At 41.0% G+C, this 72,089-nt stretch overlaps 5 protein-coding genes and 1 pseudogene across 6 annotated transcripts in view; 1 reads left to right on the forward strand and 5 right to left on the reverse strand.

The window, feature by feature from the left end:
• LOC139396372 (zinc finger and SCAN domain-containing protein 2-like) overlaps nt 1–548 on the forward strand; it is a 10,256-nt gene extending 9,708 nt beyond the window's left edge. The window contains exon 3 of the mRNA XM_071143404.1: nt 1–548. This exon is cut by the window's left edge and continues 2,936 nt beyond it. The gene's annotated coding sequence lies outside the window, so the exon portion shown is untranslated.
• Nucleotides 549–3,192: 2,644 nt separating this feature from the next.
• On the reverse strand, nt 3,193–13,540 carry LOC139396374 (zinc finger protein ZFP2-like). The gene is made up of 5 exons (XM_071143408.1): nt 13,435–13,540; nt 11,818–11,842; nt 7,278–7,498; nt 4,548–4,741; nt 3,193–4,466 (listed from the first exon to the last, which is right to left on the reverse strand). Exons 1-5 carry the CDS (start codon nt 13,538–13,540, stop codon nt 3,558–3,560), a joined length of 1,455 nt encoding a protein of 484 aa, XP_070999509.1. The 3' UTR covers nt 3,193–3,557.
• Nucleotides 13,541–25,025: 11,485 nt separating this feature from the next.
• LOC139396373 (zinc finger protein ZFP2-like) lies at nt 25,026–37,360 on the reverse strand. Of its 2 annotated transcripts, XM_071143407.1 has the most exons (6): nt 37,250–37,360; nt 36,057–36,305; nt 33,833–34,066; nt 28,751–28,999; nt 27,398–28,210; nt 25,026–26,637 (listed from the first exon to the last, which is right to left on the reverse strand). In XM_071143407.1, exons 2-6 carry the CDS (start codon nt 36,157–36,159, stop codon nt 26,615–26,617), a joined length of 1,422 nt encoding a protein of 473 aa, XP_070999508.1. In that variant the 5' UTR covers nt 36,160–36,305; nt 37,250–37,360; the 3' UTR covers nt 25,026–26,614. The 2 variants fall into 2 exon arrangements, with proteins under 2 accessions (XP_070999508.1, XP_070999507.1); XM_071143406.1 differs by lacking the exon at nt 25,026–26,637 and having other exon boundaries at nt 27,085–28,210.
• A 1,946-nt stretch (nt 37,361–39,306) lies between these two features.
• On the reverse strand, nt 39,307–57,263 carry LOC139396375 (zinc finger protein 892-like). The gene is made up of 4 exons (XM_071143409.1): nt 57,173–57,263; nt 50,544–50,790; nt 41,550–41,783; nt 39,307–40,898 (listed from the first exon to the last, which is right to left on the reverse strand). Exons 2-4 carry the CDS (start codon nt 50,644–50,646, stop codon nt 40,066–40,068), a joined length of 1,170 nt encoding a protein of 389 aa, XP_070999510.1. The 5' UTR covers nt 50,647–50,790; nt 57,173–57,263; the 3' UTR covers nt 39,307–40,065.
• LOC139396376 (zinc finger protein 664-like) lies at nt 46,597–47,518 on the reverse strand. The gene has a single exon (XM_071143410.1). The coding sequence runs from the start codon at nt 47,409–47,411 to the stop codon at nt 46,896–46,898; it is 516 nt and encodes a 171-aa protein (XP_070999511.1). The 5' UTR covers nt 47,412–47,518; the 3' UTR covers nt 46,597–46,895.
• LOC139396371 (zinc finger protein 79-like) lies at nt 52,209–56,278 on the reverse strand (annotated as a pseudogene).
• Nucleotides 57,264–72,089: the final 14,826 nt, after the last annotated feature.

Consider the following 72,089-nt stretch of genomic DNA (forward strand, 5'->3'; position numbering starts at 1 on the left):
TGGTATGGTTTTGCTCTGACACCAAGTTCTCCCTCTGCAGTTCTCTGTTGGGAATGAGCTAGTAGACACATGTATCAGATAGAGATGGTGTGATGATCAGCTTTCACCATTACTTTGGGTGGATTCTTTTTTACTACATAATGACTTTTGTTTAATGATACACAGGCTATGAAACGACTTCCCTGTTTATTAAATTGTCTTTTAAAACTAGATTCATTATTATAGTAATTGATAATTAATACATTTGGATAACTGTAATGAACTTAATTTATCTGCTAATGAAACATAAACATTCTACGTTAATTTGTGCTGGTGAACCTTTGTTTTTTGGGTTAGCTATACAGAAAATACCATGTTAATTTCTAATTGACATGTTTATCTACTCAAAACATGTCACTACACCTTTACACATCACCATGGGGACAAGCCAATTTGCTAGCCACTAGTAATTGCTACAATGCACACAAATAGATGTTTTGCAGTAGAAAATACTTACATATGTTTCTTATTAAATAACAGTTCAATAAAAATTATATTGTGCAATGAAACCAAGTGTATTCATCATTTTGTTGGATTAAAAGTACTTACAAATGTTTGATTGTGTGCACTCGCTGTGTGATCTTTTATAGAACTCACCAGCATGTGGTCCTAAAGACTGGAAAGGAGTTGAGCCATCCCTATGGGGAAAGAATATGGTTTGGGATGAATCCAGGAAATAAAGTCTGAGGTTAACACAGGCTTAGGAGATCTTATACGTTTTGTTCTACGAGATACTATCAGTCATTTAACAGGACCTGTATGAATTATGAAGCCTTTTATGTGCTTTATATGATACATAACTGCAGCAAAATGCAAAGAAAGTGATGTTAGCTGATGAAGATTAACTCATAGAACAAAACGTATGAGATCTCCTAAGCTTGTGTTTACCACAGACCTTCTTTTAGTGCCTACAAAAAGACCATTACTATTGCTCTCGATTGCTTTGCAGCATGGGGAGGGGGCATGATCACTGAGAGTGCGTTCTTCTTGCTTGGTGTTTGTTGGTGGTGTTCAGACCAACGTTAAATGTGCATCACTGCCACCTGGCCTGGAGTGGGATAGAGACATGTGGTTCTGTCCTGGTGACATCACAGCGTCAGAGAGAACTCCTGACTGTAGTCATACCGAAACACTCCAGGCACTCAGCCCATAAGAACCATTCATACTGTCAGATCTAATATGAAGAACTGAACACAACCATAAGAACCATTCATACTGTCAGATCTAATATGAAGAACTGAATACTAAAGAGAAGAAGAGGTTGACCAGTACATATTCATGTAACTTTATTTTTAATTAGCAGATCAATTAACTTAACTTATGCAGTTATCCAAACACATTCATTATCAATGACTAAAACAAATGTTTTTAAAGGATAACTTAATAAACACATGTAGTAGTTTCATAACCTGTGTATCATTAAACAGTTGTTTAATAGCAAAAATAATCCCCACAAACTAATGCTGAAAACTGATCATCTCTATCTGATACATGTCGTGTCTACTAGTTCATTCCCACAGAGAACTGTAGAGGGACAACCCGAATGAAAGCAAGTGCCCACAGAAATGTTCCAACATCTGGTGGAAAGCCTTCCCGGAAGAGCCTGTTATAGCGGCAAAAGGGGGACCAACTCCATATTAATACCCATGTTTTTGGAATGAGATGTTCGATGCGCAGGTGTCCACATACTTTTGGTCATGTAATGTAGAATAGAAATTGTAGGACGTATAAATTACAATTTATATGATATGTTATGAATTGGAATTTGTAAAATATGTTACAAATGTTCAATATGTTACGAATTACAATTTATTGTTGCTAATGCTAGCTAGGTGGCTATGCTTTGGGTTAAGTTTAGGGTTAGGGGAAAAACTTTTAGCTAACATGCTAAGGAGCGGCATGCTAAGCTAACATGCTAAGGAGCGGCATGCTAAGCTAACATGCTAAGGAGCGGCTTGCTAAGCAGTATCTAAAAAGGAGTAAGACGTTGCAAAGTTGCTTATTAGCTAAAATAAGCTAAAGTCATCTGTGATGAGATTCAAACATGCAACCTTTGGGTTGCTAGATGTTCGTGTTATACGCCCAGCCATCCAAAGAGCAGGAGTAAGGCTTCTCTCCTGTGTGTATACAGTTGGTGTGTTTTTAAGCTGCCCAGTTGAAACTCTCCCCACAGAAAGAGTCAGACCAGGCTGAGAGGGAAGCAGTACCACCACGTCAACTGTTAAACTATAAACTGTTTGTTTTTAAAATGAGAAGCCTCACAGAAGATATTTAACACGAACTGAAAATCCAAGGTCATCTCAATATCTTTACATTAGAAGCTAACAAAACACACCAAAACAGACAAGGTGCACAGTGATCAGTAAAGTAAGAGGTTAACATTCTATAACGCTCCTTTTCCTCTGCACAGTTCTCTCACAGTGAGAAACTATAGGATTACAATACAGTGTTCTACGCTTTCTTCATTTGATCCAATTTACTGTTACAACTTATTTTAAGACTCTAATCTTAACTGTTCTGAGAGAACTGGCGGTGGTGAGACCTCTTTGCTCTACTCATGCTGTTGCTCTCAACACTGTCTCCTGTATGGGCATAGACAGACTTTACAATTGGAGGATGCATTTAATGCATATTTTATAATATTCAATAGGCTACATCTGTCGGTACATATATGTGACAAATATATAATATCTTATAACTAGCTCTATTAAAGGGAAATGAAGCACCAACCAAACATCAACATGTGAAAATGACATCATCAACCAATTAGTAGGCAATGCCTCCTCATAAATTGGTCCAAAAAAAAAATCACACGATGCACACCGATGATGTCATTAGAAACACTTATCTCCCTCAATCTTTTTTTTACTACAGAAACACGCAATATTCACATGTTGATGTTGGGGTGGTGCTGGAGATGAGGAATATCCCTTTAAGTTAACAGTCTAAAATGTGCTAAATGCTCTGCAGTTGTGCATTTGGTTTGCTAATTTAATAGTTAGTTAGCTAACTTCTCCTGGATGCTGTCTATTATATGCTGTCTAAAATATATATATATTTTTTTGCGTGCAGTTACCTAATATTCTGGTATGGCAATCTGGATAACACCCAAGCCTAGCTAAGGTGTCCAAAGGTGTCCAAATATTCCCACAGGCAGTGCAGTACACACAAGCTTTTCCCCAGTGTGTGTTCGCTGATTAACTTTTAGATCACCCAGTGCTGTGAAGCCTTTTCCACAGTCAGACAAGGAGTAAGGCTTCTCTCGGTCTAAGAAGCAGTAGATCTGTTCTATGTGCACTATTTCTATGCTTCCCGTTCTGAAGTTTAGTTTTTTACTTCCATTTTTGTACAACAGCTGAAAATACAATATTTTGATCGTGGAAAATATATTTCACAGCGGTTTAGATGGCTGTGACACAATGACTGCTTATTTTAGAACTATTGCAATTTTAACATGCAGGAAATGGTGGAGTGATTTCTACATAGTGCATCTTTAAGTGATGGAGTGACTTTAATTCTTAGCTGGTCTGAGAGAACTGATGAGGCTTCTGCCCTTTATGTATACATTTGTGGCGTTTTAAGGTATCCAATCGGGAGAAACTCTTCCCGCAGTCAGAGCAGGAGTAAGGCTTCTCTCCTGTGTGTATACGTTGGTGCGCTTCTAAGTTGCCCAGTTGGGAGAACCTTTTTCCACAGTCAGAGCAGGAATAAGGCTTCTCTCCTGTATGTATTCGCTGATGACATTTTAACATATCCAATCGGGAGAAACTCTTTCTACAGTCAGAACAGGTGTAAGGCTTCTCTCCTGTGTGTGATCTTTTATGAACTTTTAGCTCAGCTGATGTTGTGAAGCACTTCCCACACTCAGAGCAGGAGTAAGGCTTCTCTCCTGTGTGTATACGTTGGTGTGCTTCTAAGTTGCCCAGTTGAGAGAAACTCTTACCACAGTCAGAGCAGGAGTAAGGCTTCTCTCCTGTATGTATTCGTTGGTGACATTTTAACATATCCAATTGGGAGAAACTCTTTCCACATTCAGAGCAGTAGTAAGGCTTCTCTCCAGTGTGCACTCGCTGATGAACTGTCAGAGCTTGTGATGTTGTGAAGCTCTTCCCACAGTCAGTGCAGGAGAAAGGCTTCTCTCCTGTGTGTATACGTTTGTGTGTTTTTAAGTTGCCCAGTTGAGAGAAACACTCCCCACAGTAAGAGCAGGAGTAAGGCTTCTCTCCTGTGTGTATACGTTCGTGTGTTTTTAAGCTGCCCAGTTGAGAGAAACTCTTTCCACAGTCAGAGCAGGAGTAAGGCTTCTCTCCTGTGTGTATTCGTTGGTGGGTTTTTAGGTGGCCCTGTTGAGAGAAACTCTCCCCACAGTCAAAGCAGGAGTATGGCTTCTCTCTTGTGTGTATTCGATGGTGGGTTTTTAGATGGCCCTGTTGAGAGAAACTCTCCCCACAGACAAAGCAGAAGTATGGCTTCTCTCCAGTGTGCACTTTCTGATGAGCTGTCAGAACATGTGATGTTGTGAATCTCTTCTCACAATCTGTGCAGGAATACAGATTCTGGCCTGTGTGTATTTTTAGGTGTATTTTTAGATTTGATAGAATTGGGAAAATCTCCTCACAATGTGGGCAGTGGTGAGACCTCTTAGCTCTGTGATCTTCCTGCTGTTGCTCTCTGGATGTAGAGAATGTCTCAACATGGTCTCCTGTGTGAACAACATCAGAAGAACCAGTCAGTTGGTGTGATATACATGTCAATCAAATGCATTTTATGAAGCCCTTAAAGAGCAAGCAATGCATATGTAGAAGCACATTGGCTAGGAAAAACTCCCTAGAAAGGAGGAACCAGGCTCTGAGGGGTGGCCAGTCCTCTTCTGGCTGTAGCAGTAACATATGAACTCATCAGTAGGCTGTACAATCCAAACGGGGAATACATCTATTCTAAAAGTGGGTAACAGTCAGGCTTGTGGTCTATATAAATGCAACATGTAAAGTGTTGGTCGAAAGGTTTCATGAGCTGAAATAAAATATCCCAGAAATGTTTCATATTCACAAAAAGATTATTTCTCAAAAATGTTTACATCTCTGTTAGTGAGCATTTCTCCATTGCCAAAATAATCCGTCCACCTGACAGGTGTGACATAAAGAAGCTGATTAAACAACATGAAAATTTATACGGAGACTTGATTACACACAGGTGGATTGTATTTATCATCATTAGTCATTTAGGTCAACATTGGATCATTCAGAGATCCTCACTGAACTTCTGGAGAGAGTTTGCTGCACTGAAAGTAAAGGGGCTGAATCATTTTGCACGCCCAATTTTTCAGTTTTTGATTTGTTAAAAAAGTTTGAAATATCCAATAAATGTCGTTCCACTTCATGATTGTGTCCCACTTGTTGTTGATTCTTCACAAAAAAAATACAGTTTTATATCTTTATGTTTGAAGCCTGAAAGTGGCAAAAGGTCGCAAAGTTCAAGGGGGCCGAATACTTTCGCAATGCACTGTATATTGTGAATAATGATGAGTGAGAAAGTTACAGACACACAAATATAATACCCCCAATACATGCTAACCTCTCACCATTAAAAGAAGAGGGGAGGTTAGCATTTGTTTTGGCGGAAGGCTATGATGTGTTTTGCATCTGTTACTTTCTCACTCATAATTATTAACGTAGAAGTGTTTAGAAACATATTCTATTCTTATTTAATAACTGGATAGGAGTGGACTCGAACTAAGGTGTACCCAAGAGCCATCGTCAGCAATCATGGATATTTATTTATTCTTCTCACCAACAGTCATATGTGACATTAAGTTGGCTTACATGCATAATCGTAGCCTATTTTACAAGGGGTGATTTGCAATATCAGCCATTTTATCATTCTGATTCTTCAGCGATAAAAGTAATATTTCATCCGTGCTTTATGAGTTTAGTTGCCTTTCACTCATTTTAGGCATTTACATTTTTACTTGCATTTTCATCTCGTTATAAACAAAATGTCTTCTGCAATATCTTGTTGCATCAGTCTTGGCCATTAGTCCCCATCTCATAATGATACATTCTCCTCCCAGCTGCAAACCAAGTGTCAAGGTGGCTATCGTCAATAATGTATCGAATAAGAACTGTGGCTTTAAGCTTCAGTCATTTTGCCTGTAGCCTATTAATGTTAAATACATGGGTTTTCTTCTCCATAATTCTAACAATTTGTTAATTTGCTTCAGTTTCTATGTACCGGGATTCACCTTGCCTGAATTTATTCGGGGAAATGCTTCTCTATGCAAGTTTCAACATCCTAACCTACTAACAACGATTTGGTCCCAGTCACCACTTTCTAGTTGCAAATGAAGGCTACCCAGCAACGTGTTTGTAGTTGCAAATGAAGGCTACCCAGCATCGAGTTTTTACCACATTGGTTCCCTTACTGGTTCATCTGTCCTTGGTTAGCGCTCAGTTTTTTTTTTTTTTTTTTTCATAATACTTTTACTCAAGTGCCTTTTCACGGGTGGTCCTACAGTTTCTATGGTCTCAAAGTTTCACGAGTTAGACAGTCGGCTTTTGAGTACAGGTCTTATCACACATGCTTCCCATCCATGTAGGTTTGGGGGATGTTTAGGGTAAGTAGTTTGCAGTTCCCACAAATAATTGTTAACTCTAGTGGACCTCAGCTCATATTTTTTTATACCTTTATTTAACTAGGCAAGTCAGTGAAGAACAAATTCTTATTTTCAATGACGGCCTACCGGGGAACACTGGGTTAACTGCCTTGTTCAGGGGCAGAACAACAGATGTTTACCTTGGCAGCTTGGGGATTTGACGCTCTAATTACTAGGCTACCTGCCGCCCCATAGGCCTAGCAACATGTCTCATACAAGACAAATCACATTATTTCAGGCACTATTACGTCTAGTCGCTTTGTCTCGCAACTTATCCAGAACACTGCAATCTGTCTGGTGTTCAACATTCCCAAGTTCCCCCATGTCACACCCTGCTCTTCCGTACATTGCACAGGCTTCCAGTCGAAGCTCGCATCCACTACAAGATCATGGTGCTTGCCTACAGAGAAACAAAGGGAACAGCCCCTCCCTACCTTCAGGTTATGCTCAAATCCTACATCCCAACCCGAGCGAAATTACTCAAATGTAAGTGTAAAAATGTACAAAACAACCATTGCTGTGCAGTCTGGAGTTTGGCAGGGATGTGTGATGTCAGAATTACAGAATAGATTGAACCTGCTTTTACCATGATTAACAGATTTACCAATCATCTCCTCCTCTTCTTCATCTTTAATGTTGGCATTCAGCTCCAGTGTTTGACTGCAGTCTTCCAGCTTCACTGATGCCATCTCTGGATCCTGCAGTGCAAACTGGGCTCCACTGTCACAATCAGGACCCAGTGACTGAAGATTTGGACTCAGTGTGGAAGGAGAGAGGAAGGCCGGGTTTGTCCTCACTGTTGATGTAGTAATAAAGAGAAACATACATAAAAATTATCGTCTTGACAGTTCTGGAACTTTTTTATTCTGTAAAATATGTTTTTTCCTGTTCAATGATCTAATTTCAATAGATCAAGTAGCTAAGCATTGACAACAAAAATTCATTCCCATTTGACACAAAGTGCACACTTTAAATTACGCAACGTAAGTGCACTTAACCTATATAGTAGATTTCCTGAATTCACGTACAGTGCATTTCGAAAGTACTCAGACCCCTTGACTTTTTCCATATTTTGTTACGTTTTACAGCCTTACTCTAAAAATGGATAAAATTTATTATTATTCTCAATCTACACACAATACCCCATGACATCACAATACCCCATGACATCACAATACCCCATGACATCAGAATACCCCATGACATCACAATACCCCATGACATCACAATACCCCATGACATCAGAATTCCCCTTAATGACAAAGCGAAAACAGGTTTTTAGACATTCTTGCAAATGCATTAAAAAAAAAAAACAGAAAAAAAATATTTATGTAAGTATTCAGAGCGTGAAGGAATGTGAATGTATTTGTGTGTGCCGTCAATATGTGTGTGTGTTTTGTGTGTATTAGTGGTGTGTGTGTTTAGGGTCGAGTGAGTGTACTTCGAGCCTGAGTCAGTGCAAAACATAATAGAAGATAAGAATAAAATAAAAAGGGGGTCAATGCAAATTGTCCAGGTCACCATTTGATTAACTGTTCAGTAGTCTTATGGCTTTGGGGGTAGAAGCTGTTAAGGAGTGTTTTGGTACCAGACTTGGTGCTCCGGTACCGCTTGCCGTGCGGTAGCAGCGAGAACAGTCTGTGACTTTGGTGGCTGGAGTCTTTTACAATGTTTAGGGCCTTTCTCTGACACCGCCTGGTATAGAGGTCCTGGATGGCAGGGTGCTCGGCCCCAGTGTGGTGCTGTGCCGTACGCACTACCCTCTGTAGCGCCTTGAAGTCGGATGCCGAGCAGTTGCCATACCAAGCAGTGATGCAATCAGTCAGGATGCCCTCGATGGTGCAGCTGTAGAACGTTTTGAGGATCTGAGGACTCATGACAAATCTTTTAACCCTCCTGAAGGGGAATAGGCATTGTTGTGCTCTCCTAACGACTGTATTGGTGTGCCTAGACCATGAAAGTTGATGTTGATACCAAGGAACTTGAAGCTCTCGACCTTCTCCATTACAGCCCCATCAATGTGAATGGAGGTGTGCTTGGCCCTCCTTTTCCTGTGGTCCATGATCAGCTCCTTTGTCTTGAAGCACACTGCCAGGTCTCTAACCTCTTCCCTATAAGCGGTCTTGTCATTGTCGGTGATCAGGCCTTCCACTGTCGTGTCGTCGGCAAACTTAATGCTCATGCAGTCTTGGGTGAACAGGGAGTACAGGAGTAAGCATGGATCCCAGAGGGGGCCCCGTGTCAAGGGTCAGCGTGGCGGATTTGTTATTGCCTACCCTCACCACCTGGTGGCGGGCCGTCAGGAAGTCCAGGATCCAATTGCAGAGGGAGGTGTTCAGTTCCAGGGTCCTTAGCTTAGTGATAAGCTTAGAGGCCACTATGGTGTTGAACGCTGAGCTGTAGTCAATGAGCAGCATTCTCACATATGTGTTCCTTTTGTCCAGGTGGGAAAGGGTAGTGTGGAGTGCAATACAGATTGTGTTGTCTGTGGATCTGTTGGGGCGGTATGCTATTTAGAGTGGGTCCTGGGATGATAGTGTTGATGTAAGCCATAACCAACCTTGCAAAGCATTTCATGGCTACAGATGTGAGTGCTACAGGTCAGTAGTCAATTAGGCATGTTACCTTGGTGGTCTGCTTGAAACATGTAAGTATTACAGATTGGGTTAGTGAGAGGTTGAAAATGTCAGTGAAGACACTTTCCAGCTGGACAGCGCAAGCTCCGAGTACGCATCCTGGTAATCTGTCTGGCCCTGCAGCCTTGTGAATGTTAAGGTCTTACTCACATCGGCTGGAACAGCTGGTGCTCTCATGCATGATTCGGTGTTGCTTGCCTCGAAGCGAGCATAAAAGGCATTTAGCTCAACTGGTAGGCTCGCGTCACTGGGCAGCTCGCGGCTAGGTTTCCCTTTGTAATCTGTGATAGTTTGTAAACCCTGCCACAACCTGACGACTGTCAGAGCTGGTGTAGTAGGATTTGATCTCGGTCCTGTATTGACGCTTTGCCTGTTTGATGGTTCATCATAGGGCGTAGCGGGATTTCTTATAAGCGTCCGGATTAGTGTCCTGCTCCTTGAAAGCAGCTGCTCCAGCCTTTAGCTCAGTGCAGATGTTGCGTGTAATCCACGGCTTCTGGTTAGGATATGTACTGTGTACTGGTCACTGTGCTAGTAAAACAGTCCTGTAACTTAGCATCCGCTACGTCGGACCTCTTCCGTATTGAGCGCGTCACTGGTACGTCCTGTTTTGAGTTTTTGCTTTAAACTTCTTGACGCACCCATCCCGTTAGAGGGATCATTTTCATCAACATCCGCTGAATTGCAGAGTGCTAAATTCAAATTAAATGACAATTATTTTTTATTTTTTTCATGAAATCACAAGTGCAATATAGCAAAACACAGCTTAGCTTGTTAATCCACCTGGCGTGTCAGATTTCAATAAAGCTTTTCGGCGAAAGCATAACAAGCGTTTATGTGAGAACATCTCTCAGTAGACAAAATATTACAAACAGCAGGCAGCCAAGTAGATTGGTCATGAAAGTCAGAAAAGCAATAAATTAAATCGCTTACCTTTGATGATCTTCGGATGTTTGCACTCACGAGACTCCCAGTTACACAATAAATGTTCCTTTTGTTCCATAAAGATTATTTTATATCCGACATACCTCCATTTGTTTGGCACGTTATGTTCAGAAATCCACAGGCTTGAGCGGTCATGACATCGCAGACGAAAATTCCAAATAGTATCTGTAATGTGCGTAGAGAGATGTCAAATGTTTTTTATAATCCATCCTCAGGTTGTTTTTACAATATATAATCGATAATATGTCAACCGGAATGTAGCTTCTTCCATAGGCGAGAGAGAGAAAATGGCTGTAGCGCATGAAAAACTCTGCTGGCACCCGCCATCCACTGGCGCAATGGGTTCTTTCTCGCTCATTTTTCAAAAGAAAAGCCTGAAACTATGTCTAAAGACAGCTTGAGGAAGCCATAGGAAAAGCCATAGGAAAAGGAATCTGGTTGATATCCCTTTAAATGGAGGCAAGGCATCCAATGGAATAGAGAGCTTTCAGGAAAAACAGCACTTCCATATTGGATTTTCCTCAGGTTTTCGCCTGCAATATCAGTTCTGTTATACTCACAGACAGTATTTTGACAGTTTTGGAAACTTTAGAGTGTTTTCTATCCTAATCTGACAATTGTATGCTTATTCTAGTTTCTGGGCCTGAGAAATAGGCAGTTTCAAATGGGTACGTAACTAAATAAACTTATACTCTGTTTTATTATATCTGATGAACAAAATGAGTTCATAAGAAGGGATTGTGTGACACGTACAAGGAGTAATAAAAGTTAATGAACACCATTCCAACTAGGAAGAAAGGAATGGTTTGTGGAATAAGTAAACATAAGGTAGTTAACCTATGGTTGAACCGACAAAACTGAGCTCTGGGGTGTTTTAGATAAGGCAGTGAGTGCATTCCTAGGTTTTCTGTTAATTAGAACTGTCAGCTAAGTGGTGATCGATAATGGTGAGGAGTCAAAAGTTAATTCAGTTGTGTTGTGTGTCTTGTGTATGTGCTAGGGGGGTCAGAATGAACCTTTAACGTTCCCTTTGACCCGGTCTGGAGGAGGAGATTCATTTTAGGAGCAATGAAATGACGTCATGTTATTGTATATAAACTGTTACTCGTGGTAACGTGGCAGCGCGCTCCGAGAATAAATTCTGTTACCTATTATTGATAAGACTGGTCTCCGTCTATTTTATGCAAACAAGAATCTTACAAATTCTCATTAAATAGATTAAGGGAATTCAATTAATGAAAAAACATTGGTATATTTAAATTACAGTAACACAGAACACGCTGGCCATGGCAGAACACTGACATTCCTGTCTTGCAGGAAATCACGCACAGAACGAGCAGTATGGCTGGTGGCATTGTCATGCAGGAGGGTCATGTTAGGATGAGCCTGCATGAGGGGTACCACATGAAGGAGGAGGATGTCTTCCCTGTAACGCATAGCGCTGACATTGCCTGCAATGACAACAAGCTCAGTCCGATGATGCTGTGACACACCGCCCCAGACCATGATGGACCCTCCACCTCCAAATCGATCCCGCTCCAGAGTACAGGCCTCTGTGTAATGCTCATTCCTTCGATAAACGCGAATCCGACCATCACCCCTGGTGAGACAAAACTGCGACTCGTCAGGGAAGAGCACTTTTCGCCAGTCCTGTCTGATCCAGTGACGGTGGGTTTGTGACGGTGATGTCTGGTGAGGACCTGCCTTACAACAGGCTTACAAGCCCTCAGTCCAGCCTCAGCCTATTGCGGACAGTCTGAGCATCTGAGCACTGATGCAGGGATTGTGCGTTCCTGGTGTAACTCGGGCAGTTGTTGTTGCCATCCTGTACCTGTCCTGCAGGTGTGATGTTCGGATGTACCGATCCTGTGTTGTCACACGTGGTCTGCCACTGCGAGGACGATCAGCTGTCCATCCTGTCTCCCTGTAGCGCTGTCTTAGGCGTCTCACAGTACGGACATGGCAATTTATTGCCCTGGCCACATCTGCAGTCCTCATGCCTCCTTGCAGCATGCCTAAGGCACATTCACGCAGATGAGTAGGGACCCTGGGCATCTTTATTTTGATGTTTTTCAGAGTCAGTGGAAAGGCCTCTTTAGTGTCCTAAGTTTTCATAACTGTGACCTTAATTGCCTACCGTCTGTAAGCTGTTAGTGTCTTAACGACCAATCCACAGGTGCATGTTCATTAATTGTTTATGGTTCATTGAATGGGAAACAGTGTTTAAACCCTTTACAATGAAGATCTGTGAAGTTATTTGGATTTTTACGACTGATCTTTGAAAGACAGGGTCCTGAAAAAGGGACGTTTCTTTTTTTTACTGAGTTTATTTACTATGACATGTGGTTGTCTCAACAAGCTATCTTAACATGAATGCACTGATGAAGATAAGTCGCTCTGGATAACAGCGTCTGCTAAATGACTAAAATGTCAGTGTAAACATGTACAAAACGACCACTGCTGTGCAGTCCGAATTTGGCAGGGATGTGTAATGTCAGAATTACAGATTAGATTGAACCTGCTTTTACCATGATTAACAGATTTACCAATCTTACTGTATGTAGTTACTGTACGTGTTCATATCAGTAGTCTGGTAGTGTATGTATTCATATCAGTAGTCTGGTACTGTATGTATTCATATCAGTAGTCTGGTACTGTATGTATTCATATCAGTAGTCTGGTAGTGTATGTATTCATATCAGTAGTCTGGTAGTGTACGTATTCATATCAGTAGTCTGGTAGTGTACGTATTCATATCAGTAGGCTGGTACTGTACGTATTCATATCAGTAGGCTGTGCAATACAAAAGGGGAATAAAACTATTCTAAAAGTATCTCATAAATCATGAAAATGATGAGCCATATCATCCTCCACTCACTATCACAAGGGTTAGTAACTACAGACTCATTTCATAAAACTTTAAAACACTGGCAGTTTGTCTACTTCACTTCTTTAGTCTACTCTCTGCGCACTCCAGACAGTCCAGTGAATAAAACAAATGCTGGCAATACTGGTGTCAAACCATGCAAGACTCAGTAGCATGAAATATCATCTACCTTCTCATTGAAACAGTTCTTCATGAAACAGTTATACTGCAACTTTTCATACACAGTGGGAAATTGGAATGAACAACAAACTTAGTTAGATAGAACCTGCTTTTACCATGACTAACAGACTTCCCAATCTTCTCCTCCTCCTCTTCTTCTTCTTTAATGTTGACATTCAGCTCCAGTGTTTGACTGTAGTCCTCCAGCTTCACTGTTGCCATCTCTGGATCCTCCAGTGCAAACTGGGCTCCACTGTCACAATCAGGACCCAGTGACTGTAGGTTTGGACTCAGTTTGGAAGGAGAGAGGCAGGCTGGGTTTGTCTTCACTGTTGATATTACTGGCCTCAGACTTGACCTGAGTCGTCCTGTAGTAATAAAGAGAAACAAACACAAAAGTTATTGTCTTGACAGTTCTGGCACTTTCTTTATTCTCTAAAAATATATTATAGATTTTTTAATTAAATTCTCATTTCAATAGATCAGGTAGCTAAGCATTGACAACTCAACATTCATTCCCATTAGACACAAAGTGCACACTTTAAATGACACAACGTAAGTACTCTTAACCTAATGTAGATTTCCTCAATTCACATAAATCCATAAATGACTCAAAAACCGTTTAGGTTGCCGTTTGTTTTAGGCAGTATTATGAACTATTTTCCTGAACAACCACGTCTCCGACATATTATTTCAACTAACAAAAATCTCTTGTATTTCCCGTTCACACCATAGTAACATTTATAAATAAAGACGGAAACAACTGAATGTGTCTGAATATTACTACACATGTAGAAAACTGATAATCATTACATTCAGCTTCCAAACTGTAGTGTGACTGTGTGAAACTGTCCGTCTCTACTGCTGCCCCCTTACTGCCTGCACTGAGCGAAACGCAGACAAGCTGACAGTCCTCTGAATTTACCAACGCCCAGAGCGCACTCTAGAGTACATTTACAAACAAACCCTAAAGCCAGTAGGGTCCAGCTGTGACATAATCTGTCAGAGTCTCTATGCTGCCTGCCACCTACTGATATGTCATCTCAGTGCAGTGCATCTCTCAGGTTAAGTGGGCGTTTCCAAAGGAACTATATATGGAGAAGTGGGCGTTTCCAAAGGAACGATATATGGAGACGTGGGCGTTTCCAAAGGAACGATATATGGAGAAGTGGGCGTTTCCAAAGGAACGATATATGGAGAAGTGGGCCTTTCCAAAGGAACAATATCAGGAGAAGTGGGTGTTAAAATATTCAATAACAAATAATACATAGTAAAATAAATGTGTTTTATAAGGTAGCTAACGTTAGCTAGCATTTACATTTACGAACAACTTAACTACGGTTAGGTAGGTAAAGATCAAAGATACAGTTCAGTGAGTGAAGAGTTTTATTTTTTTTGCATAACTGAAATTCCTTACTGTCATTTCTGCAGATCATGACTAAAGTCTGACAACCCAAACGAGGTATTGAGTGGCACCTTTCGAAACCCCCACTTTTCCTAAGAGACGCACTGCATCGATAGACGACCTATCGGTAGTGGGCAGGCAGCACAGAGACCCTGAGGGGCGACTGCTCTGAGAGATGACGTTGCAGCTGGACCCCTCTATTTAAAACTGCATGAATTCGGTCCAGTCAAATGTTTGGGCCAAGCCAAGGGTCGGCCGAAATTGTAAAACATAAACGTCTATAATTTGATAAGTTTGGTCCGGTCCGTGGATTTTGAAATCCAGCCCGCCGGTCCGCACCAAAAAAGACCCCCAAAATAGACTTCCAAAAGAATTCGAGGGGCTCCTCCGCAGACAGAGTGGACGCCGCCATTTTACCAACTCAGGAGCTTCATTTTACACAAAACCAATAACATGTAAAAACGAACAAAAAAAAATCTCAAAATAGATTCTTTATGAAATGACCTTGTCGAAATGATGTACATTCACTCGGAAGACCCCCAAGTCTACGTGACATGTAAAATAGTTTTTAATCACGTTTTTCACTCACTGGGTTTGACACAAACAATAACGCATAAAACCGGAAGGATTTGTTATCTAGCATGTTATGACGTTCTTTCGATGTTAGACTGTTTAAACTTGCTATCACATACCTTCAGTATTGAAGAGAAACGGACACAAAAGTTATCCTCTTGACAGCACAGTTATGGCGTGTCTTTATTCTGAAGAATGCGATCGGGGTTGCCAGGTGTATCAAATATGTCTAGACCAATGATCAAAACCCGTCCACAAGACCTGAAAACGTGCCGATTTTTTTTCAGCCGCAAGAGAGGAGTTGACACATTTTGCCATAGTTATCGCCTTTTCCACAACGTTATGGAGCGAATTAAGAAGGGAATATCGACGTAAGAAGTTACATTTGGTTTTCCATCAAAAAAAATAATTATTGCAAGCTAACATGACTAATAAAGGAATTTGAATATGTCCCAAGACTAAAGACAATTCGCTCTTATTAAACTCGCCAGATCATTTTCAGTCATTGGATGTAGATTTAACTGCTATGATTGTAAATAAATCCCTTGTGCATAACTATTGATCAATCAAACAGGAGAGTTTGAGGGATGAAAGTTGGACAGAGGATCTCGAGATCTTGAATTCAATCATTGAATCATATATTAATAATTTGTATATTTACCTGTAGCCTAATCTGACTGACTATTACCTTCAAGCTAATGCATTCTAGCAACAGCTGATAGAACTGTGACCATAATCACAACTGATAACTTCCCATTTCATTAACTAAACATGGCCATTAATAATTTCATAATTACACAAGGCTACAAGAACAATAAACTGAAGTTATAGGCTATGGATTAAATCCGTTTGATTTCCAGGTAGGCTACACAAGTGGCACAAATGCATTTGCAATGACTCCAGTGATATCGTCATCTCAACATGTTTATTGTATGAAATGGTAGGCTACAGTAATTTACATAGGCATACAAATTAATAGGCTACTTAATGGCCAACATATGTATCATTCGCCACATTTAATATCAGTTTCATTGTGGACTTTTCCGTAACAGAAGCACGCGAGGGAGTTCCATAACTTCTATTTAAAATGTCCCGCTCGAGATCCAAGAACTGAGTATGCTTAAAACCCTTCGCTTTATATGGTTTTCGCGCGTGCCGTTCTGTCTCCTCTCACGCCTCGATCACACCGACAGTGATTTGTACACCAGAAGTACAACTTGTTTCCAATGGAACGCTTTGTTTGCCTTGCAGCATTGCGTTGCAGTTCGTTATGTGTGGTGTTGAATGTATCGAACGTGTGAGTAAAACTGTATGCGTAAACGGTTTGACAGAAATGGTAGCAGAAGGTGAATGTTGAACTCTTGTTGCACACATGTCCAGATGATGCTATCAAGGCGTCACTCACGTTACTCAGCTGCCTGCTGCAGCGCTCAGTCTCAAACCACACACACCTCGGCCTCCGGCCCTCCCACTCCCCACCACTCACTTGCTCAGCAACAGACTGCCTCACTGCCTAATAGTCAGCAGCAGGTCACATTGAAATAAATATTTTAAAGGAAAATGCTATAGCGGCTGCGGTGCAATTAAGAAGTAGCCCAAAAACCCGCAACCCGCCACCATTACATTTTCACCCGACATCGTTTTCCAAGTAGCCCACAGGAAAACTGCAAACATGGCAACCCCGAATAGGAGGTATAACGTTTCCCGGTTGCAGGGACGTCACTCCATAGAAATCCAATATGGCTGCCAACGCAATACCATATATGGACAAGTGTTTGTGACACCGAACTCAGTAGCTCTACTCTCATTGGTCCTAAAGATTTCTTAAGTTTTTGCATGTAGCTTGCGACACCGCCATCAAATCAAATTGTATTTGTCACACGCGCCTTATACAACAACCGTATACCTTACCATGAAATACTTACTTACCAGCCCTTCCCAACAATGCAGTTAAAAAATAAGAAAATTAACAAATAGATAAAGAAAATACATTGCACACATCATGGATGACATCATGGATGACATCGATGGATCATCAGAAATGGGGATAGATAGATGTATGTATATATAGAGAGAGAAAGAGAGATAGATATATAGTGCATATTTAATGTGTTAGCAAGGCAAATAGTTATATGTATTATATTTACCTGCATGTATACCTAACTAATTGCCTGTATCTATATTGCAGAGATAAGTAGTGTCTTGCAGAGTAAAGATCAGAGCTCCAGCAAGCTCGTTTTGAGACCTAGCTACTGTAGCTAGCAACCCAACAACAGTGTGTACCAATACCAATTTCAAATACAAAAAACACCACAACAGGACATTTCCTTAATCCCACCTGGCCTATCAGAGTTCCAGATGGAGCTATTGTAACAGTACAAATTTAAACCGTCCCCTCGCCCATACCCGGGCGCGAACCAGGGACCTTCTGCACACATCAACAGTCACCCTCGAAGCATCGTTACCCATCGCGCCACAAAAGCCGCGGCCCTTGCAGAGCAAGGGGAACTACTACTTCAAGGTCTCAGAGCAAGTGACGTCACTGATTGAAACGCTATTTAGCGCCCACGCTAACTAAGCTAGCCGTTTCACATCCGTTACACTCACCCCCCTTTTGACCTTCCTCCTTTTTCCGCAGCAACCAGTAATCCGGGTCAACAGCATCAATGTAACAGTATAATTTTAAACCGTCCCCTCGCCCATACCAGGGCGCGAACCAGGGACCTTCTGCACACATCAACAATCACCCTCGAAGCATCGTTACCCATCGCTCCACAAAAGCCGCGGCCCTTGCAGAGCAAGGGGAACTACTACTTCAAGGTCTCAGAGCAAGTGACGTCACTGATTGAAACGCTATTTAGCGCCCACGCTAACTAAGCTAGCCGTTTCACATCCGTTACACTATCAGCATATTGCTTACACCTATCCAATACTTCCAGATCTACACAATAAGATCTACTAGGGGTTTATTGGGGGTTTCAGGGATTTGTGCCAATGAACCAAGACCCTGGGCTCTGAGTTCAGGCCCAGATCAACACCACAATAACAAGAGACTCTATTTGTGCTATTAAATATAGTAGGTCTGCCCATACTAGGGATCAGGCTTTCCTGACCTGTCATGGTATGTAGGGCATTGGCCACCAACCCTGTTCCTGGAGAGCCACCGGGTGTGTCTGCTTCTGTTCCAGTAAACACTATGAGACTCATACACTGGAGGGTTTGTAAGTGTTGGTCTAAGATCCCTCCTACATACATTACAATGATGGATATTTAAACATAGTTATAGTGGAACATAGGGTTGTGCTAAAACATAGAGAGGGAGAGTAGTATTTAGGGAATGTGCAATAGGTTGGGACCAGCAGAAGCACCAGCCTTGACAGTATGTCTACCAGTATGGGACCAGCCATGGAAGCTCCATCAGTCTGACAGTAGGTCCTCTTACAACTGGACCAGCCATGGAAGCTCCATCAGTCTGATAGTAGGTCCTCTTACTACGGGACCAGCCATGGAAGCTCCATCAGTCTGACAGTAGGTCCTCTTACTACGGGACCAGCCATGGAAGCTCCATCAGTCTTCACTGTAGTTCCACCAGTCTGTTTTACAGCCTCTGCATATGATACATCATGACTGATTCTATATCTCTGAGCCTCTCTCTGCACCTGGCATTTACCAAATGCTGCACAATTGCCCCCCTTGTCCCATCATGCACTAGCGCGATGTGGCGGGCCGGGCGCAATGCATGCTGACATGGTCTCCAGGTGTAGAGAGAGGCTCAGAGATACATTGGTGCGGCTGGCTTCCGGGTTATGCGAGCAGTGTGGCTTGGCTGGGTTGTGTTTTGGAGGACGCACGGTTCTCGACCTTCGCCTCTCCCGAGTCTGTAAGGGAGTTGCAGCGATGGGACAAGACTAACTACCAATTGGATACCACGAAATTGGGGAGAAAACAGGGTAAAATATAATTATTTAAATAACACTCTTCCAACTTACCCTACACACAATTAAAAACCCACTACCCCATTCCACTACTTTGACCCTTCTGCTCCTGCACCATGACAACGACCTGGGAGGACGGGACACCAACACTCAACACACACTGTAACTCTTCTGAAGTCAAATCTCATTCAGGATCCCTCACCTTTGACCCAATCTCCTCTACTTTCTTCACTGCTTCAGCATATGACACCTTCTGCACTACTGTGACTCTGGACATCTCAACCTGCTTCTCTCGCACTGGACATTTCCAATCCCCAGCAACATGGGCACCCCTACAGTTGACACCAACGTTCCCTCCAAACTGCACTTGGGCACGCAGTAACTCAGAGGCTGACGCGCACAGAAGTGTCAGCCCACGGAGAGAGGCATGAGATTGAACTTCACTAAACTTTCTAGAGTTTTCCTTGTTATTTAACTACTTCTCCCTTTACTGTGGCAACTGTGATCGAATCAACACAATATTAACCACTTTCAATATAACATACCGAAAACAAAATGAACTATGCAAGACTTAGTACGCAAAACTAACTATGCAAGACTTAGTACGCAAAACTAACTATGCAAGACTTAGTACGCAAAACTAACTATGCAAGACTTAGTACGCAAAACTAACTATGCAAGACTTAGTACGCAAAACTAACTATGCAAGACTTAGTACGCAAAACTAACTATGCAAGATACTTTGTTGTGGGCAGAACACATCAGAGTAAGATTCTATTGCGTTGACATGCACAACTCAGCCCCTACTCGACACAGACTGGTGCGGCCTAACCAATCAGAGCTGCAGTAGGCCTATATGTAAATAGATATATGCCATATATTGATCTGTGCCATTTAGTTTGAACTGGACTGTTTTTACAGCATGAAGGGTCGTGAGTTGATGCGGTTGTTTTGAAATCTAAGCAGGAGCTGCATGTGCACATTTTGGACATGTCCTTTGCTGGTTAGTGAGTTATTAGCCCAGTTATAGATGATTTGTAGTCAACAATGTGGGAGTGGTTGCTTCCTACAAGAGCACAAAATGTCTACATTTCTAGACATCTTTGAAAAGAAAGTCAGGTAAAGAGCTTTTCTTTTATGTCTTAAAAGGGCAGTTTTATTTTGAGGTCTTAAATAAGCTAGAGGGTAACTTCATTTGTCTGATATTCTGTAATAATGGTATGGGAATAATAATGAATTTTGTTTTCTAAAAGTGGTTTCTTGCATAAAACAACACATGTTTAGTCACCTCCTTGTCTGAAGGACAAGTGGTAAACAGGTTAATGTGAAGACCTGCATGTTTTTTTTTTTAAGTCTCATGGAATGTAGATCGACATCGAACACCACTCATTGGCTGCTACTGTAGGCTGAATGATAGAACAGCTATTTCCATGTTAAAATATTATGAGATGCATTTTCTCCATTGATTTGATGGTATGCCAGAGGAAAATAAACTCTGGACCACCAATACTCCACACACAGAGATACAAGCAAAACTCTTCCTCACTCTCCATTTGGCAAATCTCACCATAATTCTATCCTCCCGATTCCTGCTTACAAGCAAAAATTAAAGCAGGAAGCACCAGTGACTAGATCAATAAAAAAATGGTCAGATGAATCAGATGCTAAACTACAGGACTGTTTTGCTAGCACAGACTGGAATATGTGATAGCCCACGTCTACCACAACCTCTTCTATTGTGTTAGTAAGGTTCAGCCTGCTGCACAGACTCTATGGAGGCTTTAGAGCACCTGGTTAAACTGTGTGTTGAGAGCATTTTAAACTCTCAATAGTTAAATGAGTGAGAAATAGATGTCATTGTTGCAATAGTTTGTGAGTGGGCAACATATGCTATCATTTCAAATTGGCATGTTGAATTATTTTGTCATTGAACTATTGTATAATGCTTTAATTTCTCCAATCTGGACATTTTTGTGCTACTGTTACTACCTTACACAAGCTTGCATTTTCACCCCATAACATTTAATGGAATTACACATCCTTTTTACCTCAGATTTGTGATGTTTAGATGCTAAGCTACAGGACTGTTTTGCTAGCACAGACTGGAATATGTTTTGGGATTCTTCCGATGGCATTGAGGAGTACACCACATCAGTCATTGGCTTTATCAATAAGTGCATTGACGACGTCGTCCCCACAGTGACCGTACTTACATACCCCAACCAGAAGCCATTGTGCAGATGTTGCCTGGATTACAGAAGGCTAGATGCTGCCGCTTTCACACTAACCCAAAAACATGAAAGAAATCCTGATGTGCCCTCCGATGAACCATCAATACAGGACTAAGATCGAATTGTACTACACCAGCTCCAACGCTCGTCAGATGTGGCAGGGCTTGCAAACCATTACATACTACAAAGGGAAGCACAGCCAATAGCTGCCCAGTGACTTGAGCCTACCAGAAAAGCTAAACTACTTCTATGCTCAACTCGAGTCAAATAACACTAAAACACGCATGAGAGCACCAGCTGTTCCGGACGACTGTGTGATCACATTCTCCGCAGCCGATGTGAGTAAGATCTTTGAACAGGTCAATATTCACAAGGCTGCGGGGCCAGACGGATTACCAGGACGTGTGCTCCGGGCATGTGCTGACCAACTGGCAGGTGTCTTCATTGACATTTTCAACATGTCCCTGATTGAGTCTGTAATACCAACATTCTTCAAGCAGACCACCATAGTCCCTGTGCCCAAGAACACAAAAGCAACCTGCCTAAATGACTACACACAAAAGTGCCCTCAAAGCTCATCAGTAAGCTAAGGACCCTGGGACTAAACACCTACCTTTACATCTGGATCCTGGACTTCCTGACGGGCCACCCCCAGGTGATCAGGGTAGGTAACAACACATCCGTCATGCTGATCCTCAACACAGGGGCCCCTCATGGGTGCGTGCTTAGTCCCCTCCTCTACTCCCTGTTCACTCATGACTGCACGGCCAGGCACGACTCCAACACCATCCTTAAGTTTGCCAATGACACAACAGTGGTAGGCCTGGATGCTCTTGATGGTGCAGCTGGGAATGAGGTAGTTGGGTGGGCTATTTACAGATGGGCTGTGTACAGGTGCAGTGATCGGTAAGCTGCTCTGACAGCTGATGCTTAAAGTTAGTGAGGGAGATATACAGTTGAAGTCGTAAGTTTACATACACTTAGGTTGAAGTCATTAAAACTCATTTTACACAAAACCAATACCATGCAAAACGAACTCAAATCTCAAATAAATAGATGACTTATGAAATGACCTTGAGGAAATGATGTACATTCACGACAGACCCAAAGTCTCTAGCTATGTGAATTGTAAAATAGTTATCACGTTCACTTGGATTTAAAAACACAAATAACACAAAATATTTACCAAACGTGATCATTCCTTTTCAGATTTGTTTAGCTAGCATGTTTTGAAAGTTTAAACGTGCCATTTGTTATAGAACTGTAGTAATACAATTGAAACGGACACTCCTTATTCTGAAGAACTGTGCGTGCATTCCCGGAACTTGTTCATTCCACTTTACTTGCAATCCGGGATCCTTGGGATGGCCCTATCCCAATAGATTCACAAGTAAAATGGTTAAGGTTAAAAGATCAACTTGAACACTATAACAAACCATGATATCATGTCCTCCTCTGTATCTAATAATATACAATGAAAGGACACTTTAAAAAAAGAAAAGCTAAATATTTTACTAAAGTCTTCTTCTTCGGTATTGGGTTGGCAGATCGCATCCATAGGGATATGATTTATTTCACCTTTATTTAACCAGGTGGGCCAGTTGATAACAAGTTCTCATCTACAACCGCGACCTGGTTAAGATAAAGCAAAACAGTGCGACAAAAACAACACAGAGATACACATGGGATAAACAAACGTACAGTCAATAATACAATAGAAAAGTCTATATACAGTGTGTGTAAATGTAGTAAGTATAGGGGGGGGGGTAATGCAATAAATAGGCCATAGTGGTGAAATAATTACAATTTAGCATTAACACTGGAGTGATAGATGTGCAAGTAGAGATACTGGGGTGCAAAAGAGCAAAAATAAATAACAATATGGGGATGAGGTAGTTGGGTGGGCTATTTACAGATGGGCTGTGTACAGGTGCAGTGATCGGTAAGCTGCTCTGACAGCTGATGCTTAAAGTTAGTGAGGGAGATATACAGTTGAAGTCGTAAGTTTACATACACTTAGGTTGAAGTAATTAAAACTTGTTTTTCAACCACTCCACAAATTTCTTGTTAATATAGTTTTGGGAAGTTGGTTAGGACATCTACTTTGTGCATGACAAGTAATGTTTCCAATAATTGTTTACAGATTATTTCACTGTATCACAATTCCAGTGGGTCAAAAGTTCACATACACTAAGTTGACTGTGCCTTTCAACAGCTTGGAAAATTCAAGAAAATTGTCATGGCTTTAGAAGCTTCTGATAGGCTAATTGACATCATTTGAATCAATTGGAGGTGTACCTGTGGATGTATTTCAAGGCCTACCTTCAAACTCAGTGCCTCTTTGCTTGACATCATGGGAAAATCAAAATAGCTCAGCCACGTTCATCTGTACAAACAATAGTACGCAAGTATAAACACCACGGGACCACGCAGCCGACATACCGCTCAGGAAGAAGACGCGTTCTGTCTCCTAGAGATGAACGTACTTTGGTGCGAAAAGTGCAAATCAATCCCACAACAACAGCAAAGGACCGTGTGAAGATGCTGGAGGAAACCGGTACAAAAGTATCTATATCCACAGTAAAACGAGTCCCATATCGACATAACCTGAAAGGCCGCTCAGCAAGGAAGAAAGAAGGAAGAAGCCACTGCTCCAAAACCACTGCTCCAAAACCGCCATAAAAAAAGCCAGACTATAGTTTGCAACTGCACTTGGGGACAAAGATAGTACTTCTCTGAGAAATGTTCTCTGGTCTGATGAAACAAAAATAGAACTGTTTGGCCATAAGGACCATCGTTATGTTTGGAGGAAAAAGGGGGAGGCTTGTAAGCCGAGGAACACCATCCCAACCATGAAGCACGGCGGTGGCAGCATCATGTTGTGGGGGTGCTTTGCTGAAGTAGGGACTGGTGCACTTCACAAAATAGATGACATCATGAGGTAGGGAAATTATGTGGATATATTGAAGCAACATCAAGACATCAGTCAGAAAGTTAAAACTTGGTCGCAAATGAGTCTTCCAAGTGGACAATGACCCCAAGCGTACTTCCAAAGTTGTGGCAAAATGGCTTAAAGGACAAAAAAGTCAAGGTATTGGAGTGGCCATCACAAAGCCCTGATCTCAATCCCATAGAACATTTTTGGCCAGAACTGAAAAAGCGTGTGCAAGCAAGGAGGTCTACAAACCTGACTCAGTTACACCAGCTCTGGCAGGAGGAACGTGTCAAAATTCATCCAACTTATTGTGGGAAGCTTGTGGAAGACTCCCTGAAACATTTGACCCAAGTTAAACAATTTAAAGTCAATGCTACCAAATACTAATTGAGTGTATGTAAACTTCTGACCCACTGGGAATGTGATAAAAATAAATAAAAGCTGAAATAAATCACTCTATTATTCTGACATTTTACTTTCTTAAAATAAAGTGGTGATCCTAACTAACCTAAGACGGAATTTTTTACTTGGATTAAATATCAGGAATTGTGAAAAACTGAGTTTAAATGCATTTGGCTAAGGTTCTGACTTCAACTGTATATACAGTATTTCACTTCAAACAGTTTATTTCATTTAATTATACACAAGAGAAAAGAGGTTGCCCAGCATAAATTCATGTACAAACATAATTTTTAATTACATTCTTGTCATTTAGCAGATGTTCTTATCCATTCAAACCTGTGACCTTTCAGTTACTGGCCCAACACTCTTAACCGCTAGGCTACCTGCCAACAGAACAATTCACTTCAATACAGTTATTCAAATACATTCATCATCAATGACTAAAATAATGAATCTAGTATTAAAAGACAAATGAATAAACACAAGTAGTTGATTCATAGCTTGTTTATCATTAAACAAAAGTTGTTAAGTAATAAAATAATCCACCCAAACTAATGCTAAAAACGGATCATTACACCATCTTTATATGATATACACGGATAGGGATGCACAATATATCGTTGAGCATATCGGAATCGGACGATAATAGCTAAAAATGCCAACATCGGCCCGATTTAATGCGGATGTGAAAAACCGATGTCAAAGTAAACATGCATACCTATATAACGTCGGTAGATGACGTAATGACGCAACAAAAAAATACATCACGACTCAGAACAAAAGCAGAAAAATACTAAGCGCACACTTCCAACAACTAAACAAGTTCAAGTCAAGCAGTCATTTGAAAAAGAGTAAGAAATTTTCAGCGAGACAACGCAAAGGCGAAATCCGTTAACGCCAAGATAATGGGATTCATTGCCCTTGACAATCAACCGTCCTCTGTCGTGGATGACGCCGGCTTTCGCCGATTGGTTAATCCCCAGAACACAGTATTTTTCAGACGGTGACCTACCGGAGTTACACAGAATTGTTAAAACGCACATCTATGGGCGTCACTGCTATTAGCTTCACAACTGATATTTGGACCAGTGATGTCAGCCCCATGAGTATACTGAGTCTGACAGCACAGTGGGTCGATGAGGATTTCGCACTGAGGAAAGCCGTATTGCATGTTCAAGAATGTGCTGGTTCTCATACCGCTGCAACCATTTCAACGGTGTTTGAAACTTGCAAACATGAACACACTCCTCGCGCCAATCCAACAAATGTCTCGAGAAATAAGCTAATCAACTGCGCCTGCCATACGTAAATGCCAAAAAAATAACTTGTTGGTCGGTGTGGTTTGTGGTGTGTAACTTTAACTTAACTAGGCAAATTAGTTAAGAACAAATTCTTATTTACAATAACGACCTACCCCGGACGAGGCTGGGCCAATTGTGCGCAGCCCTATGGGACTCTCAATTACGTCCGGATGTGATTGAAACCAGGGACTGTAGTGACACGCTGCGTCCGTGTTTTAACTATTTAACTGTATTAGAATGCTTAAAAGATTTTAACATTTTAAATATCGGTGTAGTTTGTTGGCAAGGAAAACATTGGATATCTTATTGGCCAAAAATGTCATATCGGTGCATCCCTAGTACAAAATATTTGAAACACCTTCCTAATATTGAGTTGCACCCCCCTTTGTCCTCAGAGCAGCCTCAATTCGTCGGGACATGGACTGTCCAAGGTGTTGAGTGCTTTCCACAGGGATGCTGGCCCATGTGGACTCCAATGCTTCCCACAATTGTGTCAAGTTGGCTGCGAATGGATCTACTCCGAATAGCTCGTTCCATCTCCTCCCACAGATGGACAAAGAAGTAATGTTATTGGAACCATTCCTGGACAAACCTTGTGGCATAAGACATTATCCTGCTGAAAAAATATATTTGCAGATGGATACACTGCTGCCATGAAGGGATGCACCTGATTGGCAATGATGTTTAGATATTCTGTGGCATTCCAAACATTGCTCAACTTTTATCAAGGGGCCCAATGTGTGCCCTGAAAACACACCCCGCACCTTCACACCACCAGCCTCCAATGCTGACACACGGAGTGGATGCATGCAGTGGTGTAAAGTACTTATAGTTCTTTAAATACTTTTTACTTAAGTAGTTTTGGGGTTCTTTACTTTACTATTTATATTTTTGACAACTTTTACTTTTATTTCACTAAATTCCTAGAGTAAATAATACTTTTAACTCCATACATTTTCCCTGACACACAAGTACTCAACTTCATTTTTTATGATTAGCAGGACAGAAAATGGTCCAATTCATGCACTTATCAAGATTACTTTTGATACTAAAGTATATTTACAACCAAATACCTTTATACTTCTACTGGAGTTACTCCTGCCACATTAAGAGCAGAAGTAAGGCTTCTCTCCGGTGTCTGTTCTCTGATGACCTTTTAGCTCAGCTTTTTAAAATCATTTTCTACAGTCAGATCAGTGGTAAGGCTTCTCTCCTTTATGTTTACCTTGGTGTCTTTTTAAGTGGCACATTTGAGAGAAACTCTTTCCACAATCAGAGCAAGAGTAAGGCTTCTCACCTGTGTGTGTTCTCTGATGAACCTTTAGCTCAGCTGATGTTGTGAAGCATTTTACACAGTCAGAGCAGGAGTAAGGCTTCATTCCTGTATGTATACGTTCATGTGTTTTTAAGTTGCACAGTAGAGAGATACTCTTTCCACAGTCAGAGCAGGAGTAAGGCTTCTCGCCTGTGTGTGTTCTCTGATGGACTTTTAGCTCAGTTGATGTTGTGAAGCATTTGACACAGTCAGAGCAGGCGTAAGGCTTCACTCCTGTATGTATACGTTCATGTGTTTTTAAGTTGCCCAGTTGAGAGAAAATCTTCCCACAGTCAGAGCAGGAATAAGGCTTCACTCCTGTATGAATAAGTTCATGTGCTTTTAAAAAACCCTGTCGAGAGAAACTCTTTCCACAGTCAGAGCAGGAGTAAGGCTTCTCTCCAGTGTGCACTCTCTGATGAAGTTTTAGCTCAGCTGATGTTGTGTAGCATTTAACACAGTCAGAGCAGGAGTAAGGCTTCACTCCTGTATGTATATGTTCATGTCTTTTTAAGTGGCCCAGTCGAGAGAAAATCTTTCCACAGTCAGGGCAGGGGTAAGGCTTCTCTCCAGTGTGCACTCTCTGATGAACTGTCAGATTCCCTGATGTTGTGAATCTCTTCCCACAGTCAGTACAGGAATACGAATTCTCTCCTGTGTGTATTTTTAGGTGTATTTTTAGCTTTGATAGAATTGGGAAAATCTCCTCACAATGTGGGCAGTGGTGAGACCTCTTAGCTCTGTGATCTTCCTGCTGTTTCTCTCTGGATGTAGAGAATGTCTCAACATGGTCTCCTGTGTGAACAACATCAGAAGAACCAGTCAGTTGGTGTGATATACATGTCAATCAAATCAATATTATGAAGCCCTTTTTACATCATCGGATGTCAAAGTGCTTTATAGAAACCCAGCCTAAAATCCCCAAAGAGCAAGCAATGCAGATGTAGAAGAAAAACTCCCCTGAAAGCAGAAGAAAGAAAGGTAGAGAGGAACCAGGCCCAGAGTGGTTGCCAGTCCTCTTCTGTCTGTACCGGGTGACATTATTCATATCAGTAGGCTGTACAATACATGGGAATAAAACTATTCTAAAAGTGGGTAAGAGTTGAAAGCTAAAAAGGGGCGTGTCATCCTCCACTCACTATCACAAGGGTTAGTAACTACACAGACTCATTTCATAGAACTTTAAAACACTGGCAGTTTGTCTACTTCACTTCACTTGCAAGTCTCAGTAGCATGAAATAACATCTACCTTCTCATTGAAACAGTTCTAAGCAAATTTTCCTGCACAGTGAGAAGTGGGAACGAACAACAAACTTAGATAGAACCTGTTCTTACCATGAGAAACAGATTCCCCAATCTTCTCCTCCTCTTCTTCATCTTTAATGTTGACATTCAGCTCCAGTGTTTGACTGTAGTCTTCCAGCTTCACTGATGCCATCTCTGGATCCTGCAGAGCAAACTGGGCTCCACTGTAACAATCAGGACCCAGTGACTGTAGGTTTGGACTCAGTGTGGAAGGAGAGAGACAGGCTGGGTTTGTCCTTACTGTTGATGTTACCGGCTTCAGACTTAATTCTAGTCGTCCTGTAGTAACAACGAGTAACAGGAAAAAAGTTACTGTCTTGACAGTTCAGGCACTTTCTTTACTCTCAAAAATATATATTATATTTCTTTTGGTTCAATTATTTAATTCAGTGCTTGACTTGGACTGAAATAGATACCGGTACTGTTTATATTTAGGTGCAGCAGCTCCACAATACTGTTGAGCTAATATTCTATAAGGGGACATGAGCTCAAACACTAGACCTTTGAGGTGGCGGTAATCAGACATGTCCAGTCTCCTGTCCATCTCATTTCAAAAGAGGAAGTAGGTAACAAAACATTAATTCATTCAAATTGGACAAAGTACACGCTTTAAATTTGGTCTACACAACGTAAATTAACTTAACCTATAGTAGATTTCCCAAATGCATGAATGACTCAAAAACCCTTTAGTACAAGGTTGCAGTTTGTTTTAAGCAGCATTATGTACTATTTTCCTGAATAACCGTCTTCACATTAAAAACCAATCGTATTTCCCGTTCACACCATAATTTACAGCTAAATATAGAAACTGGACGTGTCTGAATACTACTACACATGATAATCATTACATTCAGCTTCAGAACTGTAGTGCGACCGTGAAATTGTCTCTGCACCAGCACTGAAGTCTGTTGACGCAGATAGAATGGGCGCCACCATGGTACCAGCTTGTGAATTTCACATAAAACCAATAACATGCTAAACAAACTCAAATAGATTTTTTATTAAATGACCTTGAAGAAGTTATGTACATCCATTCAGACAAACCTTGTTTCTAGCTGTGTGACTTGAAACAGTTTCACGTTCACTTGGTTTGACGCAAAAATAACAAACCATTAACAAACGTGATAATACCTTAACGGATGTTACCTAGCATGGTAGAACATGTTGTTTTGATATTAGAAAGTTTATACACGCTTTTACATACCTGTCGTAATAAATAGAAACGGACACAAAAGGTTATCTTCCTGACTGCACTGATCTGGCGCTTTCTTTATTCTGAAGAACGCCTGCCCGGAACTTCCTGTTCCCCCACGACCACAGTGCAGCCTCAGATAGAACAACAAGACAGATATTTTACCGGAAGTATAAATGTCAAGCATCCGCGTAGAGTTGCCAAATATGGTAGTGAGAGGAAGCCTGCTGACAGGCAGTGGGAGAAGATGGAACGAGATGGATTTTGTCCGACATTCTGCAAATGTTCTAATCTATGAAACATCTGATCTTAATACAGTTCTGTTCCCAAAACTAAAATCTGTTGTGAACAGAGTGGGCTAAGATTTATAGACTTCACGCTTTGCAAAAGTTTTAAATAATCACGTTGTTTAGAAGGAACGCTGAGGTGAATTGAGTTATTGCTCACAAGTTCTTCACGGAGGCGTTCCCTAACAGAAATATGCAGGATGTGTGCTAGAATGCGCCAATAGGAGCTCGGGCTTGGCACTGCCCACTATGACTTATCTGTTCCCATTGGAAACGACCAGCTGTGGTCTATCTTGATTTAGTTATAAAAAATCTTTGTTGCAACCGTCCTTATTATTCAGGGATCCTTAGGATGGCCCTACCCCATAATATGAAAAGGTTGGTGCTTCATTTGAGCCGGATCCAACCGCACCTCTCGGTTTTGTAGTCTTTCGTTCCGGGAACCCGTTTGACAGGATCAGGTAACCTACCTTTAAATATCCTAGCTGTGGATTGTGTGTAGCCAAATCACAAGGCATGACTACTGTCGGGAAGGTCTAACTTTCACAAAATGTGAAAGTTAGACCAATTTCTCTTCTGAAATCCGACTCAAGAATTAGTGCTAAAGCCTTAGCCAGGAGATTGGATAGACTGCTCCCATATCTAATACACCAATACCAAAATGGCTTTGTGAAAAACCAAGGTTTTCACAATGTGAGGAGAGTACTAAACATAGTGCACATGTCAAGGGTCCCCTGATACTGCCATACTCTCACTTGATGCAGAAAAGGCATTCCATAGAGTTGAGTGGTCTTATTTCAGAGATTTGGGAACTACTTCTGTAAAATGCCACTAACATTGCCACTAACAACTTGATTTCACAACATTTAAAGATTTTTCGGGGGCACGAGACAAGGATGTCCTGACAGTCCAGGACTCTTCCTTTTAGCTATAGAACCCTCTGCCATTGCAGTAAGGGCCCAACCGTCAATTAGTGGAATTAAAACAGATTTTGAACAAAGAGTGGACCTGTATGCTGATGATATCCTCTTATTCCTAACAGATCTAAAGAACTCTTCCCTCTCCAATTTAATTAATAACTTGTCCGTTTTTTGGGTTTAAAGTTAATCAAACCAAATCTACCATCCTTTTCCTCAACAAACAAGATACTGAATCCAGTTGTACAGCATCTATTTGTGAATACAGAACAAGGTTTCACATATCTTGGTATTAAAAATCACACCAGAAATTAGCTCGAGCTCAGCAAATTATGAACCCATGGTAACGAATGCAACATAATCCATCAACAGATGGACATCATTGCTTGTATCTATTATTGGTAGAATAAATATCATTAAGACTCATATTCTGCCCAAATTCCTTCGTCTATTTCAATCAATTCCTCTAGCTGCACCAAAATAAAATAGTATTTCTGTAATTGTTGATTGTCCTAATTGGAACTAATGAATATGTGTACATTTTTTTTAAACAATGAATGATGAGGCCACTGTGTTCTTGGGGACCTTCAACACTTCAAGGGGCTCCCGAGTGGCGCAGCGGTCGAAGGCACTGCATCTCAGAGCTAGAGGCATCACTACAGACACTGGTTCGATTCCAGGCTGTAACTCAACTGGCTGTGATCGGGAGTCCCATAGGGCGGCGCACAATTGACCCAGCATCGCCCGGGTTAGGCAGTCAGTGAATAATAAAAATGTGTTCTTAACCGACTTGTCTAGTTAAATAAAAGACAAATAAACACTGCAGTAATGTTTTGGTTCCCTCCCCCAGATCGGTCCCTCCCCCAGATCGGTCCCTCCCCCAGATCGGTCCCTCCCCCAGATCGGTCCCTCCCCCAGATCGGTCCCTCCCCCAGATCGGTCCCTCCCCCAGATCGGTCCCTCCCCCAGATCGGTCCCTCCCCCAGATCGGTCCCTCACCCAGATCGGTGCCTCCCCCAGATCGGTCCCTCCCCCAGATCGGTCCCTCCCCTAGATCGGTCCCTCAACATAATCCTTTCATGGAGCTCTACGGACAAATGTGTCTGAATAATTGTACACATGTAGAAAACCCATAATCATAACATTTAGCATCAAAACAGCAGTAAAAAGGGCTCTCTGCTGCACCAGAGACGCAAACAGACTGGGCACCGCCATTTTACCAGCTTGTGAATATTTCCTTTCATGGAGCTCTATGGACAATTCCTTCGACCTCATGGCTTGGTTTTTACTCTGACATGCACTGTCAACTGTGGGACCTTATATAGACAGGTGTGTGCTTTTCCAAATCATGTCCAATCAATTGAATTTACCACAGGTTGACAACAACAAAGTTGTAGAAACATATCTAATGGAAACAGGATGCACCTGAGCTTAATGTCGAGTCTCATAGCAAAGGGTCTGAATACTTATGTAAATAAGGTATTTCAGTTTGGGTTTTTTAAGTATAAAATTTGAAAAAAATTCTAAAAACCTGTTTGCTTTGTCATTATGGGGTATTGTGTGTAGATTGATGAGTGTTAAATTTGATATAAAAATATAATCTTAGAATAAGGCTGTAATGTAACAAAACGTGGAGAAGTCAAAGGGTCTAAATACTTCCTGAATGGGAGAGGGGATACCTAGTCAGTTGTCAAGGGGTCTAAATACTTCCTGAATGGGAGAGGGGATACCTAGTCAGTTGTCAAGGGGTCTAAATACTTCCTGAATGGGAGAGGGGATACCTAGTCAGTTGTCAAGAGGTCTAAATACTTCCTGAATGGGAGAGGGGATACCTAGTCAGTTGTCAAGGGGTCTAAATACTTCCTGAATGGGAGAGGGGATACCTAGTCAGTTGTCAAGAGGTCTAAATACTTCCTGAATGGGAGAGGGGATACCTAGTCAGTTGTCAAGGGGTCTAAATACTTCCTGAATGGGAGAGGGGATACCTAGTCAGTTGTCAAGGGGTCTAAATACTTCCTGAATGGGAGAGGGGATACCTAGTCAGTTGTCAAGGGGTCTGAATACTTTCTGAATGGGAGAGGGGATACCTAGTCAGTTGTCAAGAGGTCTAAATACTTTCTGAATGGGAGAGGGGATACCTAGTCAGTTGTCAAAGGGTCTGAATACTTTCTGAATGAGAGAGGGGATACCTAGTCAGCTGTACAACTGAATGGGAGAGGGGATACCTAGTCAGTTGTCAAGGGGTCTGAAAACTTTCTGAATGGGAGAGGGGATACCTAGTCAGTTGTACAACTGAATGCATTAAACTGAAATGTGTCTTTCACATTTAACCCAACCACTGTGAATCAGAGGTGCAGGGGGCTGCCAGAATCAACAATCACATCTCTGGCGCCAAGGGAACAGTGGGTTAACTGCTTTGCTCAGGAGCAGAACGACCAATTTTTACCTTGTCATTCGATCCAGCAGCCTTTAATTGACTGGCCAACTCTCTAACCACTAGGCTACCTGTACGTATTCATGTAAGAAGGCTGTGCAATACAAAAGGAGAATAAAAAACTATTAAAGTATCTCATAAGTCAATAATATTATGAGCTAAATCATCAACTCAACATCACAAGGGTTATTAGTAACTACACACCCATTCTACTGCAACTTATCATGCACAGTGGGAAGTTGGAACGAACAACAAATTTAGTTAGTTAGAATCTGCTCTTACCACGATTAACAGATTTGCCAATCTTTTCCTCCTCTTCTTCATCTTTAATGTTGACATTCAGCTCCAGTGTTTGACTGCAGTCTTCCAGCTTCACTGATGCCATCTCTGGATCCTGCAGTGCAAACTGGCCACCACTGTCACAATCAGGACCCAGTGACTGTAGGTTTCTACTCAGTGTGGAAGGAGAGAGGCAGGCTGGGTTTGTCCTCACTGTTGATGTTACCGGCCTCATACCTGAGTCGGAAAGTAGTAGAAGAGAAATGGACACAAACATTATTGTCTTATGTTCTGGCACTTTCTTCATTCTCTAAAAATATATTATTTTTTCTTGTTCAATTATCTAATTCAGTGCTCGACTTGGACTGAAATAGTTGCCGATAAACATTTTGGGTGCCGGTACTGTTTATATTTAGGTACAGGAGCTCCACAATATGGTGGAGACAATATTTAACCTATAGTAGAAAAATGCATAAATGCCTCAAAAAACATTTAGTACAAGGTTACAGTTTGTTTTAGGCAGCACTACGTGCTATTTTCCTTAACCTTTTATTCACTGTTTTACATCAAAAACCATTTGTATTTCCTGTTCACACCACAGTAACATTTATAGATGAAGACAGAAACAACTGAATGTGTCTGAATGTTATGACACATGTAGAAAACAGATAATTATTACATTTGGTTTCAAAACAGTAGTGCAACTGTAAAAATGTCTCTCTGCTGCAACTTCACTGCCTGCACTGAAGTCCGTTGACGCAGACCGACTGGGCGCTGCCATTTTACCAGCTCGTGAATTTTTCCTTTTTTTATTTTTTATTTCACCTTTATTTAACCAGGTAGGCCAGTTGAGAACAAGTTCTCATTTACAACTGCGACCTGGCCAAGATAAGGCATAGCAGTGTGAACAGACAACACAGAGTTACACATGGAGTAAACAATTAACAAGTCAATAACACAGTAGAAAAAAGGGGAGTCTATATATACATTGTGTGCAAAAAGGCATGAGAAGGTAGGCAAATAATTACAATTACTTTCATGGAGCTCTATGGACAATTCCTTCAACCTCATGGTTTGGTTTTTACTCTGACATGCACTGTCAAACGTGGGACATTATATAGACAGGTGTGTGCCTTTCCAAATCATGTCCAATCAACTAAATTTACCACAGGTTGACAACAATCAAGTTGTAGAAATATCTCAAGGATTATCAATGGAAAAAGATGCACCTGAGCTCAATGTCGAGTCTCCTAGCAAAGAGTCTGAATACTTATGTAAATAAGTTTTCTGTTTTAAATATTTTATAAATGTCATTATGGTGTATTGTGGGTAGATTGATGAGAAACATTTATTTAATCAATTTTAGAAAAAGTCTGTAACGTAAAACATGTGGGAAAAGTCATGGGGTCTAAATACATTGTGAATTCACTGTATGTATTCATATCAGTAGTCTGGTACTGTATGTATTCATATCAGTAGTCTGGTACTGTATGTATTCATATCAGTAGGCTGGTAGTGTATGTATTCATATCAGTAGGCTGGTACTGTATGTATTCATATCAGTAGTCTGGTAGTGTATGTATTCATATCAGTAGTCTGGTACTGTATGTATTCATATCAGTAGTCTGGTACTGTATGTATTCATATCAGTAGTCTGGTACTGTGTGTATTCATATCAGTAGTCTGGTACTGTGTGTATTCATATCAGTAGTCTGGTACTGTGTGTATTCATATCAGTAGGCTGGTACTGTATGTATTCATATGAGTAGGCTGGTACTGTATGTATTCATATCAGTAGGCTGTGCAATACAAAAGGGGAATAAAACTATTCTAAAAGTATCTCATAAATCATGAAAATGATGAGCTATATCATCCTCCACTCAAGGGTTAGTAACTACACAGACTCACTTCATAGAACTTTAAAACACTGGCAGTTTGTCTACTTCACCTCTTAGGCTACTCTCTGATCACTCCAGATAGACCAGTGAATAAAACAAATGCTGACAATACTGGTGTCAAACGATGCAAGTGTCAGTAGCATGAAATAACATCTACATCATCATGAAACAGTTCTACTGCAACTTTTCATGCACAGTGGGAAGTTGTAATGAACAACAAACTTAGTTAGATGAAACCTGCCCTTACCATAAAAGGCCAACTTCTGCAAGTCTCCACCCCACTGCTCTATGCCAGTAAACAAACTTGGATAGACAGAACCTGCTCTTACCATGACTAACAGATTCCCCAATCTTCTCCTCCTCTTCTTCATCTTTAATGTCAACATTCAGCTCCATTGTTGGACTGCAGTCTTCCAGCTTCACTGATGCCATCTCTGGATCCTGCAGTGCAAACTGGGCTCGTCTGTCACAATCAGGACCCAGTGACTGTAGGTTTGGACTCAGTGTGGAAGGAGAGAGGCAGGCTGGGTTTGTCCTCACTGTTGATGTTACCGGCCTCAGACTCAATCTGAGTCGGCCTGTAGTAATAAAGAGAAAAATACTAAAGTTATTGTCTTCTCAGTTCTGGCACTTTCTTTACTCTCAAAAAATACTATTTAAATTCAAGTGCAGGAGTACCACAATACTGTTGAGCTAATATTCTATAAGAGGAATTTGTGCTCAAACAATATACATTTGAGGTGCCGGTACTCAGCTCCTGTCCAAGTCACGCACTGATCTCATTTCAATAGATCTGGTAGCTCAGCAGTGACAACAAAACATGAATTCCTTCACATTAGACAACGTTTACGCTTTAAATCAGGCTACACAATTAAGCGCACTTAATCTATGGTAGATTTCCCGAATTCACATAAATGACTCAAAAACCATTTAGTACAAGGATGCAGTATGTTTTAGGCAGCACTATGTACTATTTTCCTGAATAACCTGGTCTTCCCTGTATTATTTAAATCAAAAAAACAATAGTATTTCCGTTCACACCATAGTAATATGTATAGACAGCGATAACTTAAATAGTCTGAATATTAGTACACATGTAGAAAACTGATAATCATTACATTAAACTTTAAAACAGTAGTGTAACCGTGAAATGGTCTCTCTGCTGCATCCACTCTGCCTGGACTGAAGTCTGTTGACGCAAACCGAGTGGCGCCGCCATCTTACCAGTTCGTGAATTTTACACAAAACTAATAAATTGTAAAACGAATTCAGACATCTCAAGTAAATATATTCTTTGTGAAATTACATTGAGAAAACGATGTACATCCACTCAGACAAACACAAAAGGCTCTAACTATGTAACTTGTAAAATAGTTAACATTATCACGTTCTTCACTCGGCTTGACACAAAAATAACACATCACACCTTTACCCAACGTGATAATACCTTAACGGATGTATTACCTAAAATGGTACGACATATTCTTTCGATATTAGAACGTTTAAACGTGCTATTACATACCTGTAGTAATAAATAGAAAAGGACAATAATGTTATCTTCTTGACTGCACCGTTCTGGCGCTTTCTTTACACTGAATAATGGTGCGCTTTTGTCCGGAACTTCCTGTTCCCCCACTAACACCGTCCGTGCATTCCGGGATCCTTGGGATGACCCAACCCCATCACATGAGAAGGGGTCGCTGCCTCCTCCGGGACACATCTATTTTGCATAGAGTTGATTGTGGCCTGTGGAATGTTGTCCCATCCCAGCTAGCACAGTGGATCTGGGCCGATTTACTTAACTAGGCAAATCGGTTGAGAACAAAATGCTTATTTACAAGGACGGCCTACCCCGGACGACACTGGGCCAATTGTGCCCGGCCCTATGGGACTCTCAATCACATCCGGATTTGATACAGCCAGGATTCAAACCCGGGACTGTAGTGATGCCTCTTGCAGACCGCTGCATCCGTGTGTGTGTGTTAACTATTTAACTGTGCTAAAATGCTTAACAGGCCGCTAACATTGTAAATATCGGTATCGTTCTTTTGGCAAGGAAAATATTGGATATCGTATTGGCCAAAAATGCCATATCGGTGCATCCCTAGTACAAAATATTTGAAACACCTTCCTAATATTGAGTTGCACCCCCCTTTGCCCTCAGAACAGCCTCAAATCGTCGGGGCATAGACTGTCCAAGGTGTTGTGTGCGTTCCAAAGGGATGCTGGTCCATGTCGACTCCAATGCTTCCCACAATTGTGTCAAGTTGGCTGCGAATGGATCTACTCCGAATAGCTCGTTCCATCTCCTCCCACAGATGGACAAAGAAGTAATGTTATTGGAACCATTCCTGGACAAACCTTGTGGCATAAGACGTTATCCTGCTGAAATAATCTGATTGCAGATGGATACACTGCTGCCATGAAGGGATGCACCTGATTGGCAATGATGTTTAGATATCCTGTGGCAAATTCCTAAAGTAAATAATGCACTTTTTACTCCAAACATTTTCCCTGACACACAAAAGTATTCTTTACATTTTTTTCTGATTAGCATAACAGAAAATGGTCCAATTCACGCACTTATCAAGATATCATCCCTGGTCCTCCCTACTGCCTCTGATCTGGCAGACTCACTAAACACATGCTTTGCTTGTAAATGGTGTTAGTGTTGGAGTCTGAGTGTTGTTATCTGCCCCTGGTTATCCGTAATATAAAAAATAAAACACAACTGTGCCGTCTGGTTTGCTTAAAACTTCTTCAGGATTGTACACTTAAAAAAAAATATATTTTCGCCTAAAAATACATACCCAAATCTAACTGTTTGTAGCTCAGCACCTGAAGCAAGGATATGCATATTCTTGACACCATTTGAAGTTTGTGGAAATGTGAAATTAATGTAGGAGAATAACACATTAGATCTGGTCAAATATAATACAACAAAAAAAAAAAAACGGTGTTTTTCTTTTTCGTCTTTGAAATGCAAGAGAAAGGCCATATAGCCAGCAGCATACCACCCTGCATCCCACTGCTGGCTTGCTTCTGAAGCTAAGCAGGGTTGGTCCTGGTCAGTCCCTGGATGGGAGACCAGATGCTGCTGGAAGTGGTGTTGGAGGGCCAATAGGAGGCACTCTTTCCTCTGGTCTAAAATAATATCCCAATGCCCCAGGGCAGTGACACTGCCCTGTGTTGGGTGCTGTCTTTCGGATGGGACTTTAAAACAGGTGTCCTGACTCTCTGAAGTCATTAAAGATCCCATGGCACTTAGGGGTGTTAACCCCGGTGTCCTGGCTCAATTCCCAATCTGGCCCTCAAACCATCATGGTCACCTAATAATCCCCAGCTTACAATTGGCTCATTCATCCCCTGTAACTATTCCCCATGTTGTTGCTGTAAATGAGAATGTGTTCTCAGTCAACTTACCTGGTAAAATCACAGGAAAATACATACATTTCAGAAAGGAGTCTAGGTGTAATTTAGATTTTGACCAGCAGTGTGCAAAGTTTCTGACTGATCCAGTAAAGAATTACATTACTGCACTGCATCAAGTCTGCCAGAAGTTTCCCCAAATGTCCTGAATTGGTCAATTGATACATTTAAGTACAAAACTATAGAGAACATATACAAATGCTATGGTAATAAAACATTTAAGTTTACACACTGACAGGAATTTCATACATGATGGATCATTTGCTTATTCACTAACTTTCACACATCTAGATGGCCAGGCGGGGTAGGTGTGGAGCCAGAGACAACAGGGTTTCAAAATGTGGAACCCAGTTCCTACATTTGAACATTTTAGCAAATTAAACTATGCTACATTTGATCTCTGGGACCCTCAGGATGACAAATCAGAGAAAGATTACTGAATGCAAGTACATTATTGACCTTCAGAGGTGAATGTATTATACCAGTTGCCATGATAACAGTTATTGTCCACTCTACTCAATAGCACGGTATTTTTTTCAATGAAATAGCTACTGTTAAATTGGACACTGCAGTTAGATTTACAAGAATTTAAGCTTTCTGACGATATAAAGTCATGTCTATGTCCTGGAAAGTTGGCTGTTGTATACAACGTCATTCTAGTCACATTGGAGCATGTTAGCAACAACCGTCCTGGTTAGAGGACACCCATCGCGTAGAGGTTCATTTAAGCAATTTGAAATGATTCACTTTTACTTTTGAAACAAAGGTATATTTACAACAGAATACCTTTAGACTTTTACTTGAGTTACTCTTGGCAAATTAAGAGCAGAAGTAAGGCTTCTCTCCTGTGTCTGTTCTCTGATGACCTTTTAGCTCAGCTGTTGTTTTGAAACATTTTCTACAGTCAGATCAGTGGTAAAGCTTCTCTCCTTTATGTTTACCTTGGTGTCTTTTTAAGTGGCACGATTGAGAGAAACTCTTTCCACAGTCAGAGCAGAAGTAAGGCTTCTCGCCTGTGTGTGTTCTCTGATGAACTTTTAGGTCAGTTGATGTTGTGAAGCATTTTACACAGTCAGAGCAGGAGAAAGGCTTCTCTCCTGTGTGTGTTCTGTGGTGGACTTTTTGCTCAGTTGATGTTGTGAAGCATTTTACACAGTCAGAGCAGGAGTAAGGCTTCACCCCTGTATGTATACGTTCATGTCTTTTTAAGTGGCCCAGTTGAGAGAAAATCTTCCCACAGTCAGAGCAGGAATAAGGCTTCACTCCTGTATGTATAAGTTCATGTGCTTTTAAAAAACCCTGTCGAGAGAAACTCTTCCCACAGTCATAGCAGGAGTAAGGCTTCTCTCCAGTGTGCACTCTCTGATGAAGTTTTAGCTCAGATGATGTTGTGTAGCATTTTACACAGTCAGAGCAAGAGTAAGGCTTCACTCCTGTATGTATATGTTCATGTCTTTTTAAGTGGCCCGGACAAGAGAAAATCTTTCCACAGTCAGAGCAGGAGTAAGGCTTCTCTCCAGGGTGCACTCTCTGATGAACTGTCAGAGCCCTTGATGTTGTGAATCTCTTCCCACAGTCAGTACAGGAATACGGATTCTCTCCTGTGTGTATTTTTAGGTGTATTTTTAGCTTTGATAGAATTGGGAAAATCTCCTCACAATGTGGGCAGTGGTGAGACCTCTTAGCTCCATGATCTTCCTGCTGTTTTTCTCTGGATGTAGAGAATGTCTCAACATGGTCTCCTGTGTGAACAACATCAGAAGAACCAGTCAGTTGGTGTGATATACATGTCAATCAAATGTATATTATGAAGCCCTTATTACATCAGCAAATGTCAAAGTGCATTACAGAAACCCAGCCTAAAATCCCCAATGAGCAAGCAATGCTGATGTAGAAGCACCGTGGCCAGGAAAAACTCCCTAGAAAGCAGGGTCCTTGGAAGAAATGTAGAGAGGAACCAGGCCCAGAGGGGTGGCCAGTCCTCTTCTGTCTGTACCGGGTGACATATGTATTTATATCAGTAGGCTGTACAATACATGGGAATAAAACTATTCTAAAAGTGGGTAAGAGTTGAAAGCTAAAAAGGGGCGTGTCATCCTCCACTCACTATCACAACCGTTAGTAACTACACAGACTAATTTCATAGAACTTTAAAACACTGACAATGTGTCTACTTCACTTCTTTAGTCTACTCTCTGAACACTCCAGATAGACCAGTTAATAAAACTAATGCTGACAATACTGGTGTCAAACCATGCAAGTCTGGGTAGAATGAAATAATGTCTACCTTCTCATTGAAACAGTTCATCATGAAACAGTTATACTGCAACTTTTCCTGCACAGTGGGAAGTTGGAATGAATAACACACTTTGTTAGATATAACCTGCTCTTACCATGAGAAAGAGATTTCCCAATCTTCTCCTCCTCTTCTTCATCTTTAATGTTGACATTCAGCTCCAGTGTTTGACTGCAATCTTCCAGCTTCACTGATGCCATCTCTGGATCCTGCAGAGAAAACTGGGCTCCACTGTCACAATCAGGACCCAGTGACTGTAGGTGTCTACTCAGTGTGGAAGGAGAGAGGCAGGCTGGGTTTGTCCTCACTGTTGATGTTACCAGCCTCATACCTGAGTCGGAAAGTAGTAGAAGAGAAATGGACACAAACATTATTGTCATAAGTTCTGGAACTTTCTTCATTCTCTAAAAATATATTATTTTTTCTTATTCAATTATCTAATTCAGTGCTTGACTTGGACTGAAATAGCTGCCGATAAACATTTTGGGTGCCGGTACTGTTTATATTTAGGTACAGGAGCTCCACAATATGGTTGAGACAATACTTAACCCATAGTAGAAAAATGCATGAATGACTCAAAAAACATTTAGTACAAGGTTGCAGTATGTTTTAGGCATCACTAAGTACTATTTTACTTAAAACAGTGTTACATCAAAAACCATTTGTATGTCCTGTTCACACCACAGTAACATTTATTGATAAAAACAGAAACAACTGTATGTCTCTGAATATTATTACACATGTAGAAAACTGATAATCATTACAATTGGTTTCAAAACAGTAGTTCAAACCGTAAAATTGTCTCTCTGCTGCAACCACACTGAAGTTTGTTGACGCAGACCGACTGGGCACCGCCATTTTACCAGCTTGTGAATTTTTCCTTTCATGGAGCTCTACGGACAATTCCTTCTCGTTCTTACTCTGACATGCACTGTCAAATGTGGGACATTATATAGACAGGTGTGTGACAACCTCATGGCTTCGTTCTTACTCTGACATGCACTGTCAAATGTGGGACATTATATAGACAGGTGTGTGCCAATCATGTCCAATCAATTGAATTTACCACAGGTTGACAACAATCAAGTTGTAGAAACATCTCAAGGATAATCAATGGAAACAAGATGCACCTGAGCTCAATGTCAAATCTCCTAGCAAAGAGTCTGAATACTTATGTAAATAAGATTTCTGTTTTAAATATTTTATAAATGTGAAAACAATTCTAAACCTTTTTTTGCTTTGTCATTATGGCGTATTGTGTGTAGATTGATGAGAAACATTTATTTAATCCATTTTAGAAAAAGTCTAACGTAAAAAATGTGGAAAAAGTCATGGGGTCTGAATACTTTGAATTCACTGTATGTATTCATATCAGTAGGCTGGTACTGTACGTATTCATATCAGTAGTCTGGTAGTGTATGTATTCATATCAGTAGACTGTGCAATACAATGGGGAATAAAACATATTCTAAAAGTATCTCATAAGTCATGAAAATTATGAGCTATATCATCCTCCACTCACTATCACAAGGGTTAGAAACTACACAGACTCACTTCATAGAACTTTAAAACACTGGCAGTTTGTCTACTTCACTTCTTTAACAGCGGATCTGGGCCGATTCAAGAGAGTTGCGGTACTCCGCTGAGAGTCAGACACGTCCGACGTCTTGTGGCCCGAGTCTGGGCCGCTTTAGGCAGTATTACTAAAAGCTAGGATACCGGGATTGAGGCATATCGGAATCGGACGATAATAGCTAAAAATGCCAACATCGGCCCGATTTAATGCGGATGTGAAAAACCGATGTCAAAGTAAACATGCATACCTATATAACGTCGGTAGATGACGTAATGACGCAACAAAAAAATACATCACGACTCAGAACAAAAGCAGAAAAATACTAAGCGCACACTTCCAACAACTAAACAAGTTCAAGTCAAGCAGTCATTTGAAAGAGTACGAACATTTCAGCGAGACAAGTCAAAGTCGAAATCCGTTAACGCCAAGATAATGAAATTCATTGCCCTTGACAATCAACCGTCCTCTGTCGTGGATGACGTCGGCTTTCGCCGATTGGTTAATCCCCAGAACACAGTATTTTTCAGACGGTGACCTACCGGAGTTACACAGAATTGTTAAAACGCACATCTATGGGTGTCACTGCTATTAGCTTCACAACTGATATTTGGACCAGCGATGTCAGCCCCATGAGCATACGGAGTCTGACAGCACAGTGGGTCGATGAGGATTTCTTACTGAGGAAAGCCCTATTGCAACTGCAGCAGAAATGATACCCTCTGTCATGGCATTGAAACCCCTGCTCAACAAAACTGCCCGACACAGACCGTGGGGTTAACTTACAGAAGTACTTGATGCTGTGAACAAGCGATTCGATGGCATTCTCTCTGAGTCTCTTTACTGTGTCGCCATCATGCTCGGTACAAGGACCGCTACTTCGATGCAGACAAGTAACAGGGTTTGTGACATGGTACATAAACAGCTGGACAAGATGGAAACGGACACAGTGAAAGAGCACATGAGGAAGAGAGGCTACGGGCAGACAGCTGAAACTTCACTGCTTGACATGTATGATGAAATCCTGGTTGAGAATGAAACGACTGAACAACGAAACAGCAAGTGAAATAAATAGGTTCTGATGATGTTTTACTGGTAATGGGGACATACGTAAATGCCAACAAAATAACTTTTTGGTCGGTGTGGTGTGGTGTGTGTAACCTTTACTTAACTAGGCAAATCGGTTGAGAACAAAATGCTTATTTACAAGGACGGCCTACCCCGGAAGACACTGGGCCAATTGTGCCCGGCCCTATGGGACTCTCAATCACATCCGGAATTTGATACAGCCAGGATTCAAACCAGGGACTGTAGTGACGCCTCTTGCAGACCGCTGCATCCGTGTGTGTGTGTGTTAACTATTTAACTGTGCTAAAATGCTTAAAAGGCCGCTAACATTGTAAATATCGGTATCGTTCTTTCGGCAAGGAAAATATTGGATATCGTATTGGCCAAAAATGCCATATCGGTGCATCCCTAGTACAACATATTTGAAACACCTTCCTAATATTGAGTTGCACCCCCCTTTGCCCTCAGAACAGCCTCAACTCATCGGGGCATAGACTGTCCAAGGTGTTGTGTGCGTTCCAAAGGGATGCTGGTCCATGTCGACTCCAATGCTTCCCACAATTGTGTCAAGTTGGCTGCGAATGGATCTACTCCGAATAGCTCGTTTCATCTCCTCCCACAGATGGACAAAGAAGTAATGTTCTTGGAACCATTCCTGGACAAACCTTGTGGCATAAGACGTTATCCTGCTGAAATAATCTGATTGCAGATGGATACACTGCTGCCATGAAGGGATGCACCTGATTGGCAATGATGTTTAGATATCCTGTGGCAAATTCCTAAAGTAAATAATGCACTTTTTACTCCAAACATTTTCCCTGACACACAAAAGTATTCTTTACATTTTTTTCTGATTAGCATAACAGAAAATGGTCCAATTCACGCACTTATCAAGATATCATCCCTGGTCATCCCTACTGCCTCTGATCTGGCAGACTCACTAAACACAAATGCTTTGCTTGTAAATGGTGTCTGAGTGTTGGAGTCTGAGCCCCTGGCTATCCGTAATATAAAAAATAAAACACAATTGTGCCGTCTGGTTTGCTTAACTTCTTAAGGATTGTACACTTAAAAAAAATAATAATTTTCGCCTAAAAATACATACCCAAATCTAACTGTTTGTAGCTCAGCACCTGAAGCAAGGATATGCATATTCTTGACACCATTTGAAGTTTGTGGAAATGTGAAATTAATGTAGGAGAATAACACATTAGATCTGGTCAAATATAATACAACAAAAAAAAAAAAACGGTGTTTTTCTTTTTCGTCTTTGAAATGCAAGAGAAAGGCCATATAGCCAGCAGCATACCACCCTGCATCCCACTGCTGGCTTGCTTCTGAAGCTAAGCAGGGTTGGTCCTGGTCAGTCCCTGGATGGGAGACCAGATGCTGCTGGAAGTGGTGTTGGAGGGCCAATAGGAGGCACTCTTTCCTCTGGTCTAAAATAATATCCCAATGCCGTGACACTGCCCTGTGTTGGGTGCTGTCTTTCGGATGGGACTTTAAAACGGGTGTCCTGACTCTCTGAGGCCATTAAAGATCCCATGGCACTTAGGGGTGTTAACCCTGGTGTCCTGGCTCAATTCCCAATCTGGCCCTCAAACCATCATGGTCACCTAATAATCCCCAGTTTACAATTGGCTCATTCATCCCCTGTAACTATTCCCCAGGCCGTTGCTGTAAATGAGAACGTGTTCTCAGTCAACTTACCTGGTAAAATAACAGGAAAATACATACATTTCAGAAAGGAGTCTAGGTGTAATTTAGATTTTGACCACCAGATAGAAGCAGTGTGCAAAGTTTCTGACTGATCCAGTAAAGAATTACATTACTGCACTGCATCAAGTCTGCCAGGAGTTTCCCCAAATGTCCTGAATTGGTCAATTGATACAATTACAAGTACAAAACTATAGAGAACATATACAAATGCTATGGTAATAAAACATTTAAGTTTACACACTGACAGGAATTTCATATATGATGGATCACTAGCTTATACACTAACTTTCACAGCTAGATGGCTGGGCGGGGTGGGTGTGGAGCCAGAGACAACAGGGGTTCAAAATGTGGAACCCAGTTCCTACATTTGAACATTTTAGCAAATTAAACTATGCTACATTTGATCTCTGGGACCCTCAGGATGACAAATCAGAGAAAGATTACTGAATGCAAGTACATTATTGACCTTCGGAGGTGAATGTATTATACCAGTTGCCATGATAACAGTTGTTGTCCACTCTACTCATCAATAGCACGGTATTTTGTCACTGTAATAGCTACTGTTAAATTGGACACTGCAGAAGATTAACAAGAATTTAAGCTTTCTGACGATAAATAAATTAATTAAAAAAGCCTACAATGTGATTTTCTGGATTTGTTTTTCTCATTTTGTCTGTCATAGTTGAAGTGTACCTATGATGAAAATTACAGGCCTCTCATCTTTTTAAGTGGGAGAACTTGCACAATTGGTGGCTGACTAAATACTTTTTTGCCCTACTGTAAAGACATGCCTATGTCCTGGAAAGTTGGCTGTTGTATACAACATAATTCTAGTCACATTGGAGAAGTTAGCAACAACCGTCCCGGTTAAGGGACACCCATCGCGTAGAGGTTCATTTAAGGAATTTTAAATGATTAACTTTTACTTTTGATACTAAGGTATATTTACAACCAAATACTTTGACTTTCAATCAAGTTACTCTTGGCAAATTAAGAAGAGTTATAAGGCTTCTCTCCTGTGTCTGTTCTCTGATGACCTTTTAGCTCAGCTGTTTTAAAACATTTTCAACAGTCAGATCAGTGTCAAGGCTTCTCTCCTTCATGTTTACCTTGGTGTCTTTTTAAGTGGCACAATTGAGAGAAACTCTTTCCACAGTCAGAGCAGGAGTAAGGCTTCTCGCCTGTGTGTGTTCTCTGATGGACTTTTAGCTCAGTTGATGTTGTGAAGCATTTTACACAGTCAGAGCAGGAGTAAGGCTTCTCTCCTGTGTGTGTTCTCTGATGGACTTTTTGCTCAGTTGATGTTCTGAAGCATTTTACACAGTCAGAGCAGGCGTAAGGCTTCACTCCTGTATGTATACGTTCATGTGTTTTTAAGTTGCCCAATTGAGAGAACATCTTCCCACAGTCAGAGCAGGAATAAGGCTTCACTCCTGTATGTATAAATTCATGTGCTTTTAAAAAACCCTGTCGAGAGAAACTCTTCCCACAGTCAGAGCAGGAGTAAGGCTTCTCTACAGCGTGCACTCTCTGATGAAGTTTTAGCTCAGTTGATGTTGTATAGCATTTTACACAATCAGGGCAGGAGTAAGGCTTCATTCCTTTATGTATATGTTCATGTCTTTTTAAGTGGCCCTGTCGAGAGAAACTCTTCCCACAGTCAGGGCAGGAGTAAGGCTTCTCTCCAGTGTGCACTCTCTGATGAACTGTCAGAGCCTTTGTTGTTGTGAATCTCTTCCCACAGTCAGTACAGGAATACAGATTCTCTCCTGTGTGTCTTTTTAGGTGTATTTTTAGCTTTGATAGAATTGGGAAAATCTCCTCACAATGTGGGCAGTGATGAGACCTCTTGGCTCTCTGATCTTCCTGCTCTTGCTCTATGGATGTGGAGAATGTCTCAACATGGTCTCCTGTGTGAACAACATCAGAAGAACCAGTCAGCTGGTGTGATATACATGTCAATCAAATGTATTTTATGAAGCACTTTTTTACATCAGTAGTTGTCAAAGTGCATAACAGAAACCCAGCCTAAAATCCCCAAAGAGCAAGCAATGTAGATGTAGAAGAAAAAAACTCCCTAGAAAGCAGAAGAAAGAAAGAAGGGTAGAGAGGAACCAGACCCAAAGGGATGGCCAGTCCTCTGTCTGTACCAGGTGACATATGTATTTATATCAGTAGGCTGTACAATACATGGGAATAAAACTATTCTAAAAGTGGGTAAGAGTTGAAAGCTAAAAAGGGGCGTGTCATCCTCCACTCACTATCACAACCGTTAGTAACTACACAGACTAACTCAGTATCACAAGGGTTAGTAACTACACAGACTAATTTCATATCATCCTCCACTCACTATCACAAGGGTTAGTAACTACAGACTCATTTCATAGAACTTTAAAACACTGGCAATGTGTCTACTTCACTTCTTTAGTCTCCTCTCTGAACACTCCATATAGACCAGTTAATAAAACTAATACTGACAAAACTGGTGTCAAACCATGCAAGTCTCAGTAGCATGAAATAACATCTACCTTCTCACTGAAACAGTTCTAAAGCAACTTTTCCTGCACAGTGAGAAGTGGGAATGAACAACACACTTAGTTAGAACCTGTTCTTACCATGAGAAACAGATGTCCCCATCTTCTCCTCCTCTTCTTCATCTTTAATGTTGACATTCAGCTCCAGTGTTTGACTGCAGTCTTCCAGCTTCACTGATGCCATCTCTGGATCCTGCAGTGCAAACTGGGCTCCACTGTCACAATCAAGACCCAGTGACTGTAGGTTTGGAGTCAGTTTGGAAGGAGAGAGGCAGACTGGGTTTGTCCTCACTGTGGATGTTACCGGCTTCAGACGTCTAGTCTTCCTGTAGTAACAACGAGTAACAGAAAAAAACGTATTGTCTTGACAGTTCAGGCACTTTCTTTACTCTCAAAAATATATATTATATTTCTTTTGGTTCAATTATTTAATTCAGTGCTTGACTTGGACAGAAATAGGTGCCGGTACTGTTTATATGTAGGTGCAGCAGCTCCACAATACTGTTGAGCTAATATTGTATAAGGGGAACATGAGCTCAAACAGTAGAGATTTGAGGTGGCGGTAATCAGATCCTGTCCATCTCATTTCAAAAGAGGAAGTAGGTAACAAAACATTAATTTGTTCAAATTGGACAAAGTACACGCTTTAAAATTAGTCTACACAACGTAAATTAACTTAACCTACAGTAGATTTCCCAAATACAAAAATGACTCAACAACCATATAGTACAAGGTTGCAGTTTGTTTTAGGCAGCATTATGTACTATTTTACTTAAAACAGTGTTACATCAAAAACCATTTGTATGTCCTGTTCACACCACAGTAACATTTATCTGAAGTTTGTTGACGCAGACCGAGTGGGCACCGCCATTTTACCAGCTTGTGAATTTCTCCTTTCATGGAGCTCTACGGACAATTCCTTCAACCTCATGGCTTCGTTCTTGCTCTGACATGCACTGTGAAATGTGGGACATTATATAGACAGGTGTGTGCCTTTCCAAATCATGTCCAATCAATTGAATTTACCACAGGTTGACAACACATTATTGTTGACAACAATCAAGTTGTAGAAATATCTCAAGGATTATCAATGGAAACAAGATGCACCTGAGCTCAATGTCGAGTCTCCTAGCAAAGAGTCTGAATACTTATGTAAATTAGTTATTTCTGTAAATATTTTATAAATGTGAAAACAATTCTAAACCTTTTTTTGCTTTGTCATTATGGCGTATTGTGTGTAGATTGATGAGAAACATTTATTTAATCCATTTTAGAAAAAGGCTGTAACGTAAAAAATGTGGAAAAAGTCATGGGGTCTAAATACATTGTGAATTCACTGTATGTATTCATATCAGTAGTCTGGTACTGTATGTATTCATATCAGTAGTCTGGTACTGTATGTATTCATATCAGTAGGCTGGTACTGTATGTATTCATATCAGTAGTCTGGTACTGTATGTATTCATATCAGTAGTCTGGTACTGTATGTATTCATATCAGTAGTCTGGTACTGTATGTATTCATATCAGTAGGCTGGTACTGTATGTATTCATATCAGTAGTCTGGTACTGTATGTATTCATTTCAATAGTCTGGCACTGTATGTATTCATATCAATAGTCTGGCACTGTATGTATTCATATCAGTAGTCTGGTACTGTATGTATTCATATCAGTAGTCTGGTACTGTATGTATTCATATCAGTAGTCTGGTACTGTATGTATTCATATCAGTAGTCTGGTACTGTATGTATTCATATCAGTAGTCTGGCACTGTATGTATTCATATCAGTAGGCTGGTACTGTATGTATTCATATCAGTAGTCTGGTACTGTATGTATTCATATCAATAGTCTGGTACTGTACGTATTCATATCAGTAGTCTGGTACTGTATGTATTCATATCAGTAGTCTGGTACTGTATGTATTCATATCAGTAGTCTGGTACTGTATGTATTCATATCAGTAGTCTGGTACTGTATTGTAATGAAACAGCAGGGAGCAGGTCTCGAACCCTCGACCTTCGAGCCCGAGGTCTGGAGCGCTATTGACAAAAGCATGCTCGTGTGGCCGATTTCCGCGCTTATAAGGGTCGTTACAGTATGTATTCATATCAGCAGGCTGTGCAATACAATGGGGAATAAAACTATTCTAAAAGTATCTCATAAACAAACTTGGATAGACAGAACCTGCTCTTACCATGACTAACAGATTCCCCAATCTTCTCCTCCTCTTCTTCATCTTTAATGTTGACATTCAGCTCCAGTGTTTGACTGCATTCTTCCAGCTTCACTGATGCCATCTCTGGATCCTGCAGTGCAAACTGGGCTCCACTGTCACAATCAGGACCCAGTGACTGTAGGTTTGGACTCAGTTTGGAAGGAGAGGCAGGTTGGGTTTGACCTCACTGTTGATGTTACCGGCCTCAGACTTAATCTGAGTCAACCTGTAGTAATAAAGAGAAAAAAACTAAAGTTATTGTCTTCTCAGTTCTGGCACTTTCTTTACTCTCAAAAAAGACTATTTAAATTCAAGTGCAGGAGTACCACAATACTGTTGAGCTAATATTCTATAAGAGGAACATGAGCTCAAACAATATACATTTGAGGTGCCGGTACTCAGCTCCTGTCCAATTCAAGCACTGATCTCATTTCAATAGATCTGGTAGCTCAGCATTGACAACAAAACATGAATTCCTTCACATTAGACAACGTTTACACTTTAAATCAGGCTACACAATTAAGCGCACTTAATCTATGGTAGATTTCCTGAATTCACATAAATGCATAAATGACTCAAAAACCATTTAGTACAAGGTTGCAGTATGTTTCAGGCAGCACTATGTACTATTTTCCAGAATAACCTTGTCTTCACTGTGTTATTTAAATTAAAAAAACAATAGTATTTCCGTTCACACCATAGTAATATGTATAGACAGCGATAACTTAAATAGTCTGAATATTAGTACACATGTAGAAAACTGATAATTATTACTTTAAACTTTAAAACAGTAGTGCAACCGTGAAATGGTCTCTCTCTGCTGCAGCCACACTGCCTGCACTGAAGTCTGTTGATGCAGACCGAGTGGCGCCGCCATTTTACCAGTTCGTGAATTTTACACAAAACTAATAAATTGTAAAACGAATTCAGACATCTCAAGTCAATATATTCTTTGTGAAATTACATTGAGAAAACGATGTACATCCACTCAGACAAACACCAAAGCAAAAAAAAAAAAACGGTGTTTTTCTTTTTCGTCTTTGAAATGCAAGAGAAAGGCCATATAGCCAGCAGCATACCACCCTGCATCCCACTGCTGGCTTGCTTCTGAAGCTAAGCAGGGTTGGTCCTGGTCAGTCCCTGGATGGGAGACCAGATGCTGCTGGAAGTGGTGTTGGAGGGCCAATAGGAGGCACTCTTTCCTCTGGTCTAAAATAATATCCCAATGCCCCAGGGCAGTGACACTGCCCTGTGTTGGGTGCTGTCTTTCGGATGGGACTTTAAAACAGGTGTCCTGACTCTCTGAAGTCATTAAAGATCCCATGGCACTTAGGGGTGTTAACCCCGGTGTCCTGGCTCAATTCCCAATCTGGCCCTCAAACCATCATGGTCACCTAATAATCCCCAGCTTACAATTGGCTCATTCATCCCCTGTAACTATTCCCCATGTTGTTGCTGTAAATGAGAATGTGTTCTCAGTCAACTTACCTGGTAAAATCACAGGAAAATACATACATTTCAGAAAGGAGTCTAGGTGTAATTTAGATTTTGACCAGCAGTGTGCAAAGTTTCTGACTGATCCAGTAAAGAATTACATTACTGCACTGCATCAAGTCTGCCAGAAGTTTCCCCAAATGTCCTGAATTGGTCAATTGATACATTTAAGTACAAAACTATAGAGAACATATACAAATGCTATGGTAATAAAACATTTAAGTTTACACACTGACAGGAATTTCATACATGATGGATCATTTGCTTATTCACTAACTTTCACACATCTAGATGGCCAGGCGGGGTAGGTGTGGAGCCAGAGACAACAGGGTTTCAAAATGTGGAACCCAGTTCCTACATTTGAACATTTTAGCAAATTAAACTATGCTACATTTGATCTCTGGGACCCTCAGGATGACAAATCAGAGAAAGATTACTGAATGCAAGTACATTATTGACCTTCAGAGGTGAATGTATTATACCAGTTGCCATGATAACAGTTATTGTCCACTCTACTCAATAGCACGGTATTTTTTTCAATGAAATAGCTACTGTTAAATTGGACACTGCAGTTAGATTTACAAGAATTTAAGCTTTCTGACGATATAAAGTCATGTCTATGTCCTGGAAAGTTGGCTGTTGTATACAACGTCATTCTAGTCACATTGGAGCATGTTAGCAACAACCGTCCTGGTTAGAGGACACCCATCGCGTAGAGGTTCATTTAAGCAATTTGAAATGATTCACTTTTACTTTTGAAACAAAGGTATATTTACAACAGAATACCTTTAGACTTTTACTTGAGTTACTCTTGGCAAATTAAGAGCAGAAGTAAGGCTTCTCTCCTGTGTCTGTTCTCTGATGACCTTTTAGCTCAGCTGTTGTTTTGAAACATTTTCTACAGTCAGATCAGTGGTAAAGCTTCTCTCCTTTATGTTTACCTTGGTGTCTTTTTAAGTGGCACGATTGAGAGAAACTCTTTCCACAGTCAGAGCAGAAGTAAGGCTTCTCGCCTGTGTGTGTTCTCTGATGAACTTTTAGGTCAGTTGATGTTGTGAAGCATTTTACACAGTCAGAGCAGGAGAAAGGCTTCTCTCCTGTGTGTGTTCTGTGGTGGACTTTTTGCTCAGTTGATGTTGTGAAGCATTTTACACAGTCAGAGCAGGAGTAAGGCTTCACCCCTGTATGTATACGTTCATGTCTTTTTAAGTGGCCCAGTTGAGAGAAAATCTTCCCACAGTCAGAGCAGGAATAAGGCTTCACTCCTGTATGTATAAGTTCATGTGCTTTTAAAAAACCCTGTCGAGAGAAACTCTTCCCACAGTCATAGCAGGAGTAAGGCTTCTCTCCAGTGTGCACTCTCTGATGAAGTTTTAGCTCAGATGATGTTGTGTAGCATTTTACACAGTCAGAGCAAGAGTAAGGCTTCACTCCTGTATGTATATGTTCATGTCTTTTTAAGTGGCCCGGACAAGAGAAAATCTTTCCACAGTCAGAGCAGGAGTAAGGCTTCTCTCCAGGGTGCACTCTCTGATGAACTGTCAGAGCCCTTGATGTTGTGAATCTCTTCCCACAGTCAGTACAGGAATACGGATTCTCTCCTGTGTGTATTTTTAGGTGTATTTTTAGCTTTGATAGAATTGGGAAAATCTCCTCACAATGTGGGCAGTGGTGAGACCTCTTAGCTCCATGATCTTCCTGCTGTTTTTCTCTGGATGTAGAGAATGTCTCAACATGGTCTCCTGTGTGAACAACATCAGAAGAACCAGTCAGTTGGTGTGATATACATGTCAATCAAATGTATATTATGAAGCCCTTATTACATCAGCAAATGTCAAAGTGCATTACAGAAACCCAGCCTAAAATCCCCAATGAGCAAGCAATGCTGATGTAGAAGCACCGTGGCCAGGAAAAACTCCCTAGAAAGCAGGGTCCTTGGAAGAAATGTAGAGAGGAACCAGGCCCAGAGGGGTGGCCAGTCCTCTTCTGTCTGTACCGGGTGACATATGTATTTATATCAGTAGGCTGTACAATACATGGGAATAAAACTATTCTAAAAGTGGGTAAGAGTTGAAAGCTAAAAAGGGGCGTGTCATCCTCCACTCACTATCACAACCGTTAGTAACTACACAGACTAATTTCATAGAACTTTAAAACACTGACAATGTGTCTACTTCACTTCTTTAGTCTACTCTCTGAACACTCCAGATAGACCAGTTAATAAAACTAATGCTGACAATACTGGTGTCAAACCATGCAAGTCTGGGTAGAATGAAATAATGTCTACCTTCTCATTGAAACAGTTCATCATGAAACAGTTATACTGCAACTTTTCCTGCACAGTGGGAAGTTGGAATGAATAACACACTTTGTTAGATATAACCTGCTCTTACCATGAGAAAGAGATTTCCCAATCTTCTCCTCCTCTTCTTCATCTTTAATGTTGACATTCAGCTCCAGTGTTTGACTGCAATCTTCCAGCTTCACTGATGCCATCTCTGGATCCTGCAGAGAAAACTGGGCTCCACTGTCACAATCAGGACCCAGTGACTGTAGGTGTCTACTCAGTGTGGAAGGAGAGAGGCAGGCTGGGTTTGTCCTCACTGTTGATGTTACCAGCCTCATACCTGAGTCGGAAAGTAGTAGAAGAGAAATGGACACAAACATTATTGTCATAAGTTCTGGAACTTTCTTCATTCTCTAAAAATATATTATTTTTTCTTATTCAATTATCTAATTCAGTGCTTGACTTGGACTGAAATAGCTGCCGATAAACATTTTGGGTGCCGGTACTGTTTATATTTAGGTACAGGAGCTCCACAATATGGTTGAGACAATACTTAACCCATAGTAGAAAAATGCATGAATGACTCAAAAAACATTTAGTACAAGGTTGCAGTATGTTTTAGGCATCACTAAGTACTATTTTACTTAAAACAGTGTTACATCAAAAACCATTTGTATGTCCTGTTCACACCACAGTAACATTTATTGATAAAAACAGAAACAACTGTATGTCTCTGAATATTATTACACATGTAGAAAACTGATAATCATTACAATTGGTTTCAAAACAGTAGTTCAAACCGTAAAATTGTCTCTCTGCTGCAACCACACTGAAGTTTGTTGACGCAGACCGACTGGGCACCGCCATTTTACCAGCTTGTGAATTTTTCCTTTCATGGAGCTCTACGGACAATTCCTTCAACCTCATGGCTTCGTTCTTACTCTGACATGCACTGTCAAATGTGGGACATTATATAGACAGGTGTGTGCCTTTCCAAATCATGTCCAATCAATTGAATTTACCACAGGTTGACAACAATCAAGTTGTAGAAACATCTCAAGGATAATCAATGGAAACAAGATGCACCTGAGCTCAATGTCAAATCTCCTAGCAAAGAGTCTGAATACTTATGTAAATAAGATTTCTGTTTTAAATATTTTATAAATGTGAAAACAATTCTAAACCTTTTTTTGCTTTGTCATTATGGCGTATTGTGTGTAGATTGATGAGAAACATTTATTTAATCCATTTTAGAAAAAGTCTAACGTAAAAAATGTGGAAAAAGTCATGGGGTCTGAATACTTTGAATTCACTGTATGTATTCATATCAGTAGGCTGGTACTGTACGTATTCATATCAGTAGTCTGGTAGTGTATGTATTCATATCAGTAGACTGTGCAATACAATGGGGAATAAAACTATTCTAAAAGTATCTCATAAGTCATGAAAATTATGAGCTATATCATCCTCCACTCACTATCACAAGGGTTAGAAACTACACAGACTCACTTCATAGAACTTTAAAACACTGGCAGTTTGTCTACTTCACTTCTTTAGTCTACTCTCTGAACACTCCAGACAGCCCAGTGAATAAAACAAACTGGCAATACTGGTGTCAAACCATGCAAGTGTCAGTAGCATGAAATAACATCTACCTTCTAATTGAAACAGTTCTACTGCAACTTTTCATGCACAGTGGGAAGTTGTAATGAACAACAAACTTAGTTAGATTGAACCTGCTCTTACCATAAAAGGCCAACTTCTGCAAGTGTCTCCACCCCACTGCTCTATGCCAGTAAACAAACTTGGATAGACAGAACCTGCTCTTACCATGACTAACAGATTCCCCAATCTTCTCCTCTTCTTCTTCATCTTTAATGTCAATATTCAGCTCCATTGTTGGACTGCAGTCTTCCAGCTTCACTGATGCCATCTCTGGATCCTGCAGTGCAAACTGGGCTCCACTGTCACAATCAGGACCAAGTGACTGTAGGTTTGGACTCAGTGTGGAAGGAGAGAGGAGGGTTGGGTTTGTCCTCACTGTTGATGTTACCGGCCTCAGACTTGATCTGAGTCGGCCAGTAGTAATAAAGAGAAAAAGCATTGACAACAAAACATAAATTCCTTCACATTAGACAACGTTTACACTTTAAATCAGGCTACACAATTAAGTGCACTTAATCTATGGTAGATTTCCTGAATTCACATAAATGCTTAAATGACGCAAAAACCATTTAGTACAAGGTTGCAGTATGTTTTAGGCAGCACTATGTACAATTTTCCTGAATAACCTTGTCTTCGCTGTGTTATTTAAATCAACAAACAATAGTATTTCCGTTCACACCATAGTAATATGTATAGACAGCGATTACTTTAAGAGTCTGAATATTAGTACACATGTAGAAAACTGATAATCATTACATTAAACTTTAAAACAGTAGTGCAACCGTGAAATGGTCTCTCTCTGCTGCAGCCACACTGCCTGGACTTAAGTCTGTTGATGCAGACCGAGTGGCGCCGCCATTTTACCAGCTTGTGAATTTTACACAAAACTAATAAATTGTAAAACGAATTCAGAAATCTCAAGTCAATATATTCTTTATGAAAGTACCTTGAGAAAACTATGTATATCCACTCAGACAAACCCCAAAGGCTCTAACTATGTAACTTGTAAAATAGTTAACATTATCACGTTCTTCACTCGGCTTGACACAAAAATAACACATCAAATCATTACCAAACGTGATAACACCTTAACGGATGTATTACCTAAAATGGTACGACATATTATTTCGATATTAGAACTTTTAAACGTGCTATTACATACCTGTAGTAATAAATAGAAAAGGACAAGAATGTTATCTTCTTGACTGCACCGTTCTGGCGCTTTCTTTACACTGAATAATGGTGCGCTTCTGTCCGGAACTTCCTGTTCCCCCACTAACACCGTCCGTGCATTCCTGGGTCCTTGGGATGACCCAACCCCATTACATGAGAAGGGGTCGCTGCCTCCTCCGGGACACATCTATTTTGCATAGAGTTGATTGTGGCCTGTAGAATATTGTCCCATCCCAGCTAGCACAGTGGATCTGTGCCGATTCCGGCTGAGAGTCAGATTCGACCGACGTCAAGTGGCCCGAGTCTGGGCCGCCTTAGGCAGTATTACCGAGTTATCGGGCCCAAATGTATTGCTTGGGTCTCGGACCGACTGGGGCTACTCTCTGGCAGATGATTACACGGGCTGCTTTATGTAATTGACATTTCATTATTAATTTATTTGTCCATATTTTATCATTGTTTCTGTGATCAAAAAATACTATTTAAATTAAATTATTTAAGAGTCCTGTTTAAGTTGTATTTTAGTATTTTGATACTTTGTGCAAGGCAATTGATAAGCATTAAAAACTTTTCGGATGGACTGTCCCGATTGGCGCAGCGGTCTAAGACACTGGGTTACTACAGTGAAGTAGAGTGTCTTAGACACTGGGTTACTGCGTTACTGGGTTACTGGTAGTTCGAAAATCTCCACACTGCCAGATTTTCGGCACAACACCGGTCCCTGGAAGAGGGCCGCTTCTGGGCCGATTCCTCATTGCTAGCTGGGACTCCTCTTCAATTGCTGTGCGAAGTTCCTATATATTGGCGGGAACTGGAACAAGCTGTGGTACACGTCGATCCAGACCACCCCAAACAGGCTCAATGGGTGACATGTCTAGTGAGTATGCAGGCCATAGAAAAATTGGGACATTTGCAGCTTCCAGGAATTGTGTACAGGTCCTTCAGACATTGTGGCGGATGATTGGCAGGACAATGGGCCTCGGGATCTTGTCATGGTATCTCTGTGCATTCAAATTACCATGATAAAATGCAATTGTGTTCGTTATCCCCCATACCCTAACGCTATGCTACCATGGAGTGCTTTGTTGACAACATTGACATCAGCAAACCGCTCCCCACACAACACCATACAGGTGGTCTGCAATTGAGACGCTTGTTGGGCATACTGTCAAATTCTCTAAAACAACTTGGAGGAGGCTTGTGAGAAATTAACATTAAATTATCTGGTAACAGCTCTGGTGCACATTCCTGCAGTCAGGGTTAGGGTTAGGGTCCTACGGTCAATGGGTCCTGATTGTGACAGTGGAGCCCAGTTTGCACTGCAGGATCCAGAGATGGCATCAGTGAAGCTGGAAGACTGCAGTCAAACACTGGAGCTGAATGCCAACATTAAAGATGAAGAAGAGGAGGAGAACATTGGGAAATCGGTTATTCATGGTAAAACCAGGTTCTATATGCTATTCATAAATTAGACCACCATAAATTATGACCTAGTCTATTGCTGTGTTGAATTCTGACATTACACATCCATGAAGAACTTCCGACTGCACTAATGTAGTTATGAAAGTTCAATCAGTAAGGCTGGTCTGAATGGATCGTCACTTCATTCATCTAGTAAACTCTATGGTGCAGTTCTGTGGATATAGATGAAGCCTAACCCTAGAATAAATTGCACTTTTAAACTGTAGTAACTAAATTAGCTTTTTGCAGATATGGTTAAAAATAGTCTGACTTGCCCTAGTCTAGATTTTAAGTCAGGATGATTTAATCTAGATCTAAGCAGTGGGGAACCATGAGGGCCTTCAGAGAAGGCTAATGGCTTGATAAAAAAATGTATACAATTTTTAAAATAAAATTTCATTTAAATTTGTATTTCATCTTTACAATCGTTTTAATTTATATTTTGTTTTTAACAATAATTGTAATAATTTTCTGATTTCATCTCTTCAGTTTGTGTTGGAAAGATAAGGGTTATTAAGAGAAAAGCATATCCAATCAGGATATTCTTTGGTGGTCTCTGGGTAGAAATATCTAGCTAGCTCAGCCAGCCATTGGCTAGAGTCATGGGTAACAGCATATATAGAGTGTGTCTGAAAGTGGGCCTGTTGACAGAAGTGGGAGGATCAACAGAAGTGAGTGTATGGAAAGGGAATCAGCCAATTGAGAAGATTTGTTGCCACTCAAGGCCGTTTTGTGTGGCTGATATGATTGTTGAACAACCAGTTGATTGTTTGACAACTGTAGCATTTTATCTAAGCAAAACCCGGACCTTTTTCCTAACCTTAACCTCATCATCCTAACCTCCACGTTAATTATCCTAACCATTTTCCTAACCTTAACTTCATTATCTTAACCGGCCATGTGAATTATCTTAACCTGCTACGTTAATTATCCCAACCTGCTAGGTTAGTTCTCTTAACCTGCTATGTAAACATTAAGCTGACCAGCATGCACCTGGCTATGGCTGGTCTAACCAATAATGGAGTGCAGATGTTACACTCATCACTGTTGATCCACCCACTGATGTTACACTCATCACTGTTGATCCACCCACTGATGTTACACTCATCACTGTTGATCCACCCACTGATGTAACACTTATCACTGTTGATCCACCCACTGATGTAACACTCATCACTGTTGATCCACCCACTGATGTTACACTCATCACTGTTGATCCACCCACTGATGTAACACTCATTACTGTTGATCCACCCACTGATGTAACACTTATCACTGTTGATCCACCCACTGATGTAACACTCATCACTGTTGATCCACCCACTGATGTAACACTTATCACTGTTGATCCACCCACTGATGTAACACTCATCACTGTTGATCCACCCACTGACATTACACTCATCACTGTTGATCCACCCACTGATGTTACACTAATTCACTGTTGATCCACCCACTGACGTTACACTCATCACTGTTGATACACCCACTGATGTTACACTAATTCACTGCTGATCCACCCACTGATGTTACACTCATCACTGTTGATCCACCCACTGATGTTACACTCATCACTGTTGATCCACCCACTGATGTTACACTCATCACTGTTGATCCACCCACTGATGTTACAGTAATTCACTGTTGATCCACCCACTGATGTTACACCCATCACTGTTGATCCACCCACTGATGTTACACTCATCACTGTTGATCCACCCACTGATGTTACACTCATCACTGTTGATCCACCCACTGATGTTACAGTAATTCACTGTTGATCCACCCACTGATGTTACACCCATCACTGTTGATCCACCCACTGATGTTACACCCACTGATGTTATGCTGCGTTAACCATACTTGATTGGCTAGGCCTTCAGAAACTGAACAGAAGGCCTCTGCTATTCAACTGTATTAGAGCAGAATTTTAGAGTGACAAGAGAAAATAATCAGTGGGGCAAGCAGTAGTTTTCCCACGTTAACTCTAGTAACTTTAGTTAGCTTGTGTTGTGGTAGTTGTGTGACAATGGCGGCTGCAGCAGCTGTTATCAACTTCAAGGTGGATGTTGTTGCTAACTTGTTAGCATCACCCTTTTCAAGATAAACTTTTAAACTATGTTTACAAATGATCATCTGGTGAGTGGCGTCGTTTTTTGTTGTAGCTCCTTGCTGTTCGCTATCTCTTTGAAAAGAATGACTGTACAAAAGGCTAGGAATTATTTGAAGTTAATCATATCAGTAATGTTAGTAAATCTTATCAGAGCTGTAGCTCCGCCCACCGGTGAAGTGGTGCAGAGCATGCTGGGTGATCTCCAGCTCAGAGAAGATCAGCTGGAGAGAAGTGAAGTATATGCCCTGTAATTGTATGGTGCATATGGGTATATTTTGGTATTACATTGTATTCAGGTTCATTGTGCTGTTGTAGCTCTGTACTGAAGATGATGGTGCTGTGCTTTGTAGAAAACGTGCGGCGGCACCCCTTTGATCTCAATTGTTTGGTAAAATATGCATAAAAGGAGAGTAATTTCCCATAATTCTGCACCTTTTGATAGTTGTTCTTCCAGCTTTTTACAGGCAGTCATTTTCTTTTGATTAATGTATTTGCAATTTTGACTGTATAATATATTTTTTAATGAATGTTTTTATGTTTTAAAAACACAACTACATTTTTGAAAAGCATTTACTGTTTTGCAAAAGTTGTGTGTCTTGCTGACTCTGTTTTGCTTGTTGGCGATTGAGAGAAACTGTGATACATAAAGACGGTTGCTCCCTGATTAAATAGTACAAGACTACACCCTGCTGGACAAAAAATCTTACTGCACCTGGTATTCCCAGCGTACCATCCAAGTACTAACCAGGCCCGACCCTGCTTAGCTTCCAAGACCAGGCTTATTACAGCTGGTATGGCGCAAGCCAATGACTGTATTGTATATATGATAGGCGATATGATAGGCGACTCCGGGATGCTGGCCTTCTAGACAGAGTTGCAAAGAAAAAGCCATATCTCAGACTGGCCAATAAAAATGAAAGATGGGCAAAATAACACAGACACTGGACAGAGGAACTCTGCCTAGAAGGCCAGCATCCCGGAGTCACCTCTTCACTGTTGATGTTGAGACTGGACAGAGGAACTCTGCCTAGAAGGCCAGCATCCTGGAGTCTCCTCTTCACTGTTGACGTTGAGACTGGACAGAGGAACTCTGCCTAGAAGGCCAGCATCCCGGAGTCACCTCTTCACTGTTGATGTTGAGACTGGACAGAGGAACTCTGCCTAGAAGGCCAGCATCCCAGAGTCGCCTCTTCACTGTTGATGTTGAGACTGGACAGAGGAACTCTGCCTAGAAGGCCAGCATCCCGGAGTCGCCTCTTCACTGTTGATGTTGAGACTGGACAGAGGAACTCTGCCTAGATGGCCAGCATCCCGGAGTCACCTCTTCACTGTTGATGTTGAGACTGGACAGAGGAACTCTGCCTAGATGGCCAGCATCCCGGAGTCGCCTCTTCACTGTTGAAGTTGAGACTGGACAGAGGAACTCTGCCTAGATGGCCAGCATCCCGGAGTCGCCTCTTCACTGTTGAAGTTGAGACTGGACAGAGGAACTCTGCCTAGATGGCCAGCATCCCGGAGTCGCCTCTTCACTGTTGACGTTGAGACTGGACAGAGGAACTCTGCCTAGATGGCCAGCATCCCGGAGTCGCCTCTTCACTGTTGACGTTGAGACTGGACAGAGGAACTCTGCCTAGATGGCCAGCATCCCGGAGTCGCCTCTTCACTGTTGGTGTTGAGACTGGACAGAGGAACTCTGCCTAGAAGGCCAGCCTCCCGGAGTCGCCTCTTCACTGTTGATGTTGAGACTGGACAGAGGAACTCTGCCTAGATGGCCAGCATCCCGGAGTCGCCTCTTCACTGTTGGTGTTGAGACTGGACAGAGGAACTCTGCCTAGAAGGCCAGCCTCCCGGAGTCGCCTCTTCACTGTTGATGTTGAGACTGGACAGAGGAACTCTGCCTAGATGGCCAGCATCCCAGAGTCGCCTCTTCACTGTTGATGTTGAGACTGGACAGAGGAACTCTGCCTAGAAGGACAGCATCCCGGAGTCGCCTCTTCACTGTTGATGTTGAGACTGGACAGAGGAACTCTGCCTAGATGGCCAGCATCCCGGAGTCGCCTCTTCACTGTTGATGTTGAGACTGGACAGAGGAACTCTGCCAAGATGGCCAGCATCCCGGAGTCGCCTCTTCACTGTTGATGTTGAGACTGGACAGAGGAACTCTGCCTAGATGGCCAGCATCCCGGAATCGCCTCTTCACTGTTGATGTTGAGACTGGACAGAGGAACTCTGCCTAGATGGCCAGCATCCCGGAGTCGCCTCTTCACTGTTGATGCTGAGACCCTCTAATGTACTTGTCCTCTTGCTCATTTGTGCACCGGGGCCTCCCACTCCTCTTTCTATTCTGGTTAGAGCCAGTTTGCGCTGTTCTGTGACGGGAGTAGTACGAGATCCCCCGTTTCTTGGCAATTTCTTGCATGGAATAGCCTTCATTTCTCAGAACAAGAATAGACTGACGAGTTTCAGAAGAAAGTAATTTGTTTCTGACCATTTGAGCCTGTAATTGAATCCACAAATGCTCATCTAGTCTAAACAAGTCCAGTTTTATTGCTTCTTTAATCAGGACAACAGTTTTCCGCTGTGCTAACATAATTGAAAAATGATCAATTAGCCTTTTAAAATGATGATTTAAAATGATAAACTTGGATTAGCTAACACAATGTTCCATTGGAACACAGGAGTGATGGTTGCTGATAATGGGCCTCTGTACACATATTCCATTAAAAATCTGTCATTTCCAGCTACAATAGTCAACATTAACAATGTCTACACTTTATTTCTTTAATATTTTTATTTTATTTTTTGGAATTTTACCCCTTTTTCTCCCCAATTTCGTAGTATCCAATTGTTGTAGTAGCTACTATCTTGTCTCATCGCTACAACTCCCGTACGGGCTCGGGAGAGACGAAGGTTGAAAGTCATGCGTCCTCCGATACACAACCAACCAAGCCGCTGCTTCTTTAACACAGCGCACATCCAACCCGGAAGCCAGCCGCACCAATGCGCCGGAGGAAACACCGTGCACCTGGCCACCTTGGCTAGCGTACACTGCGCCCAGCCCGCCACAGGAGTCGCTGGTGCGCGATGAGACAAGGACACCCCTACCGACCAAGCCCTCCCTAACCCGGGCGACGCTAGGCCAATTGTGCGTCGCCCCACGGACCTCCCGGTCGCGGCCGGTTACGACAGAGCCTGGGCGCGAACCCAGGACTCTGATGGCACAGCTTTTTTGTTATTTTAATGGACAAAAAAATGCGCTTTTCTTTTCAAAACAAGGACATTTCTTTGTGACCCCAAACTTTTGAACGGTAGTGTATATATATCCAAAGTCAGTAGTCATTAGAAGTTATGTAATCTTATTGTGTTACTTAAAAAATAGATATACTTTAGTTTATTTAGCAAATATTTTCTCAACTTTATATCTTGAACTGCATTGTTTGGTTAAAGGTCTTTAAGTATGCCTTTCACGGTATACTTAAATACACCTGTTGTATTCGGAGCATGTGACAAATACAATTTGATTTTATTTGAGTGATATACTTACTGTATGCTTCATTGAGGTTGGCCATTTTGTATCATAAAGTTGAATGTGTTTATTTTATAGTCCAGTTGGGGGCGGTAATGCTACATATTCGATTCCAACCGCCGTTAAACTCCAAAGCAGAGGAAGAAATAGTTCCGGGGAAGCGCGCTCCATTCTTCAGATAAAGGAAGCGCTAGAACTGTGCTGTGAAGACGGTAACTTTTGGGTCCATTATTACAGGTATGTAATAGCACGTTTAAACTTTTTAATGTCGAAAGACCACGTCATAACATGCTAGGTAACACATCCGTCAAGGTATTACCACGTTTGGTGAAGGTTGTGTGTGTTATTTATGTGTCAAACCGAGTGAGTGAACAACGTGATAAACATCACGTAGCTAGATGTTTCTTTTTGAACGTGTATCATTCAAATGTAATTTAATAAAGAGTCAATGTATTTGAGATGTTATTGGCTTTGTGTAAAAATATAAAAAGTCCCACGTGCTGGTAAAATGGCGGTGCGCAATCTGTCTGCGTTTAATGATGTGCATTTATATATATATATAAATATAAAATAAAAGTTTATTTTGTAACTCAATAGTTCCATCTTTTCCTCCCCTGAGAGTCCGTCTGGGGACCTCTGAGAAAGGGAAGTTATCTTAATGATCACCTTTTCCTCCTCAGCTCTTCTGATCTTAGCAAGATTACTACCTTATTTTCTAAGGTATTTGGACACCTCAAATTTAAAGAGCTCCCAGTTCTTGCAATAAGATTTTTCTTCACAGGCCCTTTCCCAAAAGTGTGAGAGCGGATCTTTAACCTCAAATTTTACTATATCATTATTTAATAATGAGCTATTTAGCTTCCAGTAGGATGCTCTACCCAGGTTTGTATCAGGGGTAAATATTTTGATATCAATGTAAATGGCCCTATGGTATGTGAGGGGAGTTGTACAAATATTTGTAGTAACACACTCACTATCAATACATTTGGATATAAGCCAAAAATCTAGTCTGGATTGTCTGGAACCTGTTTTGTTTCTCCAAGTGAATGATCTGTGGCCTGAAACCTCTCACTCTATATATCAGTAAGATCAAACTGTTCCATAAAAAGTATTAAACCCAAATTCTGATTGGTTAGCCTACCTGGGGGCCATCTATCAGTTGAATTATCTATTGTAATGTTAAAGTCCCTTCCTATCAATAATAACGAATTGGGAAATTTAGATAACCAATGAAGTATATGTTTCTCTATAGATTCAAGCAACTCATCATTCTCATGTTTGGTGTTGTACTCGTAGAAGTTTACAGTAATGAGCGTAATGTCATTGTAACTCATCATTCTCATGTTTGGTATTGTATCTGTAGAAGTTTACAGTAATGAGCGTAATGTCATTGTAACTCATCATTCCCATGTTTGGTGTTGTACCCGTAGAAGTTTACAGTAATGAGCGTAATGTCATTGTAACTCATCATTCTCATGCTTGGTGTTGTACCCGTAGAAGTTTACAGTAATGAGCGTAATGTCATTGTAACTCATCATTCTCATGTTTGGTGTTGTACCCGTATAAGTTTACAGTAATGAGCGTAATGTCAAATCAAATCAAATCAAATTTTATTTGTCACATACACATGGTTAGCCAGGTACTTCCAGCGCCGACAGAGATGGCCGCCTCGCTTCGCGTTCCTAGGAAACTATGCAGTTTTTTGTTTTTTTTACGTGTTATTTCTTTCATTAGTACCCCAGGTCATCTTAGGTTTCATTACATACAGTCGAGAAGAACTACTGAATATAAGATCAGCGTCAACTCACCATCAGTACGACCAAGAATATGTTTTTCGCGAAGCGGATCCTGTGTTCTGCCTTACAAACAGGGCAACGGAGTGGATCCTATGCAGCGACCCAAAAAAACGACTCCGAAAGAGAGGGAAACGAGGCGGTCTTCTGGTCAGACTCCGGAGACGGGCACACCGTGCACCACTCCCTAGCATTCTTCTTGCCAATGTCCAGTCTCTTGACAACAAGGTTGATGAAATCCGAGCAAGGGTAGCATTCCAGAGGGACATCAGAGACTGTAACGTCCTTTGCTTCACTGAAACATGGCTCACTGGAGAGACTCTATCCGAAGCGGTGCAGCCAACGGGTTTCTCCACGCATCGCGCTGACAGAAACAAACATCTTTCTGGTAAGAAGAGGGGCGGGGGCGTATGCCTCATGGCCAACGTCATTGTAACTCATCATTCTCATGTTTGGTGTTGTACCCGTAGAAGTTTACAGTAATGAGCGTAATGTCATTGTAACTCATCATTCTCATGTTTGGTGTTGTACCCGTAGAAGTTTACAGTAATGAGCGTAATGTCATTGTAACTCGTCATTCTCATGTTTGGTGTTGTACCCGTAGAAGTTTACAGTAATGAGCGTAATGTCATTGTACCTCATCATTCTCATGTTTGGTGTTGTACCCTAGAAGTTTACAGTAATGAGCGTAATGTCATTGTAACTCATCATTCTCATGTTTGGTGTTGTACCCGTAGAAGTTTACAGTAATGAGCGTAATGTCATTGTAACTCATCATTCTCATGTTTGGTGTTGTATCCGTAGAAGTTTACAGTAATGAGCGTAATGTCATTGTAACTCATCATTCTCATGTTTGGTGTTGTACCCGTAGAAGTTTACAGTAATGAGCGTAATGTCATTGTAACTGATCACAAGACAAATCAAGTGACAAAGGGGTCACAGTGTAGAATATTACCACCAAAGGTATTTTTCATTGTAGTGACACCAGCGGAAATTGAGTGAGACTCTTCAAAAACAGCATAAATCTGTTTGAAATTGTTTAGCTAATAAAAATAAGGCCTTATTATTCACATTGTTTTGTAACCCCCTAGCATTAAGATAAACTATAGACAAAGACAAAACAACAAAGATATAAAAGTATAAACTGTAGTAGGATGAGTCAAAGACGTAGGAGTAGTGAACGTAAACGATAAGGAACCGAGATCAGCACCATTTTAAGTCAATTTAAAGTGAAAATAGCTTATTCCATAACCTTTGAGCTAGACGTTATCTGGCTTTGAAATTAAACTCAACTGAAAATTATGTTCAAGACCAAACCAAGGGTTCTTGTAGTAAGATAGAGACTAAAAACACACTTTAGTGTAATTCAGGAACTATTCTGAGAAATAAAATGCAAAATAATAATTTAAATAAAAGGGTACCTACTATTTTAAGTGCATATGAAAACTCATCATAAAATAATTGAATAAAAAATGCTTTACACGTTCCTAATAATTTTTTTTGTAAATTAGTATTAATAACTAAATAGAACAATAACCGTGTACAGTCAGAGCAGACCTGTATGCCCTTTAAAACAGTATCTTAGTTACTGTATACATCAAAAATAAATGCAGCTTTCAATCTTCTTTGTAAGTTTGTAAACAAAGTAGGTCTTCTGGTCATACAAAAACAAACTAATAAATTGAAGTACCTGAGTATTCCTAAAAAATAGTCACCTGATGCTTGTTAGGTAAACAACATAAGGAAAATGAGAATACCATGGCTGAAACCATCAACCTGTTCCTTCTGGTGAGATTTTAGGGAGGAATATGGATTTATGAACCGTTGATGAAACCTCGTCCTCTGACGAAGTAAGCAGCCTTTCCCTCATTTCGTTCTGTCTTGATCGTTGGCCACAACTTGTTCCTTCTTTCTATGTCCTCCGGGCTGAGATGGTCGGTGAAACGCATACCATGACTCTGAAGGAAGGCGTTCTTCCTAGCAGCTTTCCAGACAGCATCACTGTAGAATCTGGCAGTGAAGAGGATGGGGTAGCAGTGCAGGTGTACTAAAGCAGTCAGCGTCTCTGAATGGGGTAGCAGTTCAGGTGTACTAAAGCAGTTAGCATCTCTGAATGGGGTAGCAGTGCAGGTGTACTAAAGCAGTTAGCATCTCTGAATGGGGTAGCAGTGCAGGTGTACTAAAGCAGTTAGCATCTCTGAATGTGGTAGCAGTGCAGGTGTACTAAAGCAGTCAGCATCTCTGAATGGGGTAGCAGTGCAGGTGTACTAAAGCAGTTAGCATCTCTGAATGGGGTAGCAGTGCAGGTGTACTAAAGCAGTTAGCATCTCTGAATGGGGTAGCAGTGCAGGTGTACTAAAGCAGTTAGCATCTCTGAATGGGGTAGCAGTGCAGGTGTACTAAAGCAGTCAGCGTCTCTGAATGGGGTAGCAGTGCAGGTGTACTAAAGCAGTTAGCGTCTCTGAATGGGGTAGCAGTGCAGGTGTACTAAAGCAGTTAGCGTCTCTGAATGGGGTAGCAGTGCAGGTGTACTAAATCAGTTAGCGTCTCTGAATGGGGTAGCAGTGCAGGTGCATGAGTGAGAGACAATTTCACGGTCGCACTATTTTGAAGCTGAATGTACTGATTATCAGTTTCTACATGTGTACTAATATTAAGACACATTCAGTTGTTTCAATCTTTATCTATAATTGTTACTATGGTGTGAACGGGAAATACAATTGTCAGTGGTGTAAAGTAACTAAGTAAAAACACTTTGAAGTACTGCTTAAAGGAGACGTTTTCTTTTTATAAATGGCATGTTATGGTTACGTGCACTTGAGTTGTGTAATTTAAAGTATGTACTTTGTTTAATGTGAATGTTTTGTTGTTTGTTGTCAATAGCTACCTGATCTATTGTAATTACATACAGTGCCTTGCGAAAGTATTCGGCACCCTTGAACTTTGCGACCTTTTGCCACATTTCAGGCTTCAAACATAAAGATATAAAACTGTATTTTTTTTGTGAAGAATCAACAACAAGTGGGACACAATCATGAAGTGGAACGACATTTATTGGATATTTCAAACTTTTTTAACAAATCAACAACTGAAAAATTGGTCGTGCAAAATTATTCAGCCCCTTTACTTTCAGTGCAGCAAACTCTCTCCAGAAGTTCAGTGAGGATCTCTGAATGATCCAATGTTGACCTAAATGACTAATGATGATAAATACAATCCACCTGTGTGTAATCAAGTCTCCGTATAAATGCACCTGCACTGTGATAGTCTCAGAGATCCGTCAAAAGCGCAGAGAGCATCATGAAGAACAAGGAACACACCAGGCAGGTCCGAGATACTGTTGTGAAGAAGTTGAAAGCCGGATTTGGATACAAAAAGATTTCCCAAGCTTTAAACATCCCAAGGAGCACTGTGCAAGCGATAATATTGAAATGGAAGGAGTATCAGACCACTGCAAATCTACCAAGACCTGGCCGTCCCTCTAAACTTTCAGCTCAAACAAGGAGAAGACTGATCAGAGATGCAGCCAAGAGGCCCATGATCACTCTGGATGAACTGCAGAGATCTACAGCTGAGATGGGAGACTCTGTCCATAGGACAACAATCAGTCGTATATTGCACAAATCTGGCCTTTATGGAAGAGTGGCAAGAAGAAAGCCATTTCTTAAAGATATCCATAAAAAGTGTTGTTTAAAGTTTGCCACAAGCCACCTGGGAGACACACCAAACATGTGGAAGAAGGTGCTCTGGTCAGATGAAACCAAAATTGAACTTTTTGGCAACAATGCAAAATGTTATGTTTGGCGTAAAAGCAACACAGCTGAACACACCATCCCCACTGTCAAACATGGTGGTGGCAGCATCATGGTTTGGGCCTGCTTTTCTTCAGCAGGGACAGGGAAGATGGTTAAAATTGATGGGAAGATGGATGGAGCCAAATACAGGACCATTCTGGAAGAAAACCTGATGGAGTCTGCAAAAGACCTGAGACTGGGACGGAGATTTGTCTTCCAACTAGACAATGATCCAAAACATAAAGCAAAATCTACAATGGAATGGTTCAAAAATAAACATATCCAGGTGTTAGAATGGCCAAGTCAAAGTCCAGACCTGAATCCAATCGAGAATCTGTGGAAAGAACTGAAAACTGCTGTTCACAAATGCTCTCCATCCAACCTCACTGAGCTCGAGCTGTTTTGCAAGGAGGAATGGGAAAAAATGTCAGTCTCTCGATGTGCAAAACTGATAGAGACATACCCCAAGCGACTTACAGCTGTAATCGCAGCAAAAGGTGGCGCTACAAAGTATTAACTTAAGGGGGCTGAATAATTTTGCACGCCCAATTTTTCAGTTTTTGATTTGTTAAAGTTTGAAATATCCAATAAATGTCGTTCCACTTCATGATTGTGTCCCACTTGCTGTTGATTGTTCACAAAAAAATAAAAAATCTTTATGTTTGAAGCCTGAAATGTGGCAAAAGGTCGCAAAGTTCAAGGGGGCCGAATACTTTCGCAAGGCACTGTAATTGACTAGAATAAAGAAAGTGAAAGAACTGTCAAAACAATAACTTGTGTTTGTTTCTCTTTATTACTACAGGCCAAATCAGATTAAGTCTGAGGCTGGTAACATCAACAGTGAGGACAAACCCAGCCTGCCTCTCTCCTTCCACACTGAGTCCAAACCTACAGTCACTGGGTCCTGATTGTGACAGTGGAGCCCAGTTTGCACTGCAGGGTCCAGAGATGGCATCAGTGAAGCTGGAAGACTGCAGTCAAACACTGGAGCTGAATGTCAACATTAAAGATGAAGCAGAGGAGAAACCGGTTTCTCTTAGTAAGCACAGGTTTTTTCTAATTAAGTTTGTGTTCATTCCAACTTCACACTGTGTATGAAAAGTTGCAGTAGAACTGTTTCAATTGAAAGGTTAATGTTATTTCATGGTTTGACACCAGTATTGTCACCATTTGTTTTATTCACTGGGCTGTCTGGAGTGATCAGAGAGTAGACTAAAAAAGTGAAGTAGACAAACTGACAGTGTTTTAAAGTTCTATGAAATGAGTGTGTAGTTTCTAACCCCTGTGATAGTGAGTGGAGGATGATATGAAATGAGTCTGTGTAGTTACTAACCCTTGTGATAGTGAGTGGAGGATGATATGAAATGAGTCTGTGTAGTTACTAACCCTTGTGATAGTGAGTGGAGGATGATATGAAATGAGTCTGTGTAGTTACTAACCCTTGTGATAGTGAGTGAAGGATGATATGAAATGAGTCTGTAGTTACGAACCCTTGTGATAGTGAGTGGAGGAATTTTACAATTCCTACCAGGTGTGAAATTGTCATTACACCAAATGGGTGTAAAACTGGATAATACAGGGGATTCTTCCAGATATTGCTGTACTTTGTGGCATATAGTTGGTGTTTTTAACAAAGGGATTAGTAGTATTCTTCTATGTTAAAGGTGGCAAAGTTTTTATTTTATTTAACCTTTATTGAACTAGGCAAGTCAGAACTAATTCTTATTTTCAATGATGGCCTAGTAATAGTGGGTTAACTGCCTTGTTCAGGGGCAGAACAACATGTTTTACCTTCTCAGCTCGGGGATTCGATCTAGCAGCCTTTCGGTTACTGGCCCAACGCTCTAACCATCCAAAGTTAAGCCTTTTGTGAATAGCATTTCAGTCTGCAGCCAGGGTAGGTATGGTTTCTTGGAGAACCAAAACATTGCAGCCCTAATTTGTGCAGCCCAGTAATACCACTGTATGTTGCAACCCCCCTCTGTCATAGGCCAGATAAAGAAGAGGAAGTCTTAGCCTTTGTTTTCTGTTCGCTCAGGTATCTTTTAGATCTAAAGTTGGTGTAGCCAGAGGAATTGATTGAAATAGATGAAGGAATTTGGGCAGAATATTAATCTTAATGATATTTATTCTACCAATAGCAGATACAAGCAGTAATGTTCATCTGTTGATGGATTATGTTATACTCGGTACCATTGGTTCATAATTTGTTGAGCTCA

This window comes from Oncorhynchus clarkii, unplaced genomic scaffold (genome assembly GCF_045791955.1).
Source record: "Oncorhynchus clarkii lewisi isolate Uvic-CL-2024 unplaced genomic scaffold, UVic_Ocla_1.0 unplaced_contig_13910_pilon_pilon, whole genome shotgun sequence".
NCBI classification, from domain to species: Eukaryota; Metazoa; Chordata; class Actinopteri; order Salmoniformes; family Salmonidae; genus Oncorhynchus; species Oncorhynchus clarkii.

Excerpts from the sequence above, each read along its gene's own strand:
- LOC139396376 (XM_071143410.1), bottom strand. The coding sequence starts at position 47,411 with ATGAAGCCTTACTCCTGCCCTGATTGTGTAAAATGCTATACAACATCA.
- LOC139396374 (XM_071143408.1), bottom strand. The coding sequence starts at position 13,540 with ATGGCAACAGTGAAGCTGGAGGACTACAGTCAAACACTGGAGCTGAAT. Across the intron at positions 11,843-13,434 it reads TGGGAAGTCTGTTAGTCATG|GAATGAGCATTACACAGAGG; the intron begins GTAAAAGCAGGT and ends CGTTTATCGAAG. Across the intron at positions 4,467-4,547 it reads AGAGATTCACAACATCACAT|GGCCATCTAAAAACCCACCA; the intron begins GTTCTGACAGCT and ends TTCTCTCAACAG.
- LOC139396373 (XM_071143406.1), bottom strand. The coding sequence starts at position 36,159 with ATGGCATCAGTGAAGCTGGAAGACTGCAGTCCAACAATGGAGCTGAAT. Across the intron at positions 34,067-36,056 it reads TGGGGAATCTGTTAGTCATG|GTATGAGGCCGGTAACATCA; the intron begins GTAAGAGCAGGT and ends TTTCCGACTCAG. Across the intron at positions 29,000-33,832 it reads TGGCAAATCTGTTAATCGTG|GACGACTAGAATTAAGTCTG; the intron begins GTAAGAGCAGAT and ends TTGTTACTACAG.
- LOC139396375 (XM_071143409.1), bottom strand. The coding sequence starts at position 50,646 with ATGGCATCAGTGAAGCTGGAAGAATGCAGTCAAACACTGGAGCTGAAT. Across the intron at positions 41,784-50,543 it reads TGGGGAATCTGTTAGTCATG|GTATGAGGCTGGTAACATCA; the intron begins GTAAGAGCAGGT and ends TTTCCGACTCAG. Across the intron at positions 40,899-41,549 it reads TGGGAAATCTCTTTCTCATG|GAGACCATGTTGAGACATTC; the intron begins GTAAGAGCAGGT and ends TTGTTCACACAG.